We start from the raw sequence: 62087 nt of genomic DNA on the forward strand, positions 1-62087 counted from the left end.
CTGTGTGGCACCCGTGGCGGACTTGGGAATTCACCCAATTTCACTCAGAAGGTCACATTCCCAGTTTCTTCTCCTTGTCTGCCCTCCTCCTCCTCTGAACTGCTCTTAGCTCAGCGCAGTTTCCAGGGGCATGGCAAGCATTGGCAGCTACACATTATTCTTGAGAAGCAGAGTTAACTGCACTGTGTTATTTGGGAGGTGCAAGGTCATCACTTTAACAGAAATCAACAGAATTAATTAGGAAGAGCCCACAGTACATTTTGTTATGTACAAAGAGAACTTGCTTCAACCTTTCATATGACAAATAGACCTTTGGCTAGAGTAATTAAAGTGTTCTGGCAATAACTAAAAGGAGCAGTGCACTTTGAGTAGGACATATTCGGGCTACCTCGTCAACGTGAAACTTGCCATGAGCAGCTGACCAGTGTAAATCTTATACATTATATCCCTTAAATCTCCAAATGCCTCTCTGAAGTGGGCATCTGGGTCCTTTGTCTCTTCTCAAGTATTTGGAAATTCCTGTCATGAAGCTTAGACCTGATTAATCCAAAACAGCCCAGGGAAACCGTGGCACTACTGAAATCAGTAGATGTCTTGACTTTCCTGAGCCACTGTTCTACCTCCATGTGTTTCACAGGCTTTCCAAAATGTTTCTATTGGAAACAGGAGTTTCCAATACTTCTCTCTCTTCTCCCATAGGATATTGTATCCTTTGTCATTCAGCTGCCATGTGTGCTTCTATGGTATTTATTTATTTCTTTCCTTGCTGATTTGTTTTACACTGGGGTCCAAGTCCTTTGACTGTAGGAGCTGTTGCTGATTTACCTTGATAAAGGGTAAATCAGATCCATAGGTCATGAGTAATGTAGCGTAAGGGCCTTGTCTTTGACTTACCTGGGGAATGTAGTGCTATTTAGGTGCTAAATAATAACTATAATAAAAAAATGCACTGATTCAGCTAATGAGGTGTCCCCAAGAAGAGAATTCCACTGGAGAGGAACAGCGGATTGAAAAGCACGGCAGTTTGAACATAGCAGTATTAGGGATGATTAACTAGTACTGTAGAAGGTCGTGGCAGAAGCATAAAAAACATGCTGTGGAAAACAGAGATCCTCTTCCATAAATAAAATAGCATTGTGATCTTAAAGAAGCAGGACTTGGAAACAAGCAGACAATGTAAATAAGTAAGTAGCAGGGGGAATGTGAGAATATCAATCAAGAAATTAAGCCGACAGCATAAATAAGCAGGCAGCTGTAGCCTGGGGGGTGGATAGAAGAAGAGGAAGTCAAGCAAAGATATCAGTGGAATAGTCAAGAAGAAAGAGAATCTGTGCTGCAAAGACAAATAGTGCAATGGAAGGAGTCTGAAAAGGAATTTCATCTCAAATGAAATGTTAAGCAGGGCTGGACAACAAACAAATGAATACAAGTAAAGCATAGGTCACGGTCAAAGAAACCGTAGCATCCTTGCCACTGATAGAACTAAATTAGCCTCAAAAAAGTGATTGTATCTCTAAGTCACTGGTTTTATATCTAAGAATGTTTTTAAAAACTGCACACTATATAGACTGTAAATGTGCCTAGGGATGAATGCATTATGTATATAGAACTGTCAGTTATTCTTTGCATTTCTGAAATCCTTCACTTTGAAAACCCATAAATGAACTGTAGGAGGGCCTTCTTGAAGCAGGCAGCTGTAATTTTTGTTTTTGCTTTTAAGCTGTATCATTAGCAAATACTTTTCTTTTGCAACTAATAGTCCTTGTGGGATATATTTGAATATTAAAAAAAGGGGGGAGGGGGATCAAAAGACATATTTGCAGTAAACTTGTTTTTGTCGTTTGATATATATTCTTCTGATAAAATGAACCATCAGAATTTCTAGCTAGTTCTGTTTGGCCCAGTGAGCCCACCTTACTACTTTTCATTAACTAAAGCTGCAGAATATATCACCAGTGAGAAATTAGGAGGTGTTTGAAGAGGTGTTCTCTGTTCACAGGAAAGCATATGCATGAAAGAACAGTTTGGTACAAGTTATATATGCAGTCAAATCACGAAAAAAGTTCCTTCTGCAAGACTAACACAAAAATTTGCTGAGAATAAAGAGAAATAGGTTAAGGTGGGCTAGACTGATAGACTATCCCCCATGGCCATTGAAAGTAGTGAGCATGATTCAGAATTTATTCAAACCCTTTTATATCACTGAAATATAGCTTCAAGGGTGTTGGTTTGGCCATGGGCAGCCCCATGCAGAATGAAGCCTTTGGTTCTTTCTCCCAAATGGATTTCAGCGATTTCTCCTATTAGAGTCATGTGCCATTTGCAGCTGCGCTGGAAGACTCTAAACAATGGGAGAATTAAGTGATTTCTTAGCTTTTCCTCTTGCAAAACATTATTATATTGCATTTGCTTTTGGGAAAAGCTTGATTAGGCCTAGTCTGAGCCTAAGAAATTTCATGACCTTTTGGGGCTGGGCCCTGGAGTGCTCTTGTTCAGAACACAAAGTTTGCTAATGGGTTATGAGGGCATTTGTTATATCTTTAGTTGTTAGAGGAGTTATGTGTGTTGGAGGGTAGGTGCCTTTAATCAGCGCTCTGGAGGCTCACTGCTCCAAGGCCAGCAATCTGCTTGCTCTGTTTACTGCTTTGCATTTTGTTGTTGTTGCTGTTGTTTGTTTTTTTCTGAAGAAAACAAAGTGAAATGATCACGTTATGTGACAGTGTATGGAGTTTTTCAAATCAACACCAGCATACTGGTTAGGGATTTTGTTTTCTACTCTTTTTCATGTGGTCTTTATCTCATCAACTTATTTGGCTTGGTTAGAAAATCCTCTGTTCTTCTACTTTGACTTTAGTTTCATTCTCCAGAGAATGCGAATCTCAGTGCTAGCCAGTGCAGCACAACTTTATTTTTTTGGCTGCTTCATGCAAACTGTATCCCCAAATACAGACACAAAACAAAGCAGGAGATGGAATATGACATAAATTACAGAAAACAATCGCTCGGAGATAACATTTGGAGGGAATACGTGCAAGCAATCAATCACGAAGCTCAGAGGTAAGCTCTCTGGGACACAGTCTTTTTTGTGCTTAGAAATGTATTCACATAAAAGCAAAGTCCTTGTCCACAGTGGGATTTCTAGGCCTACTGCAATACAAATAATAATAATAAATAAGGTGTTTTAATTCACTGCAATTCCAAACAAACTCTGTAGAGAATTATATAACAGCAGAAGATAAACAACTTAAAAGGAAAGCTACTGTATATTTGATTCTGCTTGCTCACAGCTGTGATAAGAGCTATTACCAATTTAGACTGGCGTATCAAAGAGGAGAATCAGGTATATCAATAAGTAATTGGGAAAGAAAAACATCACTATCTATTAATTAGCACCTATCAATTCTACACAGAAGACTCTGTTTGCTGAAGAGGCAGCCTTAGGGCCTGGCCTTGTCGCTCATCCTTTTTAGTTTTTAGATACTATTTATTTGCTTTACTTGAAGGATGTTCTTAAGGTCCAGATTTGCCAAAGGATTTCTTCAGTATCAAACGGAGCTTTTTCCTATTTCCTGTTCTTTTTTACCACCTCCTTAAGACTGAACAAGCAGGTTCTTCTTCCCCGTGACTTCCAGCTGCTGTGGTTGAACCAAAGGGCCTGAACAGAGACCTCTGCAGACACCACTACGGAGGAGGAAAGGTTGCCCTGTGTGTTTGCTAGAGCAGCTGCAGGCAGACAGACTTACGGGTCAGTTCTGTGCAGGATAATATTTTGGTCCTTGTTGGCTTTAGTCCAATAGATTCTTCCTAACAAAATATGTTTTGTGTCAAACCGTTGGTTTTGTAGAAAACATTAACCAGCATCTTTCCCCTTCCATTGAGCAAAATGAAGCTTCTTTGCATCCAATCCAATGGAGAATTTGTTTTAACCTTAAATGAGCACTTTTTAAGACTCCTCCTCATTGTAGTCCAGTCACTGTAAGATATGAGCTTTTTTAATAAAAATGCAGTCAATTCGCCTTCAATGTTGCTAGCAAACAAAGATTGACTGTTTTTAATGTACATTTCAATTTACAGTGCTTTTGGAGGCCATAAGGGAAATATATAGTCCTAACCGCTTAGCTGAAAGTCGTTGTTATGTCAATACAAAATCATTATAATAAAAAACTCCTGTCGGCTTTGAACTTAAAAAAAAATCTAGAAATAATTTAATACGTATTTTATATAAATCCATAGCTTACCTCAGTAGGAAGTGGTATTATGGTTAGCTGCGTTGTCATTATTGCAAACTTATGATCATAATCATCGCACCCCTGCAGAAAGAATTCTGAAAGGCTCCACAGCCCCTCATTGCTAACAGGGCAGTTAGCACAGGGGCTTTAGATCAAGGTAATTGATATAGTTAAGGTATTGTTGAACTAGCAAGGACTGGGATGGAGCAGTCAGTCTGTACACCTGAGCTTTCCACCCAGACAGAAATGTACTGAATCCTCTGACAAAGCAGTGACTCCTAGAGCAATACAGGTGGGAAGGGACCCTGCAGGTCATCTGGTCAGATTCCCTGCTCAAAGCAGGGCCAGCTAAATCAGAATCACCCAGAAACTGAGGTGAGGTTGATTGACCTGTAGTTCTCCAGATTCTCCTTTTGGCTATTCTTGAAAATGAGTGTGAATGTTGCCTTTTCCAGTCACTGGGAACCTCCCCTGGTCACCAGGATCTTTTGAAGATGATAGAGAGAAGTCTTGCCATGACACTAATCAGCTCCCTCTGCACCACGGATGAATCTCATCTGGTCCCACAGTCATATGTATGCCCACTTGGCTTAAGCGGCCCCATCTCTGTGTGGTCCACACTCTTAAGCAGTGCCTTTTATCTCTTTTATCCCCTTCCTCTACTATGTATAATGGTTCGTTCCCTCATATTCTGCCACTAGGCTCAGGGACATAAGGGGACTGCGAGTAAGCCTTACAAGTGAGAACCGAGCCAAGAGAAGCGCTGAGTACCTCAGGCTATTCTCTGCCCTCTGTCATTAGATCTCCCACCAGCAGTGGCCTATAGAAACCTTTCTTGCTGCCTGTCACATCTTCAGCTAGTTTTGACTCCAGCTGAGGTGTGGCTTTCTTAACTCTATTCCTGCATGCTTGGGTGATATCTCTGTATTCTTGCCATGTAGCCTGTCCTCACTTTTACCTTCTGCAAACTTCCTTTTTGTGTTTGAACTCAGTCAGGAGTTCCCTGTTCATCCATGCTCCAAGGAACCATGATCTGGGATGGAAGTTCAGCACTCCACAGAACTTAATTACCTGGGGGAAAAAAAAGGGGGGGGGGGAGTTTGGCATAGCTCCACATGGAGAAACTCAATATTGCACTGGGGATGATGTCAGGCCAAAAAGCCTCCTGCTTCTGGGGGTGGACAGCTTATGCCTGTTACTCTAGGAGGTTTCTGGCAAGGTGCCTAACCCCAAAAAAGAGAAGTCAGCCAGGTTTGGGAGATGGTGTGTGACAGGGTAGTGTGCAGTTTTCAAGCTGACTGGATCAGGTGATGTAGGAGGAGGGTGATGATGAGCTGCCAGTTAAGGAGTATAACAGGAGATTTCTAATATCTTTGAAAAGTGGGCAGATGGGTTTTACTTTCCAGTAAGGAGAGGCTGAATCAAAAAGCTGAGAGAACAAAATCCCCTATATTGCTGAGCTCTTGTTGAAGCCGGAAACAGGCTCTTTTAGTAAAGGAACTCAAAGAGATTAGGGAATTTTGAAGGCAGCATCCATCTCTCTCTGGATTCAGCTCCACACGTGACAAACACTTCTGCTATGAGAGTGAACATCTGACCTTTCCCTTCCCATTTCTCCTACAACTGCAGTGTTCAGTCTGCTCATTAACAGTGGCTAGGTATTAACCTCAGGATAATCCAAGAGAAAAGCACAGTGAAAGCTGCAGCTTCTGTTGTTGTTCTCTTCTCTGTTGTAGGCTACATGGAACCGAGCAGGTACTGTGTTCCTCTGCCCAGGAGAGTTCCTATGCAGGCAACCCACACTGCTAGTATAATCCTTTTGAAAACACCACTGTGAATACACCAGCAAGCTTTTGGTTGACCAGGTAATGTCTGTGAGTAAGATGGTGTAGATCTTTAGCCTGACGTGGTATAACCAGAAAACAAAGAACGTCTTCCCATCTCCTTTCTTCTTTGCTTTGCACAGACACTCACTTAAAACTTGTGGCACAGTAAAAAGCATGGATTTGAATGGGAAGGCACTGGCAGGAGCATGCTGACCTCTGTTAGACCCCCTCGGGCACTGGCTGCTCACTGCGGCTGTTGCAAGCACAGCTGCCACTTGTTCAGGTGCTGTTGACATCCTAGTGTTGCCAGTAGAGAGAATTTGTAGGAAACAGCATTTCGCCATTCCAGTAGCGCCTTGAGAAACTTCCTGAGAGCTGTGCTTAAACACAAATTGGAGTTAGCTCTGACTCCCAGAATATACCAGCACTTTTTGAATGACAGTTAGAGTAGAGGCTTGCAACTCTCTTAAATGAAGCAAAACTAGATAGTAGCAGTGACTGTTCACATAGCTTCACAGGCAATTACTTGTAATCCTGGAAACACTAAGCTATCTAAGAAATTGTTAAGTTGTATCTTGCCAGAATACAGAGACGTTTGGTTCTTTCTATCCCTGACTCTGGGAGAAATGCTGTTTTCTCTTCTGCCTTTCTCATAACAGTTTGGTTTGCAAACAACAAAATCTGCCTCCAAAATAAAAATAATTTCCCCCAACACTTCTAAGATCTTTTCCCTACTCCTTATTTTAAATCATGTTTAATTTGCAAGTTGGTTTAAAACCTGGAACCTCGCTGCTGTCTCCGGGAGGCTGTATTAAGGTGTGCCAGTACATCACTGTAAGTAAGCTAGTTGCTGGCACACTACTGTACAGCTCCCAGACATACTGATATGACTTGAAAAAAGCTCTGGAAGCCAGTTTCTATCATTTTACAAGGTTCTTCAATAAATGATCAAGTACAGTCATGTGCTCTCCAGTAATTTGATATTCATCTTTAGGCAGTAATATTTGTCATGAGCCACCAGTTTCATCTTCTGCAGCAACAAAGGCAAGAGGCAGAAGAGCTGCATGGATATTTCTTATCCTTCCTGATACAGAAATGTATTTCTTCTCCTACCTTTTCTATATCCTACAGTCACCTTCCACATTGATTTTGCCAGCTCAAACGAAGTAAGGAGGGCTAGTTCAGGTCATTGAGAAATAGCTAGTCTGCTGAAGTTGCTGTGTGATTCAGGAGATGACATTTTTCTCTGTGCTGCTAAAAAATGCCATCTTTCAATAAGATGGAAAGCAAGCTCTTGAGCATATATTGTCATTAGAGATCTGATTGGGCTTGTGCAAGAGAAAGTCCCAATACATTCCCATTTAGGGGACTTCCTGTGAAAAGAAATTCAGGAAAAGAAATTTGCAAAAACATGCATCAAGATTTTTGTATTAATTTGTTTCCAGTGTGTTCCTCACCTGCTTGTATTTACTGTTTTTTCCACAGGCTTTTGTAGGAAATGGAATCAAAACAGTAGTGGTTTATTTGATCAAATTTGACTAAACAATAGTCATTCATTTAGCTTATTCATTTTTCAAGCTATAAGGGGGAAAAGTCCTGAATAATAATGTGTTAAACAAACTGAAGATATTTTGAATTGCCAAAATCCTACAGATAAACTGATTTTGTGATTTCTGCAACAGAATTCCTTCCCTTCCCTCCTACCATTCCCTTGTGACTTCAAATGTAAAGTATGTTTTCCAATTCCTGTCAGGTGAACTTGGGTAATATTAATGTGTGTCACTACACAACTGTCTCACATGTGGCTGGATGCATGAACAGCGATGCCTCCAAACAAATTTGGGGGGATGGGGAGAGGTTGTTCTTTAATTCTCAGGACTATATGAGATGATCAGAAGAAAAGATGTTAAATTTCTGAAATCAGCCTGAAGATAGAGGGTGATCTTCTTCTAGTGCCTGTTAGAATTTACCACGCTTGCAGTCATTCTGTTAAATCACCCAAGCAAGGGATGCCCAACTCCCAGGGCTCAACCAAATGCTTCAGAAATGCTATCAGTGCATTCCAGATATACCTAATCCTTCTCATCATTTCTCACATGAGCAGTCTCACTGACTTCAGCTGGACTTCTCCCAGGCCTTATTTCAGGAATGGTATCTAAGTGTGCCTATCATAGTGCAGCCTCTTGCACCTTCATTAGCTGCTCAGCATTTCCTTTAAACACCTATGTCCTTGTTGCTTATTCTGGCCTTTCCTCCTATCCCTCCCTAATGAAGTGTAGGCCAGAGCAAGAAGGGAAAATGAAAGAGCCTCTTTTTGTACTAAGAGTGGTTTGGGATAAAAGGTGCTGCAGAAATGTGGACTCGAGATCATTATCACATAGCTCTAACAGCCAAGAATTCTCAACCGCTGATTCAGTTGAGCCTCTCAGCTGAATGTGGCCGTGATCGCCTGCTGTCCATTTGAGACCAGACCACTCCACCTATTCAGCTTCTCTGTCTCCTTTTTTCTTTTTTTGCCTATGAAAATAAAGCACAAGTTTTGCTTGCATTTTGCATCAACAAAAATAATTCTTTCACAGTTAGGGAAGTGCTTCTTTACGTACCAAACATGGCAGCGTATGTTAAATGAAAAGGAGGAGGAAAAAAAACATAAGAAGATTTCATGCCATAAGGTAAATTTGAGGTGTTTAGCTTCCTGCAGGAAGTTATGTAGCAGAAGCCTTTCTAGGTGCTCACTTCTGTTACTAAACTCATGTTTTTGCATGTGCTTATGTGGTTGAGCTCTCCAGGTTTTGCTAGAAACATGACCCTGTGTAGCTGGCAAAAGCTACATTAGCCCTAGGGGATAAGAGCAGACTTCCTTAGAGATCCTTTCTTAGAAGACCGATCAATGAATTTTTCAGAGATGTGTTTTAAGATTTAAAAATAATAGTTGAGCTTGCTTCTTTCTGCAAGGGGTATCAGAATATTAGAGTGCTAGAGTTCCCGTTGGGAAAGTGGCTATCTAGCTGTGTTAGCTCTATGGTGGTGAAGTCTCTTAATCTCTTGTTTCTTGGCGTGTCACTGTTATTTTTTTATTTTTATTTTTTAAGGCTTGACAAAACTCTTTGTGCTCAGCTATTAATACACTACACCCTAGGCGCTACTGGACACCAGCACCTGCAGGTACATTTCCACTGGGTACTCTGTCCAGCTTCCCACCTAAATGCAGCTGTTTAAGGTAAATAGGCAGCTACAGAGTCAGTTCCCCATGTAGAAGCTCATCAGCAGAATCAAGAGAAAGCCTGGAGGTGGTCTCATTAAAAACAAATGGTGAGTGCTATAGAGGGGCAACTAGTGATTAAAGCAGAGCAGAGAATGCAATAAAATTAAGTTATTACGATGAGAGCTTTATTCTTTCCTGTGAATGGTAAGGAAAGGACATATCTCAGCTCCAACATCAGAGAGCTCCTTGATCATTCCATCATGCATCAGAAAGCTCCTTGATCAGCCCTGTGATTGGTACATCAGTGCTCAATTGTCATTTCTGTGAATGTTTTCTTGTTAATTTTCATTTTACTGTACAGAAGAATCAGAGAGACAACAATTACAGCAAGGGTCCTCTGAGGTTAAGCATATTAATGCAAAGGAGCATCAAAGCACAAGGTCATTTTGCTATGACCAAGCCTAATGGTCTCTGTTTTGGAGACCCACGTCACTCGGCTTTGCTGCAGCCTTGCCATACCTCTCCCTTTCCCCAGCTGCCTGTGCTGGCAACTCCTGGGCATAACACAAAGTGGAATTTGGCCTTGTACCTATTCCTGCAGGGCTGTTTTTGTTGTTGTTGTTGTGGTTGTTATCCTTTTGTACCTGAGATGTTCAGAAAAAATGCTGATATCTTGGCAAATATCTGGACATCTTTGCTGTTAAGCGAGCAGTGATTAATGTGCTTTTTTGTTTTTTCTGATTAAATTAAAACATGTATTCTAACATGTCTTGGAGACATTTGTAATTGTCCTTGTGTAGCCCAGCTTATCAGGACGCAGTAGCAGGTGTTGTTAGCTCAGCCAGCCAGGATTTTTAATCCTATATGCCAGCTTCTCTGCTGAAGGCCAAGGCCCAGATGCCACAGCCCTTTGCTCATGCTAAGCAGGTTTTCTACAAGCAGATCTGTTGCCTTCAGTGGAGGCTGGGTGACTTCTAAGGACTACAGCAAAGCCCTCTTCCAAGCAGCCCCTCACATGCCATCTTGCAGGGGTCTATTCACATTAACCTGCTTGGCTGCATGGGAGATTGGGGAAGTTGGCTTTTTTCAAGATTCCTCAAGATCTGTGAGTACTTGAAACAAACTTACTGGCCTTATCTTAAATAGAGGTTTTTGCTAGTTTATCTCAAAGTGTGTCTCAGTGGAGGCCTGGAGCAGCTTTAATGTGGGAAGAAAGCACAGTTTCTGGAGGAGTCCATTCTATGCTGTCCTCTTTGCCTGCTGATGCACCTCCAACAGACTAACTGTAAGTGTCCCCCTCCAGCAGTATTGCCCTTCCCATCAGACAGGCCTCATCTTACAGAAGCAACTGAACCCTCCAGGGAACAGATCATCTGTCTGCTGACCAAACTCTTTATATGGAGTTGGGGTGAGCTTTGTGCTGATTAAGTTGCCTCCCTGGTGGATTTTAGGCAAGTACTGCACAACATTCCTGGTATTAGCCCCTTTCTGGCTAAAGCAGTGGGAGCACCTAACCCTCTGAACAGATGGTTTACAGATTTGGAGGTTATCCTTCTCATTCTAGAGCAAAGTCAAGATAAATTTCCTCTGTGCTTTTGTTATCTTTATGCAGGAAAAAAGAATAAACCTATTGATACCATCTGCAGAACTGCAGGAGTTGTACATGGAGGCTCAAGATTTTTGTGTCTGCCATTTTGTAATCATTTTTCTTTAAGAAAGGTTAGATCCATGGAGGTGCTGGCACAAACTACCTGGATGTTTGAAAAATGAGTATCAGAGAGAAACTCTACAAGGCAGGACAGTGTTTGCCTCGATGTCTTTGAAAGCAGGAAAGAGAAATGTGTATATTTGCATTGTTGTACTGTTGCAACAACAACTTGTTAAGTTCTTCTTGCATAGAGTGAAGAACTAACAGTCCTGAAATATGTTGTTGTAGGTTTGGGGGGAGGAGGTGGGGGAGAGAGGAGGGATTGCACTTGTTAATTTGTGTTAATTTATATCACTTAAATTTCCTTTGCCCACCATCCCTGAAGTCACACTAAGTCATCAGTTGTGTTTTGGAAATGTAAATCTATCTGTTGTTCTGAAATGCCCATAGATAGGGATCTGGTAGAAGCTCTGTTAAGGCATTCATCAAAGAGCATCACATAAGCTGTGTGGCTGATCACCGTAATGGACATTCAGGGTTACCATTGATTCAGAAGCAGATGTGCAACAGACAACTGAGATTTTTATCAAAGCTCTTGTGGGCAGTGAGTTACCATGGCAGTTGCAGTCAGATAAAACACGGTGGGATCTTTGAGGAGTCTATTATAATTTTGCAATTCTATGGGGAATATTGTCCAAAAACTCAAAGCACTCCATTATGTTTCACTGCACTATTGTAAGATTGGTAAACATGATTAGATCCTTTATTAGATTGGCAAAATGAGACGCAGAAGTGATATGATTCCCCCACTGTGACAGTATACCAGTGGTATTGACTCAGTTTTCTTTTCTGTCACGTAAGCCTGACACAGTACAGCAAGGCAACTGTAGCATATGTGCTTATCCCTTCGTGTATTTTTGCAGTTTCAGGTGCAGCTGTGTTTTTCCAGTGAGGTCTGTTCCTGGTCTCTCAGAGATCTACTGCTTTAGTGAGTGTTTTATGTATTTTACTTAATGTATTTAGAAAGAGTATTCACTTAGCAGTCCTTAAAAAAAACCTTACTACACAGTTCAGGGTCTTCATTAATGTTTCTATACTATCAGTGCTTTATCTGCCTCCCCACAACTTGAGTTGTTACCTCCATCCATTGACTCCCACAGAGTGAATTCATGGCTCAGACCGTATCTTCTCCCTCCCCCATATCCTAGTCTGTTATGGCCCTGATGTTGTACTCTCCAGTGTCCAAAACACAGTTCCTTTTGATTACAGAGTTGCAGCAGCAGTCCTCCTGGGAGCTTCATACAGACAGGTAGGGGCCAGAGCTTTCTCTTCAGATGAGTATTTTTATTAAAAATTACTCCCATAGGCTGATAGTTATTATTATTCTTTTTAATCCTGCTATTATCTCCCTTAGGCCAGTCAAACTGAGAAGAGACAAACTTTAATCTGCAATTGCTTTTACACTTGCTTGTGTTTCACACATGCTGGGAGGTGCTAGGCTTCGGCATGTTCTCTCCTGGTGTGCTGCTTCATTACATTCCTGAGGTTCTTTTTGCAGTTGATTTTCTCCTTCTAAAGGTGATCTGCTCTCCAAAGGGGAAAACAACTCTTCTTTCTTAATCCTCTCTTCCTTTCTTGTGTTGCTCTACCTTGGGCAATGTATAAGATTATCTGGGGCTGTATGTTAGCTGTGTATTTCCAGAGGAAAGCATTTTGGATAAGGAAGGCACCAAAACAGCCATGTTTAGCTTTAAAGCCAGGCATTCAGCTTTTTCTGAAAAGAGCTGGTTGCATTATTCTACATTTGAGCTCATACCAGCCCTAAGATCCTGTCTAATCTACAGAGACAGAAAGTTCAGCTTGGTTGTTAAGTTCAACAGTGGTCCTTCAAAGGAAGTCTCATTGATCCACCTTCCAGTGCCAGCTCACTAAGACAATGTCTCAATCTGCAGGCCAGCTACAGCTATAGATTTGGATCCAGCAACTGTTAAGGTATAAATACAAGCTGAATCTGAAATCATGTATAACTGCAGACTTTCAACTTAACCCAATAGTCTGCTCTCTTGGAGCATGATTATATAAGCGCTGGCAATGGGAATATGTGTCTGTGTACATTGTGGGCCCAGAGCTTAGAAACTGCGAAGAAAGCTCTTTGCTTCATGCTCTTTTTCAGAGGAGGATGGAGAAGGGAGCAATCAATATATTAAGGAGCTTTCTAGCTGTTTAATTAAAAGACCTTTTACTAAAAAGATTTCATCCCCTGGAACCTAGGCTACCCAATTCCTTATCATTTCTTCAGTTACCAACTCCTCTTCCCCCATGCGTAAAAATGTGCCATTGTCATGCACTAACCTTGCAGTAGAGCAGACAGCAGCTTGCTGACATGAAGCAAAGCACAAGGAACAGAGTACCACCACACAGCAAGGTCTAACAGAGCTGAATAAATGTTTGTGCACCCCCTTCCTGAGATTCCTGACTCTTCCCTGCTAGTAGTCCCATAAGGAGGGAGACACTTCTGCCTCAGCCTTCCATTTCCTCCATTAACATCCTACAAATTCAGATCCTTCATTCCCAAATCTCTTTCTCTCTTTGCTGTTTCATTGCTGTGCATGCCTGGACACACACACTCCCCCCCTCCCCACCTGAATGCCTGCATCTGGCTGTGAAGCTCTAGCTACCCTTTGCTAGAGCTGGAGTTCCCACTAGTCCACACAAACTTAAACATGAGCTATACATGCAATTAACTGACTGCATCAAGAGCTAACTGCCACAAAGAACTGACTCTGTGGGCTGTATTCCAAGACTAAGTGAATTTCTTAGCTTTCAAGCCAAACCAGTGTGTATAAATTCATAAAGCTATTATCCCCAGCTAAAACCAGGAAAGTTTCAATCCTTTACATGTTTTTAGTCCACTCTTTCCCCGTGTGACTACCTGAGCTAACACACCAGGAAAACAGTGCTGGCACAGTATTCATTCTGCTCTTCCAGCCATGCTGCCTTGTATGTAATGGCATCCCTCATCCAGAGGTGCTCTCTGAAAGTCAGAGCACCGAGCAAACCCACCCACCTGCCCTGCTTCTTCCTGTTGTGGCATCCAGCTAACATAGATACCTTGTCTTGTCCAGTCTAGGTCCATTTAGCCATAATTTCTCATCTCGCTCATTACTGTTTTATGAGATCCTGGAGGCTGACCTTCTGGCCACACGAGTTTCAGAGTATGCTAAAGGCTTCCTGCTCAAACCTTCCCCCAATCTGTTCTTTCTCAGTCCTTATTCTTACAAGGGACTTCTGCAGGAACCCCTTTCTTCTCAGTGCTTTGTTTCACAGTCCTCTATCCCAAGTGTCAAATATTCTATTCTAGATCTTGCTGTTTCACCTATTAAATTGAGCAGCATAAGTCAGTTTTTAAGAGTAATTTCAAATGCACCTTAAATCAGCCCTAGTGATTCTTCCCTATCATGTGGCCTCTGTTAGGTGTTTTCTGAGAAGGGAAAAACCATCACTTTTGCCCTTTTTTTGGACTTCTGGCTTTTGTGGCAGCACAATATTTGACTCCCTTGCTCTTTCTCTTGCTCTGAAACAGTTTATCAAATCTCCTTCAACAATTACTGTCTGCTGCTCTATTATTCACTTTCACTAACTTGGTTCTTTCCTATCAATCAGCTGCCTTTTCCTTTTCTAGCTTGTGTTCTGTCAACATTAAAGTCTCCCTCCTTGAACTGCAGTCCTAGAGTAAATGCAGACTTTTAACCCTTCCCACGAGTGCCCAGCACTCAGGACCTTAATGTCAATGTAGTAATTAATTTCCTATCTCCTCAGTTCAGCTTCAGCTGTTAGAGTTCTCCATCATCTGCTCTCTCGTTTTCTCTGTTTGCTAGTGTAGGATTCCTAAAATGATAAAATGGTCTTCTTCCTTGCCACTGCAAAGATCTTTCAAAAAAATTTCATTCACATTTTGCTGTGTGCTTGAACTAAAGCAAAGCCTACTTTAGCATCTCACTGATTTCCATGTGCTTTGAATGAACCCCTGTCAATGGACTCCCTGTGCTGTGAATATATCCTCCCTCTATGTAGCTGGTTACAAGTTAGATTATGGGGAGGTTGTTTTGCCACTGAAAGAGAAGGTTGTCCATTAGTTACAAATGAGGAACTGGATTTTGTTCCTAGATGTGCTCTGGTCTGCAGCAAGTTCTTGTCTTCTTTCCCTTTGAATCTGTGAGTCTCTGTCTCCATCCTCCCTCCTCTTAGTTTCACTGTCTGCAGTGCTAGTATCAAGGGGTGTATTCACCTTAGAGCCTTCGTATGTTTACATTTTAAAAGCTCTGAGAGAAATAGGTTTTCTTAAGCAAGAAGAAAAATTTTGGTTTTATCATAGTTATTAATAAAAGCAATTAATTTGGTCTGTGCTTTAAAAAAATTGCAAGACCTTTGGTAGGTCATGCTTAGAAATACAGGTCTTAGTGAAGTGATAAAATTCAAAGGGAAATGAGAAATATTTTCTGCTTCTTACATGAAGTGTGAAAAAAATAAGAAATTTGCTAAAACTTTACTGGGTTATAAAAAGAAATGCATTGGGGCTATTTTTGTCATATTAATGATGTTCAGCCTCAGAAGAACATGTGAAATATTTCTTTTTCTTTTTTTTTTTCTTTTTTTTTTTTTTTTTTTTTTTTTTTTTTTTTTAATATTTTTTTTTTTTTTTTTTTTTTTTTTTTTTTTTTTTTTTTTTTTTTTTTTTTGTCTTCTTGGAAAAAATCATTTTAATTCAAGAAAACAGTGTTTATGAAAATCATATTTTGTACAACCCCAAGCCCTCATTCACATAACCATTCTTATAGTGCCTGGCCACCAATGGCAGCAGTCTGGGAGTATCATTATGAAACTGGTGTGAGCAAGTGGAGAAATGGACTCCTACATTCTGCATGTTAGTGTCTGACCGTATTGCTGATATGGAGGGAACTGGAAAGGGAGTAATTATATCAGTGCCTCCTATGTGCTAGAATCAAAGCAATTTAGTTGGCTGAGATATGCTTCCTCTGAAGTCTCCTGATTCACAAGGCAAGGTGCTCCTCCTCTTTTGGGCTTCTATCATGCTTCTCTTCTCTAATCTCTTCCAGAGTTACATTTCTGTAAAAAACATTTCCATTTCTCCTGCTTATTTTAGTTAAGTGGAAAGTCTCCTTAATGATGGTTTTCAGATTCAAAAACTCCTCAGCTAGGTCAGCATTTTTAGAATGCCAGCTCTCATTCATTATATTGCTACTAGTTAAATCCTTAATTTTAAACAATAAAAATCTTGTAATGGTTCTCGCTTTTCTTTAGTTTCTCAGAGCTGAATTTTTCCTCTCATCATAGGCTCCACCCCAGCTTCAACCCATTTATCAATTCATGTCTCACTTCTTCCAGAATAGCTTTTCAGATATATATTTTTAGATGAGAGCTGTTCCATCTTTCCAAAATGATCACTTCAACCTCAGCTACTGGAGCTCAGACATACAATATTTAAATTATTATTTATAGTACAGGAACATGTGGAGGCTTTCATTAAAGATAAGGCATTAGGCATGTGCCTAGATGAGTGAAGGCAGTGAATGATAGTCCCTGCTCTGAGCAGTTTGCTCTTTTAGATCAGGGTGGGAGAATTTAAGGAGAAATTTGACCCCTAATACACATATTAGCATCACCCAGTGCTGGTTACAGTTGCCAAGTCTTGTAAGAGTTACTCAGCTCTGCCTTCCCCACCAGTACCACCCCATCTCAGTAAGGAAGGAAGATCAGACAGCAGAGAAACAAGGGAACTGACTGCCGTGAGAGCACAGCCACCCATGGAAGCTCTGATGGACACATCCGTCTGTGCTGTGCAGTGAGATGCAGTAAGGGGATCCCCAAAGGCTGTGGTGGTGGTCATTTAGCTCTGTGGCCTTGTGAAGAAATACCACCTTGAGATAGCAGATTATGTATATAAACATGTGTAGATGACCTGATTCCAGGTCTTCTTCAGTCATTGCTAGCGATCCCTTTTCTCCAGGGTGTCATAATTCTTTGGATTCCTCACCTAGTACCAACTTACGATCTGTCAGCATTTATATTGTGTCCGATGTATTTCTGTACTGAAAGAAATCTTTCTGCTTGGATTGCCATTTATAGCTTCACTTTTTTTAACTAAACGGTGTAAATTAATTCTGTGGGACTTGCTGAATTCCCTCTCCCTTGAGTAAGTGCTAAAATTTCTCACCCCTTTCTGAGTGTTTGTAAAACCAAACATACACAGTCTAATTGGTTTAGGGCCAATCTTTTAATTGCTTTACCATTGCAATGTGGGACTGAATGCTTTAGCAGTCTTGGGGACTGACTGACAGCTTCATAACATGGGATTTGGCTGGAGAGGGGTTATTACCCTCTACAGTCATGATCTGAACCTCTTGGAGTAGGTAGGATGTTGAGGCCAATTTCTGTTGGGCAAGCATTTGGTAAAGAGCTTCTGAAACTCTTGCGCTCCTGCTGAAATGTCCAAGTAAAATGGTTTTCCAAGCTGTGCTTTTACAGAACTGAACACTGTAATAGATAAATGAAGATTAACACCAGTGTTCATTTGTTTTCTCCACTCGCAGTTGCCCAAAATCAGGCCATGTTACCTGACCTAACAGGAAGGAACACAAATCTGTACTGATTTGGGGAAGGGGATTGTTTGTGGATTGCTCAGAAATAGGATTGCTAAACAAAACCCATACCTGTATGCAGGACATTTCCAATCTCAAAGTGCCTCTAATTAATTCAGGGCTTTTTGCCCTGGACTGTAGATCATAAAGTCTTTTTTAGCCTTTCAGAGGCAGCACTGTTTTAGCCTTCTGTTTGTGCTGATTAGTATCAAGTCAGAATAATTCTTTTTTCCCCCAGAGAAATCCCCTGTGTTTTGCTCATAAATAAAAAAGAAAAGGAAGAAACATTCTTGATGGTATTTTTGCAATTTGACTTTGCTATCAGAATAGAACTGCACACATACAGCACTTGTCTTCCCTAAAACTTACATTTTGAAAGTTCTTTGAAGATGTAAATTACAGATCTTTCATATGAAAAGTTAATGAAGGACTCTAAACAAAATAAAATAGAAATGATGACATGAAAGAGCCTTCTTATGGCTTCAATAACAAGATAAACAGTTTAATATTCCACATATTGTGTTAAAAATAACAGCTGGGCTCTATGGAGATGGATCCCCCCTAACTCAGGTTGCATTAGTTTTCGCATTAGCAGAGGACGGTTAAGGAGTGATGATCCTCCCTTAATTGTCACCTTCTTTTGGCCCCCAGAAACACTGAAAGCAGGCAGCACCTGCTAAGTTTTAGTAGACACCGCAAGTACTTTCACAAATAGAGTAGTAAAGTGCCATTACCACCAACACTTCAGTAGCCTTCGAAGTGATAAGACATATCCTGTATTGACAGCATAGAATTTTAATGAGCAATAGCTATTTCAGACTGTATTGATTGTTCTTTTTTTCTCTTCCTCCAATTCAGGCAAGAGGAAACAAAACCAGCATTTCAATAAAAGGAGACTTTGTCCAATGATTCATATTTCATGAACACTTGTGAGTGAGCATGTCCTGTGAAATAACCAATTAATTCAGCCATGTTAAGACTCTGGCTGAAAACTGAAAGCGATTCCATTTCATTTGCAGAACCCCAGCAAAGCATAAGGCTCAAATTCTCCTACTGTTTAAATTGTTCCCAAACAGCATTTTGATCAGCATCCCTTGGTTCGCTGTGCTTTTTACTTTCTCAGCTTTTCTGACAGCTTCTTCCGTGTGTATTGTTCTAAGTGACTATTGTACTGTGTTCTTCACAGCTCAGGGTGCTTCAAGATACAATGCCCGTTTTTCTGTAAGCAGTTTTTGGTGGTGATGGTTTTGACAGCATCACAGATTCAAGTTACAAGTGACCGAATGGGTGGGGGGAAGGCGTAGCCTGCAATAATGATGTGCAAATTGTGTTAATTTCATAGTGGGATCCTGCTTTTTGATAGGATTTAATGCATAATGAGCTCCTGAGACGTTATTTTTGCTTCAAAGCTTTGCTGAGTACTAGATCCTATTAAATTCTTGCAGTGAACACACCAAAAAATACTTTGAGCTAATTTTAATAATTTTTAATTGAAGGAATATTTTTATTCCAATTTGAATTTTCAAGCAGTTTAAAAGTTAACACATTCTCAAAGTATTCATCAGTCTTTCCCTTCCATAATGTCTTTTTTTTAAGCAGCCCTTGGCTTTTGGGGGGCTTTATTTTGTCCTGGATTTGTGTTTCAGACCAACAGAAAAAGATGTTTTTTGTTATTTATTTCTTTTAAATTGCCTGCATGCTGCAGTTTAGTCTCAGTTCTTTTTATTGCTGTTTTATAGTCTGCCATGTTTTCTTTTTTCCTAAAAACAAATTACAACAACAAAATCCAAATTTCCCCGCTAGTCCTTTTTTGTATCGTAGCAGGAGCTAGATTTCTGTGTGTCATGCTCAGTAACGTATGTATTTCCTTGTTAGTAGCATTGTTGCATTACATTAAATCTTATCGACTCCAACAGAGATTGGCATCCCAGTTTGCAAGGCAGCCAGTAGGAAAACAAATATCATAATCTAAGTATGTAAGCAAGAAATGTGTTCTACTTCTTTCTTCAGGAAGGGAACATAGACACAGAAGGATTGAGTGACCTGGGTCAAAACCTTCTTAAAGATCTGGGATTGGTTCTCTTACCCATCGTTTCTCTGTTTGATTTATCTTCTCAACCTTATTCCTGTTCTCCAAAAGCATGTGAAAAGCTGGAGGACAGCTGGCAGTCGTGTGGCAAATAAAATACAGCTGTGTCGTTTGTCTCTTATGCAACTCTACTCATTTTAAGCATGAGATATTGACTAAGAAATTATTGTTAGAGTAAGAGCTGTGCTGAAAGTAAACCCTGACTAAACAACCTCTGCGCCTGTGGCCCTCCTACATGATGACCTGCCAAGCTAAGGCAGGCATGAAGAGGTCCTGAGTCACACAACTATATCTGCAACAGGATTTGGGGCTGTAGAGCTGAGTATTTCCGAAGCTGGTGTTCGTGGTCACAGCTTGTCCACAACTTTCTTGTGAGTCTCACCAGAGAATCTGCAGCCACACTCTTTGGTGACAGAGGTGTGGTGTGGTCCTGCTCTTGTCTGGGCTTCCAGACTTACCTGTGAGGACCAAAGTCTTTGTGTTTGCACCTGGGCTGGGCACTCAGGGCTCTGCTCCTGGTGCAGTCTGCATGGGGAATGACAATGGCCCTCGTAAGTCAGGCAGTCTTTCTCTGTCCCTCTCCATGTTCATGCTTAGGAATCAGAGACAAACGAGATTTAAGATGTTTAGGGTGACCTTGGGGAGGCCCTAACTACAATGCAAAATTGTAAATGGCAAATGCAGTAAGCAGATTAAGAGCCTGGCACTTTGGCAAATCTCAAGACCTATTCTTATGTTGCTATTTTTCCCCCATGGCAAATTTACAGATTTCAAAATGACTTTGCTGTGGCAGTAACTTGAAAATTATAGTGAGTGAGTGTTCCCTTTTAAATAATGGATTATAAAGCAAAGATTAATTTTTGCTCAATTTTCACACTAATTCTGTGCCTTGCTGCCAGCAGAAGCACAAAGAAGGACATGAATTCACAGTGGCTTTCTTCTCTTTCAAAGTCTGAACATGTTTTTATTGGATAGGACCGTTTGTAATGAAGTCCTGTCATTCACATCTGGCTACCTACCTACCCACAAGACTTTGACATCTCTGGAACATCCTTCAATTAATGTTATCAGCTAAGATAGTCAAACTACTTCTCAACTTGCTCAACAACTGTCTAAAGGAAACCAGTCCTCCTCTTCTACAGACAGAAGGTCATATACCAACAATCCCTGTGACAGCCAACGCTCTGCAACTGCCAGGCAGCCGCTTACTTTTAGGCCAGTTGAAAGGGGGAGGAAGAGAGAGAGAGAAAGAAAAAAAAGAGAGACAGACAGACAGACAACTGGGAAGAGGTGAAACTAGAAATGCTATGTCCCAGAGGCATTTATCAGCCCAAATGAAATGGAAACAGTGAAAGGGAAACACTGCTTTGCTTTTCTCAAAATTGTATTTCCAGTTGAATGAGTCGAAAAGAAAATATCCTTTCCTTTCCCTGTGATTTTGAGAGATCTGTTTGCTAAGTCTGCAGGCTTAGTAGGAGAGACAAGGAGTATTTATTTTCAGCATATATTGGTAATTTATGAAGTTGTTGTAAATGCAAAGTTTATGGAAGCAAAATCAGGCCATGAAATAGAAAGAATTTTATTCAAATAACCTAGCTTATTAATTCTTTCTAATTCTTCACAGAGAATGAGATGAGTGAGGATGTATGTACGGTTTACTGAATTTTAAGGAGGAGAAGATCCAGTAAAAGTAGCAACGCAGGTATATTTTAAATATAGAAAAAGGGGAGAGATAAGGGAATTTTATTAGGGTTTGAAATGTAATTGAATTTTTCTTTTCCTATTTTGCCATCAAAGATGTCAGAAAGAAGTTTACTGTTCTGGGAAAGAGACTTGCATTACTAACTAGCCTGCGTAAAGTGGCTTCACCTTCTTGTGCAGCAGGGTGTGACTGACGGGATGTAAATGCAACTCTTATCTATGACACATGAATGGGTGGTGAGGAGATTTAGAGCCTGGAGCAAGAAATAAGATGCTGCAATTGCTTTCACTGGGAATTAGTGTTCCATTGGGAGCAGAAATGGGGCAAACACATTGTTCTTTATGAGTCATTTTAGCTACTGGTTTCACTTAGTGCCTGTCAATACGCATGGCTGTGCGCTGTAATACTGTACTGCCCTGACCTCTGGAAGCCTCCAAGAGGACGAAGGGGTGGGGAAGGATCCTATTATATGATCTGCTGTAAGAAACAGAGGAAGATAGAGATGTTGTTAAAGAGTCACAAAGTCTAAGGCCAAGATGATGTAGCTGAGTTCTTCAAGGACTTTAAGAATTTTATCATCTTAAAAACCCTTTTGAGAGGAAGTCAACATAGCCATGAACCTTCAGTATCTGCTGGCATCATGTCAGTAGGCTCTCCTTGGGCATGCCACACTTCCCAGTGACTGCTTCACACTGATACTTGAGTCTGGAAAGCAAAAGCGCTTGAGGGTGAGAGTGTATTGAGTAGTAGAGTCATATGCTAGCTAACATTGATCTCACAGAGCAGTTGTAGGGAGGCTTTCACTGAGTCAGGCCTGTTCTATAAGCTACACTTGGAAAAATGCAAATGTCTTTGGAAACAGCTCTGTTCTTGGCCATCCCGGAGCCCATGCCCTGCCATTCCCCACACCTTATCCTTGAACTGTGTAATGTCTGTCTACATGTAATATTTCTCAACTGTCTTTAGGGGAGCTTCTTTTCCTCTAATTGCCACTCAGATCAGGGTACAAATAAATCCCATGTCTTTTATATCTGAGCTGTTTTCCTGTCCAACTAATTGGAGCAACTAAGCCCTAGAGTGTCAAATCAGCTGGCGATAGCAGCCACCACCCAGAACACTGGATTAAAAGGGCTAGGGAGGACATGAATTAACATGATTTGAGCTATGTAGTTGAGGCAAATGACGTAAAATGAGGAAAAAGATCACTGCAATGGCTGTGAGTGGAAGCATAAGCCTCCTTCCCATCTTGGCATTTCCTGACCTTGCATGTCTGTCTCAACTACTCGTCTCTGCAGGGGTGAGCTGTGAACTACAGTGTCCACATGCGTGGAGCTCTGGCAGAAGGTGTATTTAAGCTGGTTGAGTGTTACAGAGAAGCAACCCTGCTCATGGAGGGTCAGTGGCTGGATGGATGACAAGGAGCAGTTTCACAAGGCAGTAATAGACTGACAAGGCAGTAATAGTCTGTGATGAGAACATGGGACAGAGAGGTTTAAAGAAAAGCTGGCTCTACAGTTCCTAATCCAGTGGTACCTGGCAGGGGGGCTGTGACTGGGACTGTGATGGCAAGATGAGATGGGCTGCCGTTTGCGTAGATGACTTTGGTGTCTTTTTTTGGAATGCTTTTGATAGCAAAAATGGCATATGACCTTCCACATTTGAGAGCTGATGGCTCAGGAATCTCTGGCTATGCTATTGGCCATCAGTTCCTATTCTCATATTGCCAAGCTGAGGAAAGCCAGCTTTTCTAAGAAGCAATTCCCATTGTTATGTTCTGTAACACATTTGGACCCCTGAGGTATACAAGGGAGTGTCTGAATTGTAAGTATCAAAAAAAAATTAATTATTCTATATTATAATTAAGACTTTTTTTAATTAGCTAATTAGAATTTTTCTGGTATTACAGTGCAGCTTCTTATATAACCAGATAATTTAAAACTTTAAAGCTATTTACCTGTGTAAAAGAAATTTCTAGCATCAACAATTTTCTTTCTGTAATAAAAAGTAGTAAATAACAGTTCTACTGCTGCTGCAAGAAAGGCAGTTCACTTTAAAAGATGTCTGTCAAGTCAGACTTGTCCCTTAAAATGTATGTTTTGTAAAAGCCTTTAGAAAATTTTGGGTCAAAATGTTTTAGTGTTATTGTGAGGAAATCAATATTTCCCTGCAGCCTTTGCAACCCCCCAAATTGTAGCATGTTGTTTGTGCAGAGGAAGCTGGAAGTGAAACTGTCTAAAAATGAGAGTGAAGTAAACTGGCCACATTTTATTATTTGGGCCGAATCACACATGGTAAACAAAGTGGCACACCTGGAAAGTCAAAAATGAAATTTTCTCTATTTGAATATCTGAAGTGGAGAAGTTGGTGGTTTGTTTTCCTTCCCTCATCCTTCTCATCTCCCTTGATGCCCCCTGACTCATACACTGTTCCAGATACTAACATGCTGCCTTGTCTCTCTTTGAAAGCATCAAAGAAGGCATGCAATATCCTCATGTGTTTTGACTTGGCCATTTAGATCACAAGGATTTATCCTCCCTGTTCTTCCATGGGTAGGGTGTAAGTATTGGCAAGAGATTTGGAAGGGAAGTCTGGGTTTTTGGTCAAAATGTGGCTGTGAAAGAGCTCATGGTGATCAAAGCAGGCAGTTTGATGCAGATGATTTAATTCAAAATAGTCAATATTCTGCATAAAATAGGACCTTCCTCATGACTCAGTCTTCTCTGCTTTTACAAAGTCTGATTATACACGGGCTCTTTGTGTCTCTTGGAATTTTTTGCTAAGAATCCTGAAGAGGAAGCAAAAAGTGATGAACAGTGATCCCCATCTAAGTTTCAGCTTGCCAAGTTTGCAATCCAGGTCTTTTTTGCAGCTGCCTAGGAGGTAACTGAACTACTGTAGGCAGAAAGTGTATAGGCAGGTTTTTCTGTTTACAGCTTTGTGACTCAAGGAGGCAAAGAAAAGGCTGGCTCCTTAAACAAGTAACAAGCAAACTCATCATTGGGCCAGCAAGCAGGAAAAGCTCCCCTTCCCTTAGTCTTTGTCCACAGCTAAGCTGTTGAGTTCTTAAGCACTGGGTATTCAACAAGGCCAACTATTGCTGAAATCAGTGAATGGCTTCCGTGGTCCCCCCATCATTGGAGAGAAGAAAAAGCTTTTCATATTGCTTTGAAATGCCAGCAGTGTACATCAAGCGGCGTTGGGAATATGGGATCCATCAGATGGCAGGATGCATTTGGGACCATCAGTCAGGCAAAGATCTGGACAAACCTCCCATGTCATCATGAACTCCAGTTGTGAACTCTGGCAGGTGACATGGCTGTAGGCGAATGGCTTAAGGCTTTGGAGGGTTACAGTCCAATCTGATAATATGTGGAGGAGCAGCATATATGGTCTGGATCTTTTGGATACTATGGCTGTAAATGGATATTTTAAGCTGCTGAAAATCAGTTTAGAAGGCAGTCATATCAGTTTGGGGAATTTGGTTGAGACTTCTGTCAAGAAAATGACCTAGCAAATCTGAGAGACACATAATTTGTTCACTGGCATGGATGCAGTGGCATTATAATGTCATATGTTTGTGCGCATCAGACAGATAGAAAGGTTAAAGGTAGGTTATGAGCCAGGAAAGCATAGAGCAAAGGACCAGCAGAAAGAAAATGCTGTGCCTTACTGGCAAAGAAACTGCTCTTTCTGTGTTCTTTGTGGCTCAGACTGAAGCATCCTCCTAGATTTTCTCTTCACTAATCTAGAAACAATTCTGATTTATTTTAACCCACCTATTAAGTCATGGAGCACTGCCTGGTTGTCAGTAGGAAGTTGTGTGTGTGCCCATGTGTGCACATGCGTCTGTGTGTGTAAGGATGTATTTCTAAGGAATGCTGCCTGCTTGCTTTAGTTGACATTGCAGTCAATTACTGTGTTTTCAATTATATATAAAAGGCAATGATGGCATTTTTGCAGCTTTTATAGTGCCACAAATCATGGAGTCCTTCACTGTGCAAGCAGCATCACAGCTACAGTGTATCATGGCAGCTCACAACTCTCAAATGCAAGCCAGCAGAATAACCAGTGCCTTCGGGGGCCCGCAAGGCTCCTGCTGTGGCCTGCAAGAGGAGCACCATATGGCAGGCCATCCCTCCCACACAGCTGGTCCCTTCAGCCACCAGACCTTGTCCAACAAGAAGGACGGGCAGCAGAGTTACTGGACTATGCTGTGGAAGGGCACATGTTAACAGCACATTTTTGACGATTCTAGGCAGCTTGGATGAATGGTGAAGGGTGACTGAGGCCAGGTGAGGAGGGTCATTCATGGGGAGGATGATGATGATATAGAGAATTACACTGAATACTGCTACTACACTGCTAATCATGAACACTTAGCCACACAATGTTTCTCTTGCCTGCCCACAATAACTTTTTGATCTAATACAAGTAGGTTGCAGAACCATTGCAAACTGAAGGCCATCTCCCAGAATGCTCTTTCAGTTGTACATGATACAGTCACCTACCCACTGCTATATCTGGAAGGCTATCTCTAGAAAAAAAGTGGTTTGGACTAGCAGATTAGGAGCTTTTTTGCCTGGAAACTAGATTATGTAAAGAATATCATGAAGATGTAATAGTATGTGGGCACCATAATCCCCATCAGCAGCCAGAAGATGCCACCTGCCATCCAGGCATCTGAACAAGGACTGATCACAAGGTTTTGACGTACAGCATGTTAATGGGCATGTAAGTGACCAACAATTGTCTAATACAAGGGAAGTGGTAGAGCTGTCAAGTTTTTCCAATTGTGTTTAGTGAAAGAAACACTAGCCAAGTCGTGTTTATTCTGCTGTGCTCTGGGACGGGTCTACATGCATAATCAGCCTGCATTTTACTCGTAACAGGTAACACAGCAATGAAGTTTATGAGAGTGAGGCCGTGAGAATTTGAGTGGAGCAGGAAAGAAATCAGATCATTGCCACACAGGGTGAAGAGGAACGCTTGAATTCTGGGACTCCAGTAAGTGGGTGAGTGAGAAACATAAACGGAAGTTCTCAGCTAAAATGAATATATTGACTGCAGTACAAACTGGAGAAGAACTAGTGACCCTGATGACTGGGACAGATACAGCTGGGATGATCTCAGTCCACCTAGGCCATACTCTGGAGAAATATGCTCCAGAGCTACAAGCATACAGGCAAGGTGAAACCCATAGTAGTAAAGAATACTGTTAAAACAGGGAGACAAGGACCAACTTGACAGAGAGAGATCACTGAAGGTGACTATTGAAATGGAGTTGGATACCACTCAAAGCTGAGCTTTAGCTAAGGAATAGGGACCTTTAATAAGGATCTTTGTGTGGAACAGCTTCTGACTTTCAAAGTAGAGCCTAGTTAAATCAGTACTATTAAAATCCTATGGCTGAGGCAGCCTGTGTGCCACTGACTGGGCTGTGCTTAACACTGAGCTCCAAGAACCCCCAGTGGTCAGAGACAGCAGACTATGCTGGTTATGCTGAGTACTGAGATCATACAAAAAAACTAGATTGGTGTCTAAGCTGCTCTATTTGGAAAGCAAAACAAAAGATGAGGAACTGGAGTCATGTAGTGCTAGAAAACAGCTATTGGGAATAACTGCTGAATTGTTGTTGGAGGGGACTGAGGTCCTCTTTGTAATGAGCTGGGATTCAGAATTGCAGGACTGGAGGTTCTGCATGATTGTGGGACCTATAAACTCTCCTGAAAAACTGGGTGGGTTTGCAAGGAGATGTTGGAAGGGCCAGAAGGAGTCTCTAGAAAGAAAAGAAACTAGAAATAAACCCAGTTAGTCAAAAAGGCAAAGTAATCAGTGCAAATAATAATCACTTTCACTAACTGAGGTCCTTAGGGCAGACAAACCCAAAGCTCTGGAGGATGAAAGAGACCCCTGTAGACCTGCAGTATGGGGGGATCTGCCTTTGGGAAAAGAAAGGGGGTTGTGGCTGGACGGACACTTGGAAATGGCATTTGAAGCAGAAGTCAAAAAGAGTTTGGAAGGAACTGGAGAGCCTGGGAGAAGATATGATTAGGTACAACATAAAATCCACTAGTGTCTCAATACATACACACACTAGAGGTTATTAGAAGGTTAATCAATGGGGAAGACCAACAGTGCAAATTTTACTGCAGGAGATGCAAATGAATATGGAAGGCCCAAAATGTTCCTAGATTCTGGTACCTCAATTACTACTTACATTTCTATTTTGTGAGAGTGTGGGTACCCGTGAGGCACACTGTACAGGCAAAGGTATACGGCAGGCTCCTATTCTGGAAGGAGTATATCAGCTCTGCTCCTACACCCACTCCCAGTGCAAATTGCTCACTGGAGTGGGTTCAGGTTTTCTTGTATTCAGCATCATAAGCAGGGAGAAAAATGGGCTTTGCAGCAGCCCAATTCCTTAAGCAAAACAAGTTTTCTTTAGATCTGACTAATTGTGGAGAAGCAGTACAGAAATCAAAGGACTTATCTTACCTGCACAGTGGCATACGTCCATGAGGGATCCTGAAATAGTCGGAATAACTCAGGATGATGGTGAGTTACCTTTCTGCAAGTATAAGCTTGAGATAAGTTAGCATATGGAAAGATTAATGTCTTTGCTTTAATAACAGGTCTTGATCCAAGACCGCAGAAACAATGTAAGTACTGAAGCAAAGCTCAGAAAGGATTGTTGTCCACTATTAATAGCCTGGTTGATCAAGGAGTGCCAGTGCAATGACCCAGTGTGTGTAATTCCCCTGTGTGGCTGGTATTAAAGACAGATAGAAATATGCATCTGACTGGATTTCAAAGCATTAAATGCTGTAACTCCATAAACATCACCTCTTCTTGCTAAAATGCCAGAATTTATGGCTGCACTAGTAAAATAATCTAAGTGGTTTTCAGTAATAGATCTAGCAAATGTATTTTTCTATAGCCTTCTAGCAGAGAAATGCTAGTAAAAGTTTGTTTTTACATTTTCTGAGAAATAATATAATTTCATATGAGTTTCTCATGTGTTTCATAAGTTCTTGTGGTCTGCCACATGCACATCACCTGAATGTGGGGAAACATGTAATATCATTATGTGTATCATACCCAAATTTGGGGAATTCTGAAAAACAAATGTGTCAGCAGACAAGAAGTTTTGGCTGCAATACAAGAGGAGGGATTGAAAGTCAGCAGACAAAAGGTTCAATTAGTACAACAAGAGGTAAAATGTTTAGGAGTAATACTAGGTATTGAAGGCCAGACTTCTGATAAACAGTATGTGGAATTAATTCAAAAGCTACTCAACCCCACTGCTCTGTCTAGCTAAGAGCACTGTGAGGCACATTTAATTGTATGCAGGATTTTATTCTGATGTTCACTGAAGTGAGTCATCCTCCAGCTAAGCTTTTAGAGAAAACTAGACAGTGGGAGCAGGGCACAGAAGCCCAAGAAGCTTGGTCCAGCTGAAGCAGGCTTTAACTCAAGCTCCTGAGGTGAAATACTTGGCCCCAATAAACCTCTTTGTGTGCAGTTTGCCTCTGTTAACCAGGAGGTAGGTGCAGTTTTGGGCCAAAAGAAACCACGTTACAGGCTATTGTCTGTGCGCTACAGATCTTGTTAATACTACAACAGGTATTTACCCGTGGAAAAGAAAATGGAATGTGTACTTTTAATCTGTTAATCAGAAAAACTGGATTATATCATTGGAGCAAGGCCAAAGGTACTACACACACCAGTCATGCTTCCTTTAAGTATGTTGTGTCTGATATAGCTCAAGACAGGCATGTATCTAGACCTGGACTGGCTGAGTGGACCCTAGCATTAGTGGCAAGGGAAATTATAACTGGGAAAGCAGCTCCTTCAGCCTAATGGTGGAGGTTGCTAGCTGTTGCAACCTCATGATGAGCAGTGGCTCCTGCAGGTTTAACTGCCTCAGTCAAACAATGCCACATAAAGCAGGTGGATTACACAAGATTTACTACCGTCCATGCAAGCAAGGGCAGGAGGTAGTGGGACGGATCGACAGATCTCACCTTACTCAGTACAAGTGGCAAAAATCCCAGCAGTAAGGAAGTTAGCGCAGGTGAATAGCAAAAACTGGGATGTGGTGTTCCCATCGTAATGGCTGTACAAGGGACAGACAGCTGTGGTTCTATTCCCTTTAAGACCATGACAGGAAGGGAGGCGCAACTCCCACAGCATCACTGGTTAAATACCTCCACATCATATGAGTGGGAATTGAAAGGCCTTCACAGATTAATGGATAAAAGAATTAGACAAACAACTACAGCAGGTTAATTGAAAAGTAGCTGAGCAATTAGGACAAAATGCTTGCAGAATGGATAAAAGATAGAAAATGGTAAATAACCAACATAAAGAATGGCAAGTAGAGGATCAATGTATCATGAATTTCCTCGAAAGAGCAGGGGCTGTAAGTGGGATGGATCCAGCACTATGATAGATAAAGTCATTCCCACTGTTTGGGGCTAAGTTATGAGACTATGAGGGGGTTTCATCAATCCTGGCCAGAATTTTGGAGAGGAGAAAAAAAAGCTAATCCTTATGAAAAGTGGTATTTATTTTCCAGAATCAAGTAAAGGAATTGAGTGTAACCAGTCACCAGAACTGGATCAGCACAGAAATATGAATTTACTGTGGTGTATAAGAATAGCTCTTCCAACAACTCTTGTTTTAGGCATAGATATAACCAAGATTGGGAACACAGCTGGGCAGTGTTGAGAGCCGCTGGGAAGCTCTCAGCTTGTTGGGCTCTCTCTTTTCCGCCTACCCCACAATAGCAGGGTCTGCATGCAGCATAATGTTGTCTGTGTTTTGTAGCAGTGGGAACAGGATCGCTGGAGTAAGTCTATCACGGAGACTGCCTGGGATATGCGCATCTGCCTGCTTGCTGGTTTACGCTCTCTCTGTCTAAGCAAAGCATTTCCTGCAGTCAGTATGGGTGGTCAGTATGGTAAAACCTCAGTATTCCAGATGCTGAATAACGGCATGGCCCATAGACTCTGCTGTCTGGCCTGTTGTGGCTTAAATCCCCGACATGTCAAAGTTCCTATCCAGAATTTCAGGAGTGCAGAGACTTAAAGCTGCATTAGCCCTACTCTCCTAAGCACACTATTCCTTGCTGTGGCTGTTACAGAACAGGGTCTCACCCGACAGTTCAAAGGTCCCCACATTTGGTTTCCTCTGCTCTTCCCTCCATTTTGCAGAGTCTCAACCACTTTATTTTGAAAGGACCTTACTTAATAAGAGACTGTCCTCTTTCCTGAGAGGCCAGCGTGCAGCTAATGAGTGGTGTAGACTTACCCACGCTCTGTTGTTCTTGACACATTTAATCATGCTGTGATTACCATTACACAAATCCCTTCCTCCCATCTACTGTTCTCTGAATTACATCCAATATACCCTCATCTGTCAGCGCAGCTTGAGATTCTCTTTGCTTTCTCCCTCTTTGACCCTCTCCCCTTTGCCTTCTACCCTTTTGCCCAGGCAAGCGATCCAGTGGCTCCAAACACAGAAACTGTCTCATTATGGTGGAGGGTATCTAACTCATTAATTTTTTCCTATCTGAGAGACTAGTTTCTCCTCCCGTGAACTAGAATCCCCTGAGTAAAAGCAAGCTAAAAAAGTCTGTCAGCAGCCTTTTCTGTTCTGCCCTCCTGGTGCAGGTTGAAAGTGAGAAGAAAAGGGGGAAAGATTAAAAAAAAAAAAAAAAAAGGCAGAAATCTTCAAAAAAGAAGACTGTTCCAGTGCCCAAACAATCAATCTGACAATAGAAGATAATGATTCCACCTCTGCTCCCTCCTCCTGCAGGATGGGAATGTTTAAAACCAGCATCTGCTAGAGGTGGTAAAAGACCCAAGTGATCCGTCTCAGCTCTGAACATGGAGCCTTGGTGATGAGCTGAATAGCTTGTTGCTCACGTTGCAAACAAAGACTTAGCAGAGGGCAAAGGTAAAGCCAACTGGGACCTTCTTCTAATCAAGCACATGCTGTGAGCTCATGGTATTAATCCAGCAGTCAGTGACATCAAGGCAGGAGGCCTGCGTGACCCTGAGCCTGTCCGACAGTGGCTTGCACTACCTAGTAGCACACATTCCATTTAATAAACTCCGTTGATATATTTAATAAGAACACCACACACTTCCACAGTTTCATGTGTGACCTCTCTGTGGTTGCTACCAAAAACACAAAGCAGGAGAGTCAAGGATCATTAGCTGACGAGACAAAACTGCCCCTTCCCTTGCTCTTCTTTTTGCCCTGTGAATATCAGCGGCTTGGGAGGTAGTGATTGCTTGTAATTCTTCCTGTGTCCATTATTGAAGATACAGGTTTGTATGAGAGCTCAGGAAGAAATTAAATGCAAGTCCCTGAAGTCTGGCCGACATGCAGTGCCCACTGCTGCCTTCAGACTCATCATACCAATGCTCATCTTCTGCACAGAGGCTGTGCTGATGGGCTCCTGGGAACCTACAGGGGCTCGGTCATGGTATCATCAGGTCCCATTCTTCTCTGTGGAGAGAAATGAATACTTTCAGGCACCAGTGCCCAGAGGAAGTCTGTCAGCACCCTCCAAGCCTCCCTTTGAGGCCCCCAGCCATGCTGCAAACCAGGAGAGGTTCGACCCTGTTAAAGGTCATCTGCTCATGTGCTTCATCGGGGGGAAAAAAGGATGGATTTGGACCTCTGTAAGTCTTTCCTAGGCAAGCTAATGAAAAGCTTGTAGGAAAAACATCTGTTTTAAAACCTGAAGATAAAAAAGTCTATTTGGTGAATTTTTTGTTGGGTTTAGTTTTTTTTCCCCCCTTTGGTTTGGGGGGAGGGGAGGCTTGGCTGTAGAAACAGTGTCAGTTGTCAGACAAGACTCCTAGTTGGTTTGTTTGCTTATTTCTAGCTTTCAACATCCTCAGAGGCATCTAATGGTTCAGAACGTACTGAATATCTGCACTTCCAGAAATCAAGCCTTGAGTAGAACTCCCCTGAAAGCAGGACACCGGGAAGCTGAGATGAGTTTTAGAGGGTAAGTAGTTGTCGTTTTTCACTTCTCGAGGATTCTTTAGAGGGCCAAGCAGATGGCTGGAAGACTAAGAGAAAGGAAACCTGAAGTTCGAATGGAAGCAGAGAGGGATTTTCTGTTTGGGTGGAGGGGGGTTAGTTAAATTGTCTTTTTGTTTGACAGCTTTTTCATGCCAGTGCATTTTTTATGTGAATAAAATGACTCTTCTCAACAAAGGACTGAGGAAATTGCCACACTAATTCTCTGAGCTGCCTAGCAGCTCGCAAGCATAACCAGAAGAGCAATTTGTAATGTAAAAATACAAAGATAGAACAAAAGAATAAAAGAATACACCAATCATTTCAGCGCAGAAAGCGCCTTGAAAACTTTAGGTACCTATGACTGTCTTCCTGTTGCATTTTGAGTGGAGTCCGGGGCTGCGCTGAAGCCCAAGCCAGCCCTAGCGGCCCCGCAGGCCTTTTGCAAAGGCTCGGCACTGGGTTACCTTTTAGCGCAGCCTTACACGCTGCGGCATGCTGCTGGAGAGGCCCTAAATGCTCACCGCTGGAAGGTGTGTTAGCTGTAGGCCAGCTGAGCGGGGCTCCTACAGCCCGGGACTTGGAGGCACCTAGCCTCCAAGCCTGGCCAGCTGAGATATGGCAAAGGTCCCTTCATAACCACGTATCTGTACTCTGTGAAGCGGAAACAAAGCTGAAAGTCTGCGTATCTAGTGCACACCATCTGGGCCTGCCAAAATGCTTCGTTACATTAGAAAAATGTTACTAGTCTTCTATCTGGAAGTGGGGGAACTGAGTCTTACCACAGGGCTATTCCCTTTCCTTGAGCAGACCCATACATTCAAGGAAATCCTGAGCCTACTTGAGCATGGGCTTGTCTGGAAAAGCACGCCTACACGCACACACATACCCCCTCTCTGTGTGCATGTGTGCATATATTTGCCGCATAGCTGTCCCACACAATTTCCTTGCTAGCTTGTCATAATCATTACTAAAATATGCTTATCTCATATATGCAAATAGTAGGATATTTATAAAGTTCTTTGAAATCTCCATAATTGTGCTGTAAAAAAAAATCTCTTTGCTTATCTCACAAAGTGTAGTAACCACAATGTTACTTTTATTGAAATCCAAAAATCACTCAGCAAAATAAGGATAGTTAAAAAACTGACAGTTTTTCATATTTTTGAAATAGAAGGGAAAGAAAAAGAGCAAACCAGGCTTTATTATTTTAAATTAGAAAGTTTAATGCTCACCAGAAAGGATATAAACTGTAAATGTATTTTAGCAGTTCCTAGAGAAAAAGTGAGAGGTTTTAATAATAATACTTTGCGCTCCTATATCATTTTCATTAGAAAAATTTCAAAGCACTTTCTACTTATTAAAGAATGGAGTGCCTGTGAACACTCTTGGGATATACTGTAGAAAAGTAAAGTAACAAATATAAATCCACATTATGCACCATGCAGTGATTACTTGGAACTTCCCAGCTATTTTGGGGATACAGCTCCCCTGCTGCATTTGAGGACTACAAGTCTCCACCTGCTCAGCACAGCCAAGCGCAGTTACGATTCAGGGAGTGCAACGTGAGGGGCTTCACTACGTATTTCTGGGTGATGGAAGCAATGCCTGGAAGGTGTTTCCCAAACTCCAAGGTGAGGAACAGAAATGAGCCACACAGGTAGGCGAGAAACGTAGCTGTGCTTGCATGGGCTCCTGCCACCTCACATTCTGCCCTTGTAGGGGCGTGTGAGGGTCTCAGTTGGTGGCAATTCCTCTGCCTGCATTGGGGAATCCTGGTTGCTCTTTGGCTTCCCGTTAATAGATTATGTATCAGGTGGGGGAACTTTCCCTGGAATACTCCTACCACTCATCTTGGGAAAGATCTGGAGAGGCCAGAAAAGATATCCTATATTTAGTAAGAATCATAAAACGTGTGCTAGAACAACAAAAGGAGGAAGAGAAGCTGTAAAGGTAGAGGATATTCCCTGGGCTGATGAAAAAAATAATATTAAAAAATCCCTGGTGTTTAATTTCAGAAAATACAATAGGCTGACTGAGTGCCCAGAAGAGGAGCAGAATGTTAATATCTCTTAGATAAACAGGAGCCAAACTGTCAGACGGACAGAAAAATGAGAAAGCCCATCAATACAATGGGGGAAAATAATAAATTAAAAAACAGATGGTTCAAAGATGTGATTGCATCTTCAGCTTCCGTGAGAGGAAAGAAGAGGAGTACATATGTATTACGGGCAGGCTGGGAACACAAATGCTGGAAAAATGTACGTGAACAGAAGAGGCAGACTCATCATAATGAAGTTAATTAAAATAGCAGGACCTCAAGTTATTTTAGATCTCATTGGTCAAAACATCAGAATTCCAGGCCACATTCTTTGTTAATACAGAAAGTTTCCTATTCCATCCTTGCTCAGAAAAGGGGCTTCTTTCTTTATGTGTTTGATGGTGAGTCAAGGCAGATGGGAATTATTCTGAACTTGGAGAAAACAAAGAAGCTCAAATTAATGGGTTACAGGCAGATAGGCAACTTAAAGCACTTTGCTAAGATACATTTTAGTCCTATGCTTATTCTACATATATATTTTTTCTTTAGTTCCGTTTAGATCAAAAGTACGCGTTCAAGCGGAGATACATATCTGTGTTTTGTACAGGTTGGAGTAGGCATTAAAAAAAAAGCAACAGGCAAAAGAAAGACAAAACCAATGTAGAATGACTGATACAGTGATTTGCTTCATCTTACTCAGCACAAAATAAGTAGAACAATTCCAGCTTGCCAGCTTGCAGTGATTCCACAAGTTTGATGTCGATATATATGTATTTGTACCTCTGCCACACACACACACACACACACACACACATATACACACACAAGTGTGTGCGCACACCCCCACACATTACAGTTTCATACAAAGGAACACCAACGAGGGGGAGTCCTCATGGCTGTAGGAAACGTAGCCAAAATCATTGTTCTGTCAAAATCAGTAGAAATTTTGCCTTTGGCTTCAGAAGTAGCAGAGTTTCACTCACACACAGATCACACAGAATGGTTGAGGTTGGAAGGGTCTCCAGAGCCCACTGCAATGTTAAAGCTTTAAACCTGTAACTGGACTTTTTCCCCCCAAGACTAGACTTCTTCAACCACTTCTGAGAGAAATCTGGAAACAGTTTTACTGTGCAAAGTAATCGTGCATAAACAATTTAAGATATGATACAAATAACATATCAGCTGGAATTTGGCAGATTGATGGAGGCAGCATCCCAAAATGTACTTGTGTTTGAATACTGCTGATGCTTTCATAACTATCAACTCTCAAGACCTCCATTTTATATCCCTTGGGAATAGAATACTTCCTGTGCTTAGAGGTTTAGAAACAGGAGATCAGGAGATGTAGGTTCAGTTCTTGCTGTATGACTTTCAGCTGCTTTCTTAACTTCCTGCCACCTTTTTTTCCCTTGTGTATAATTAGGATAATGACACTTCTTCATATGTCAGCAGCCTAATGCATTTATGTCTAAAATACTCAGGCAAAAGGTGCTATAGATTTCAGAGATTATTGTTTATTATCACAACAGTTATTACTGCCATTTCTGAGAGTTTCACTCTCACACATATAATAAGGCTAAATATTATGAGCTCTTTGCCTTATTTTGAACTTAACACCAATTTTATTCTGAATTAATTCATTTGAATAGAATTATTCTTGAACTACCTCATCCAGGGACTAGCTGCTGACCCCATATGTTTAAGAACTACAGATAATCATGGATGAAAAGAGACAAAAATACATTTTATCTAAGAAATATCTACTGTTGTGATAGAGTCTGAAATTAAAGTATAATCCAGAGAGAGAGAGGGAGATAGAGTATTCTTTAATTAAAATCAGCTACCTCAAAAGATGGGTATTCTCAGGAGTGAAATTTGCACTGTGCTGAAGGCTTTCCACTTAAACCCTTGATGATGCAAGGCAAAAGAATTCTCAAGGAGAAATATTGGCATTAACTGATAGCCACTTGCCATTGCATGATAAGGCAAAGTTTCCAGAGAAAAAATGTACGGACAAGGGAATGGAAAGGTGGACAAAATAGGAAGCTATCTGAAACACCAAACTATGATTATCCAGCAGCAAATGAATGATTTGGCAAAGAAAGAAACGTAAGAAAGAGCCTTTCAGATAAAGAAAGAAAAATTAAACCAGAAGCAGCGGAGATCAATGAAAACAATCAGCACTTTCTGCCAAGAGATGTGTTAAAAAGACAGAACCCGGGTCTGTTGATAACACATTCAAAGTGCTCCATCGCCCCACTGACCATCCCCATAGCAATCAGTGGTCACAGCCAAGGACAAATTATGGTCAAAGGAAGGGAACAACTGTAAGCCTCCTGTGAAAAGCACCGGGTGAAAGATGCAGCATCCATTTAGGGTAGCTGTGGGCCTTGTGGCTGTAATGTCTTCCTCACCTTCAGATTAGAGACTGCTTCTGGCAGTGTGAGCATGCACTCGGAAATACTTCTGATGAATGTTTCATAGTGAATCCTATTCTGTTCTTATTTTAGTTACCATACACAGATGGCTTCCTGCAATACAGAGAAGGTTCCTGGCAAGACAGTTTTCTGGATAACGTTTGAATCGGATGTGATGGAGGTACTACCTCACAGAAGAACTGTTTGCCAGCATTTATTTCACTGTCTCCAGCACAGTAGATATGAGCAGCTACTTTGCACTGGTTCTTATGCTGCTTTTACGTGCTAATCCCTCTTGCATGAATCTTGCCTAACAGTTGTCTGCAACCAGGTGGTTTTTTCCTTTTTTCCCTTTCTTTCTTTCTGTTTTTTTTTTTTTTTTAAGCTATGACTGTGGTAATATAAGTGGAGGAGCTGCTATGGTGGGATCAGAGACTCTCTGGCTATGTCTCTGAGTAGCATGGGCCGATGGTGAGCATCAGCAGAGTACAATCTGTGTAGACACTTTATTGCTAGGGAAAGGATGCACATAGTTTCATTGTCTATAAATCCTTTACAGCTTTCATGTGTGTGATGCAAATGTCTTTCTAGACAGACCCTAGAACCACATCATTTGCATAGTATTGGACACATGATATTGCAGCACGGCAAGATGGGAAGTGTAGCAGGAGACTTGTTTATGCACTAGACCCAGGAACTTTCACAAATCTTGCCTGAGTCCAGATTCACAGACAGTCACTCTGAATTCAGGACATGTTTCAGCTCAAGCAGAGTAGTTGGCTAATCATTAATATATAACACACAGGTACTCCGGCTCTTACCCCCCAACTGTTGAAGATACTTTAGCATCTATGTACTTTAAATGCTAAAATAGCTTGACCAAGCTTGGTATTAGTTACTGGCATCTCTTGGAAGGAAAAAAAGAAGTCATGGTTGTAAAAGAGTTAGGCCTTCTTGGTGGTGTTACTTACATAAGAATTTGATGGATTGTACTGAGCTGGGTTACAACTAACTTCCCAAAGTTGCTGTTTCTCATGGAAGCTCTCATCACCCCTTGCTTGACCAGTGCTAGCAGTCTGGCTTACATAGACACCATGGTTCTGCAGATCACCCCTGAGCACTCAGGAGGCTATTTCATGGGAGAAGATAAGGAGCAAAGGTCCAGTGATGGTGGTACGTATTTATGAGCTGTATTCATGTATTAGCAACTTTCCACTCAAACTGGCAAATAAGAATGTATATGTTAGAAATGCTGTGTGAAAGCCAAGGCACAAAAGTCAAAATGTGCATATGAGAATATGTAGTACACACAGTATATGTCACAATGTTTACCATCACTTCAAAACATGCACCCGCCCACAGTTCTTCACAAGCAGCATCCTGGAACTTCTCCAATTGAGATTCGCTATATGCAGCAAAAGTCAATTAAAATCAGCCATCATTGTACAGATCATGAGATCCATAGTACAAGATACCATACTTGTCCCAGATGCTCATAAATAACAATGTGTTGCAACTCCGTCTAAGACAATTGCATGGCCTTTGTATACCAGGTTTTTCAAATTGGGTTAAAATTTGTAGCAAATAGCAAATTCCCCAGAAACACAATTCTGTTGCATTCTGGAACTACTGTAAATGTAGGTCAGAGTTGCTAGGTAGGTTCAGCTGATGAAAACGGGAAAAAAAGGGGGGTTTCAGGAAAGGGGAATTATCTGCTAGAAGACACCCTATTCATACCAGCTAACCCACCTTGTTCTGCCAAAGACCCTGCTGCTGTACAGGATATGGTGACTCATCTCCACATCATGCTAGTCCTCCATTTTTAGCTTATAAACTAACCACCTGCTAAAAGCATGATGTGTTTGGTTGGGTTCCCTCAGTCTCTTGTGCAGCTCTCACATGTGGTTAAAAAAAATAATTATTCATGGAGTTAAACAGTGTAGTCTCATGTTCAGGAGCTCAAATCAGTTACATAAACCTAAAGACTGGTCCCTGCCATACTTTTATTTGTAAGAAAATTATATTTATTGGACAGATTCAGAGAAATCTATGTAAGGATGCCCTGGAGCCTAGGTCAATCTCCTGGGTAAATAGAGGCTGGGAATCCTTCAGAGAGGGCAGAGCACTAACATGTATCTCACAGCTCCTGAGTAATGCCTAACCAGAATTAAAAACTAGCAGTGAAGCTAACCTTTCATTTCCTGCTTGAAAGTAAAACACATAGTGTTTTGGGGTAGTTTTTTTTTTTTTTTTTTTTNAAAAAAAAACCCACATTAATTGCACATCAAAAAAACATCTTTTTTTTGAGGGGGGGAGAAAATACACAATAGTGACGAAGATCAGTCTATCCCCTTACCCGTACTTGCACAAACTTATTTTTAGGGTGGATTTTAAAAACAAGAAATTTGTAATTGGCACAGTTTTATTTGTATTTAGTGTGAGTAAGTTGTTTGCTTTAGTGCCAGTATTAGCAGCAGTGGAAGTGTACTCACTCACTCTTTTTTCTTCTTATACTTCTTCTTTATATTTTGTTTCAAGGTGAGACCAGTATCTGGAAACATGATGCAATTTATGCTGTTATTATTTCATGAACTTCAGCAAATCTCTCCTGATAATAGATGATAATTATAGTGATGATCAGAACTGGACTTGAAATGAAAATGCATACAGACTGGCATCAACTGCCATTATGTATGTGACCTGATCAGAATACGGAAAGAAGGTACCAGCATCTTTTGTCAGAAGAGCTCCCATTCAGTTTTGTGGACAGATATAGACTGTAGACATGAATGACTACTCATTTTATTTATACTTAATTTTTGCAGATTTTGAGACTCGCCTCCTGCTCTCTGTTATGCTTGTTCCCGTCTACTTATTCCAACGGTATCCCTTTAAGAGAAGCTCCCCTATGCTGAAGTCAAATGCAGTATTCCCTGCTGTGATGGATTCCTTCTTTTTCCTTCCTAATTGGAGCCATTTCATCAGATCGAATTTTGACAAAGATAGTAATTGTCATCCAATTTTAAGGCAATGACAAGATCAATATGAATTCCCAGATGACAAGTATTATTACTGGGCGAGCACAAAGAAACAAAGAAAATGAAAAATCCATGTTCCAGGGATCAAAACAGTTTGAGGCACATGCTTCCCTTGGTGCACGTGTGTGCGAGTCCTGCTGACAACGATAGGCACCGCGCATGTGGATGGATGGGGKGGAACAGATGGCCCTCGCCAGTCAGACAGCAAGCTGAAACGAGCACCCAGTGCTTTAGTACGTTGCAGTTTTGGTAATGTGGGAGTCAATTAACTTACCACCAAACAGGCTTGCGGGGAAAATTACCCAGAGTCCCATCTCAGAGAATTCCACTTCTTCTTAACATCTTGGTGTTCCTTCTGTTTCTCGATGCCAGGATTAAATACCCATGAAATCCTCGTTCTTCAAAGTAAATATTTTTGACATAYTTAGGTAGGCAGAAGTACTTGATTTTTTTTTTTTTAGGACGTTGTTTGAATGAGATTTTCTGATTAGGTAATGACCCAAAGAGTTCAGATGGGGTTTAAATGAGGATCTAAAATGTGCTCCAGCACCTTTAGAGGTTGTCCCCTCAATAGTGGTTTTGGGAAGGATTTTGCCATCTATGTGCAACTGTTGCCAGATTCTGTCATTTTATTCCAGTAGGTTTATTCTGGAACAAGACAYTTCTCAGAGGGATTTTACCCTCAAAGCTCAGCTCTTGTTCCACATTTTCTACTCAGTGTATGGTAAGGTTATCTTTATAAGCTGCTATACGTACATACGTTCATTTTGCTGTTAAACCAGATTTCCTGCTTTCCCACTGCTAAAATGTATGAACCAAAGGGAACACACTCTTTTCTTTTCTTTTGARGTATTTATATTCAAAATACAGTTTAACCAAAGAAGAGGATTTTGGCAAAATAATACATGGTTGTCGTACTAATTGGCAGCTGCACTGATAACAACTGTGGCAAGTTTTAGCTCTGTCCACTTCAAAGCAGCCAAGTCATTAAAGGTTTCCAAGCAGAGAATTGTGTTATGAAGCCCAATAGACAATGTTAGCTACATTCGTATTCCTGCATTGCTAAATACAGTTTTAACCACCCAAATGCAAGTTCAGTAGGGTTTTGATCCATTGAAAGGGCCTCAGCCAAGCGTTGAAAAGACATTCATTAGCCTCCAAAATATAAATAAAATATTTACAAAGAGAATAATTGACTTCTGATGTTTACTTCAGGCTATGGTTAAGCAGGCAGTGTCTGTACTAAGCAATGCAGTGACCACCTGCCACAAATGCTGTGATATTTGACAGATCCTTTTCTGCCAAGAACTATAATTCCTATTTAAATCTAAATAGGAGAGCCATGAATGCAGTTTTCTCATCACAAAGACGCTGATGTTAATCCCCAGTACAGAAAAATAAGAAAAGCCAGAACGTTTTATTGGATTTTATATGGAAGATAATTAAACAGTATTTCTTCTTTACTTGTTATACAGCATCCCATCAACATTTGTGCTCAAATTTGTTTGTAAAGAAAGCCAGAAAGTTTATTACATTTTTATGTAAAAGAAAATTAGCATTTTGTATATTGATATTTCAATAGAATAACAAAAAGCAGGTAAACAAAAATGACCAAAGGCTGATGCAACTAAAGGAAAAAAATGTAAAGAAGCACAGTGTTCTCRTGCATTTAATTTTGTATTCTAAGCATGCAATCAAGATAAATGTATATGTGCATATGTATGTATCATATATATTGAAGTACCAAACAGATCTGAAAAGCTGAGTTCCCAAAAGTTAGAAAATTAGCGAGTTAAATGTGCTTGCACAGCCTTAATTTGGCCGTTTTGATTGTATAAACTGTGTTGCAGTCTTTAATGACATGAATGTGTGCTTCCCCCCCCCACATGCACACCATACAAAATGGTGCAGTGTAGGCAGCAAATTGGCCGGGAGTATGATGTAATCTCTGAGAACGAGCTTTGCAGAAGCCTGTTTCTTTCCTGCCCACAACCCAGTTTGGTATTTTGGATGTACCCAAGGAAGTTATGTTAGCATGTTTCCCAGCAGGTGGGTGCTGCCAATCTGAGGGTGTACGAGAATGTGTCTAAGCGTGCTTATTAATAGAGGAGAGGCGGGGGGCGGGGGGAGCTGTATCCAAGGTTGCATCCTCGGTATTTAAAAATGTTTCAGTTCAGCCTGAGCTGCCATTTACTGCATTATGTGATGCATGTGGATTTTCCAAACAAAAAGATGTTTATGAGGAGAGTATATTTTAAGATTTCTTTTCATGACTGTACCGACCCCTCTCAAAGCAGGGCCTTGGCCTGACAGTTGCAAGAAAACTATTCATAAGCCAAAAGTAGCATTTAAAATTCCTTTTACAAGACAGTTTGTTCTGTCTATACACATATATTTTAAGCAGGTACTAATTCTGTTAGCAGCAGCACCTTCCTTTCCAGTGTATTCCAGATCTGACAGTACAAACTGAAAATTCCCAGGCTGGGTGGAGTGAAGCCTTTAGCTTTAGCAGCAGTACAACACAGGGCTGCCGTGTCACATCAGCACGCTGGGCTGCTCTCTCTGCCAGGCTTCTATCAGCACGGGTTGATACAGAGGGGACCATCAAAATTCAGCCTCCACTCACTGCTACCTTGGAGTAATATTAGAAATACAACAGTTTCTCTTTTATACTCAAAATAGGTTATATCCACAGTGAAAATGTTTACTTAGCATTTACAAGTACATAGAAACAAGTAGGATTAGCAAAGAACTTTGCAAGGACACGAATACATTTAATTCCGTTTTTATTCACAGCCTTGACTGTAGTTGAAGTTCCTTGGGGAAAATAACCAGCTGAGAACAAAATAACTAAATCTGAGCCACTTGACCATTACTAAGTTTATGTATTCTGGAAGAAATCTATTGGCAATGACCTCATACATCTTCATTTACCATCCTTTTTAATTGCCTTCTACTGTACCTCCTGCTTGAAGGAGGAGAGCACTCCCCAATCAAACACTTGATAAATAAGTAATGCTGTCCCTCTGGGGGAAAAAAAAATCCATCTCTAACCAATCTAAGCACAAGCACAGGGACTAACTCTCCTTATGGTTTGGGAGATTTTTTTTCCCCTCTTATCCTAGGTAACCGAGGCTGAATATTCATAGTCTTAATATATTTAGAAATATTTCTGATAAATTTGCCTAATATCCCACAGCAATGAGTTACATGGCTGGTTATACACTTCACAAATGTTTTCAGAATTTTGTCGTCACCTTTCCATGGGTATTTGTTCTTGAGAGAAGACGGAATAAATAGCCCCTTCTCTTTACTTCTGTTATATCACCTTTTACTCTTGTGTTCTGCAGACTAACCAATGCTGGTATTTTTAATCACCTTTTAGATGGAAGCCTTTTTCCTCATGTGTTTAATCATTTTTGCTGCACTTTTTAATGCAGAAGTACATACATATGAGCATATACACCCTGGAGCAATCAATAAGTCTACTAAAATCAGGTTTTAAAGCTTAGCAGAGGTTTGCTCTTTGCTCCCAAAACAATCCTTGTTCATCTTATTCTAAATTTGCTTTAAAAACAGGGTCTCAAGGCACAGGTGCTGAGATGTGTGTGTAGACATGCAAGTTAAATACTAAAGAACAGGACAGAGAGGGCAGGAGGACTTCATCTTGCATTCATCAGTGTGGTTGCCGAGCTACTCCTCGCTAGCTGCAGAAGTGAAGCCAGAGACGGGTGCTGGGTAAGAAATTATTTCTTYTGTATGAGGATGAGCTTTCTTAAGCCTATACTTTCTCAGACATGGCGATTTATAGATGATGCTCTGTTTCATCTTCCTGGGGCTCACCTTTACTCCTGTCTGCCTTTGTCCTTCACTCGCACTTTGCAGCCCTGAAATCTGTCTTTGAACAGTGATAGCAGTTTCAGATCTGGCACTACAGCTCAGCTCAGGCCAAACGTGAACATAAGGAAGACGTGTGAAGCTGGTGAAAAGCCTGCAGGGAACAATATGCTGTCAAGGTGGGACCAGCTTATTTATGGATTAATGGTGAAGGAATTTGTTTGCTAGTTCTGTTTTGACTGCCTTTTGTTTTCTATCTTACAGAAGATTTTCTCTCATTGCTCTCTGGATCCAGAATGCAGTCTTTATATTAAAAAGGCCAATTTTTCTTCCTGGGGGAAGTGAGCATGCACTCCACCACAGGGAGTGATCTAGGTGCACGTAGATTAGCTGAGGATCAGCCTGGACATGCCTTGGGTAGGGTTCCCCTTATCTAAATTTAGCCTTCTGAAACTTAGTCATCTACTCCAAGCATGTTGCTGAGTCTTCTCCTGCATTCAATAGAGAAGTCAGTTCATTCCTTCATAAAATATGGCTCCCAGATAGGTGGGATGGTTTCTGTCCCTGAATGTACTTCTCTTTCCATTGGCACAAAATTAATTTAGATGATGAGCTAGGAGCTTGCCTTCGTAGGCTCTAGGTCTGTATAACTAAAAAAATCCAAAAGTGCTTGCTCACAGATCCTACTCCTTGTGCCGATTAAATCACTTTTACTGGTCTTGATGTGAGCAAGACCATATATAAACAGTGCAGGAGAGCTCTGGGATGCAAGTGACATCATGGAGGCCCCATCAGCGCTCCWGCTTCCTTACAACAGTGTCTGTAAAGAGCAATTATGGGTAATTCCATTACAGACCTATTGTAAACCACACTACATTTCAGAAATCTTATCCAAGTCCTCTGGACAATAAGCTCTGCAGAGCTGTTTTTAAGCAGGTCACCCCCAGGTTGTACTGGTGCGAGGGGTTATTCCTCCTCAGGTGCAGGACTCTGCACTTCCCTTTAGTGAACTCGTGAGGTTCCCCTCTGCCCATATCTCCAGTCTGCTGAGGTCTCCCTGACTGGCAGCACAATCCTCTGGTGTATCAGCCACTCCTCCCAGTTTTGTATCATCAGCAGACTTGCTGAGGGTGCATTCTGCCACTTCATCCAGGTCCTGAGGAATAAGATGAACAAGACTGGACCCAGGACTGACCCCCGGACACCAGTTTCTACAGGCCTCCAAGTAGACTTTGCACCACTGATCACAACCCTTTGAGTTCTGCCATACAGACAGTTTTCAGTCCACCTCACTGTCCACTCAACTAGCCCGTGCTTTATGAGCTTGCCTAAGAGGATGTCATGGGAGACAGCATCGAAAGCCTTRMTGAAGTCAAGGTAGACAGCATCCACAGCTCTCCCCTCGTCTACCCAGCCAGTCATTCCATCATAGAAGCCTATCAGGTCGGTTAGGTGTGATTTTCTCTTTGTGAACTCATGCTAACTACTCCTGATATTCCTTGGAAATGGTGGCCAGGATGGCTCCATCACCCGTCCAGGTGAGGCAGACTGGCCTGTAGTTCCCAAGGAACCTTCTTACCAAAATGGCTGCTGGCAGCAGTGGGATTCGAACCCACGCCCCCAAAGAGACTGGAGCCTTAATCCAGCGCCTTAGACCGCTCGGCCATGCTACCACTGCTCTACAAATGCATGCACAGGGTTATGTCCGTATGTAAGTGTGTCACACACTTACAAAAGCAGAGGAAGATTGTATTCATCTAACTTCACTGATAGAGGGAATGGAGACATTAACCCACCCTATCTTGGAAACTCCTAATGACTCATTAGAGATCTGTAATCACAATTGTCCTCCTCTTGGTGAGGCTAACTGAGCATGTGGGACTCAGATGTTAGGGAGAAGACTCAACAGATATAAAGAGGCAATGGATATCGACTCTAGCGCTTGACAAGTAGAGTCAGCCATTCTTAGTGAAGCTGAGCAGTGCTTTACTGAAGCTGGTAGGATCACTCCCAGAAAAAGGCCAAACTGGCATAGTTAAGGCAACCAAAAAAGGCTGCAGTTGGTCACCCACTTCCCACCTGTACGGATTGTTGCAGCAATTGCAGTAGAAATTAGAATGGAAACCTTTTCTCAGGTGTTCTCCTGCACTCCTCAATCAGCATGTTTAGGTTTACATTGCAGTGGTGATATTTGCTTATTGCATAAAGCTTTGTAATATTCAATATGGGGTTTGGGAGAGAAGATTTCTTTTTTTTTTCCCCTCGGCTGGTTGTAGTCTATCTCCCTAACCCTCTTTTTTAAAACAAGTTAAGCCACTGAACTTTCCTTCTGGTCTTAAAATTGAATCAAATATATCTTGTCCTTGGAAAGGTCTTTGTTAATCTTGTTTGTATTTTTAAATGCTATGCAAACATTTTCATTGTGGATTAATGTGCTGTTTCAAAGCAATAGCAATTGAGATTTTAAGATTGTCRTTAATTCAGAGAAAGAGACTTCTGCTACTATTCCATTTCTTTTAGAAACTGATTTCATTCAGTGCCCTTTTTGAGGCTTTGCACTGGAGTTCTAAATGAATACAATCAAAGGCCATATTAAAGAGGATTTTATATAGTTGACCAAGGTTCATACCAGGGACTAGTTTTAGATAGTGTCTTACATTGAAAATATGATTCCTCAATTATACCTTCTATAGCAAAAATGAAATTACCTTGAATGCTTGGTCTAGTAGGCTTATTTCTCAGAATACAATAGTAAATGGTCAAATTCCTCCACACAGTAAAACATATCTGATTTTAAGAAAAATGAAAGAGAGATACAGCTGTGAAAAGCAAAGTTAGTCATAAGAGCCTTGAGTCTCAGTAGAAGGACAGCTCACACAAAGACTCTCCATTTAAGTAGGCCTAGTAATTCCAGGACCATCTGAACGCTTCAGGCAGGAATGTCTAAACTTCCTAATGTTCTGCCAAGTGTTTCTCATTCAGGACACAGCAAAGAAGGGTCCGAGGGCCATGATGAATATGCAGAAGCACTTAAACACATTTGTACTGTTCACAATTAGTAATAAAAGTGATCTGCAAACACATCTTAGCAAAACTTAACATCTTCATGATCATGATCACAAAAAATTATTGATACAATTGGGAGACTGGTGCTATGTTTGGTGTCACTGCAGCAATTCATTTTTATTATATTTTTAAGTGTCTTCTTRTCTGCTTTCCCAAGTTATAATGCCCATCTGATTTATCTGGAGAATAATAGTGATTTGCAGTCACAGTGCTTCCCTGTTCTTTCTTTATTTTATGATCAGTGAACAAGTTTTACATGTGACTTCACTGTGCATAGGATCTGACCCTGTGACTTCTCTGAGAACACACCAGCCCTTGGCAAGACAGCGCTGCCTGGTAATGTTGGCAGCTTGGTCTTAGCATTTATTGGAATTGAGTGCTGCCTGCTGCAGAACATGCAGACAACTTCAAGGCTACCTACTGTGGTGATCTAAACAGTCTGTTCTTCTAATTCCAGGATTACAACGCTTAAAGAAACATAAGGCTGATGAACATGTGCAAAGGATCTTATGTCCTTACATCCACAGGGAGTTTTGTGCCTCTGTCCTGTTAGCATTAGTCATGTAAACCTCTCATTCATCTACCTTGTGAAGACTGATTTCCTTAGTGTTTCCTTAGGTGTTTTCAGCTGTTTTTCATTTGCCAGCTGAACTAACTCAGTGACTGCTTATGTGCATGGGAATTTATTATAAATTTTGATTATATAAAGCCATCTTGTGGACTCATACTTCATTAGTAGTCTGACCAGTTACCCACTACAATGCTAACGCACATAATTTGCACTGCAGATACTATAGCTAACAGGCAGTGGACATTTATGTGRAACACAAGATGCAGTGTTTCACCAACTCTTTGCATTAAATTCATAACATCTGAGTTACTTTTCTCTTACCAAGAGAGCATATGATGAGAGAGCAGAGCACAAAATTAAGCATTGTATAACCCGCTGAAAATTTGACTTACATCAAAGGATCTGTCAGTGTATTCTGCTGGAGAAAGCAAACTGCTTGGACTGCAGCTGTCTAGCCTGCTGGACATGGACTTGCACCTTGAGACTCTTGGGTCCTTACTTTCTTCATAGCCATAGCAAAATGGTCCAAGAGCTACTGCTCAAAAGGATAACATAAGAACAAAGTGTTGGCATTATTTTCTTCTTTTAGCCACCCTCTTCCTTTTCTTGTTTGAATAATTAAAATAATTCTTAGGAATGCACAACACATTTTGAAACCTTGACTCAAGCACCTGTTGAAATTTTATTGTTTGCCAGAAACAAATCATTTTCATTTTTCAAAAAAGCCCTGAAGTGGACAAAAAAAGAAGCATTTCTGTGTGGTATATCTTGGTAAGAAGGATTTAACAGTCTGTAATCTTGGTCAGTCTGATTTCTACAATTACGGAAAATTATGAAGATTGATGTTAGTTGCAATATATCTTATTACACAAACTAGTACAAGATAAGTCTTCTCTTTGAAATACATATTTCACTAAAACTAGCATATATAATATAGTGATTTTCTTTCTTTCTTTTCCATGTCAGATTGATAATAGACTGTGTAGGAATGTGCTGAAAAACACAAAAAGAAAAAGTTGCAGCAATTCAAATTGTCATGGCAATATCCAAATTTTTCAAAAAGTTCGGTTCTGTTTAGCTAGTCACTTTAATTTTCCTTCTCTAACTTGTCTCCATTCTCTACCATAATGATAATTCTTTATATGACTGTCAGCCCTTTGCATTGTGACAGCTTAAATTAATGTTTTGATATTTCTCTCTTTGTAAGAATACAACAAAGAAGACAACTGCCAAGGATAGGACAGAAACTGTATGAATGTAAAACAGACATTGTGCACCAATAAAGCCAGAAGGAATAATTTTCATTTTATTGSCTTGTTAATAAGGTTTTGCAACAACTAATCCTGACGGCTTTGGGTTCTGYAGGCCTGTGTAGCCTTCTGCTTCATCTGGATCACAGTAAACTTCTTACTGAGGATCTTAGATGCTTCAGGGAATAGTTAGTCCATATGGGTCAGGGCAGTTTAATACMTAAAGCAAGCTGATGCAACCTCTAGTATTGTATTAGCTGTACATGTAAGCTTTGGTGGATTAACTTGTTTTACAATTGTAATCATAATAACTCTTGTTCACAGCTGAAACTCTTTTATAAACTGATATCATCTTATTTTTACAGACTAACTCTCCAAAAGTTAAGAGGATCACTCGCCAGAATTCCAAGGAACGTGCAGAGAGAGCTGGAGTGATTTGGGTTAGCAGGTATGAAGGATACGGTGGACAGGAATTGCCCCAAGATTTTATGAAGTTTTACACCAATCCTTTCAACAGTTCCCAGCAGCTCTCTTGATTTTATGGCCATGCTATCGCAGCAGTGAAGTAATATAAGGAATGTAAGCCTCTTCAGCTTGCAACTTGAAGAAATACTGCCATGTTATATATATATACACAAATCCTGCAGTCAGAGACAAGAGAACAGATATATGTATGTCCTTGTTTTTGTCCACTAAAATTCTACTTATCTAAGGTTAAAGGCCTTTAGCAGCCTTGTTCCTGCTCTTAATATATAATTTGAAAATCCCAACTATAACCAACATTGCCTTAAATGAAGCTTGACTTCAGTGAAGGCAGAGTTTTTAAATGTTCTTTAAAAAATCCTTTAAAAAAGATTTGAGATATTGAAATGAAGTTTAATGTTTCAGCTTAGCTGAGGTTTTCATTACTACCTTCTTTCATTTTTATCATTTTCTGTCTTATTTTTCCTCTCACACATTCCTTCAGGACTTGGCCTCACCTGAGAGAACAGGAATTTAACTGAAAGTAGAACAAAAAAATCAATTAATCCATTCTTTGTGACAGAAGCCACCAGATGATGCTGTTACTCTTACAGCTTCTTAGCATGTGAGCAAGATTTCAGTTTTTGAAGGAATGCTGCATTGCTATTAGTTTAGTTTTACAGTAATCCTCTGAGAGAGGCTAGTAGCAGAATGTGTTTTCTACTTTATTCTCTGTATTAGGATGCAGTTCTTGGGACAAATTACTTTCCTTGGAGCTAAATTTCAGTGCAGGAGCCTTTGTGATAACCATAGCTTCTACTGTCACAAGGTGAAAAAAAAAATCCATAAAATAAAACAAGTTTCACTTTGCAGACAGTCCACATAACTTTCAGTTCCAGCAACAGATAGATACGCCAAACCCCCAGATTGTGTCACTGTCCAGAAAAGAGTGACAGTTGTCTCAGAAGGAGAACTCTGAAGAAGCAAAGGGCACTCTACCTCGGTGGATGTGCTGGGCCATATAAAGAAAGCCGTAAGAAGAGCACTCTTTGGATCACAGACCATCCTTCTGACTTGCATCCTTCTGTGTTTAATAGAGTGCTGGTCCCAGGGAGCTTCAAAGAATAGATCAGAAGTGTGAGACATCCTATTTATCTTAATGGACCACAAGTGCTGAAAGCTAGGGATGAAAAATTTAATATCAGATTTGTCAAATATTTCACTGCTGATGGGATCATTTTAGCAGAAATGACCAATGACAGTGCTTATCCATCAAATTGAAGGTTTAATATAAAAAATAAATAACACAGGAGATAGGGCATTCAGTGGAGAGTTCATTTATGCATTTTAATTAAAAATCTTGATTGTTTAAATGCAAATGAAGCAAACACAGAAATGCCAGTGCACTGCATCGGCATACTTAGCATCAGAGCAGCAGCAGAGGTTTGGTTCAGCCAGGTATGGTGATGATAGGATGCTGAGTGAAGGGTACGAGGGGAAGTTGTTCTGTGTCTGCAGAAGACACAGCCATCGGCTGTGCCTTCCTTGCTTCTACCAGAGGAAACAACCCCCACAGCTGTCATGAAAATGAGAGCTCGTGCCTCATCCAAGCTCTTAATGGATAGTAATCTGTTAAACTAGAAAGTTTTGCTGAGGGACTATGTCAGTGTTCAAATATCTCCAGATCTAAACTAGATAAGATTAAATTATTTTGCTTATGCTAGGAGGAGAGGATGAAGTGGCATGCATGTACCTGAAATTATCTTTGCCCTTGAGTTTCTAAGCTTGGCTGCCATTTTATGTAAAAGACATTCTGTTTACTTTTTATGGATTTTATAAGAAAGTATAAGCAAGCACGTACAAAAATCAAGCAAGCACATTACAGAGCTGATGCACCCAGACTTTGCTAAGCCAATTAAGCAATTGAATCAAGGTCACAACTGAGCGGGACTCAGTAGATCAATGAGATTGAATGGCCAAAATTAATACAACAGGAAATTAAATCAAAACAAGGAGATTGAGACTGAATTTGTTTTGTTAGTCTTTGGCTGGGGATATTTAAGGGGAAGCTGGTTTCTTTTCATTCTAAAGTCACAGCTAGTATTCAGCTCCAAGTTTATGCACATGGGCAGTAAAAGATGCAAGTGCTCAAAGGATATTTGTGTCCATCAGGCACATGGTCTGTGCTGGCCCTTCCCAAGTGAGACTGTCTRTAGCAAAGGGCGATCCTGGCCTGTTTCATTTAAGGAAGTACAGCAACTATAGTGCTCTGAACAGCTCTGCTTAATTATTTTCTCCCTTAAATCTCACTGTTGTAGCAAGTTATTAGCTTGCTGTTCTGATTTTCCCCTTCTAGAACAGAAGGAATCTTTGCATGGAAGTGACACAGATGACAGCCAAATCAAGCAGCAACAGCTTTGGGGGAAAAAAATAATAAATCCAAAAGAATCTTCCTAATTATACGCAAGATTTGCAGAGTTTGGTGTTTACTTTTGCAGACCTGTATGTAGTGCTGTTTCTCCATTATAGAGTGCAAATATGCAAGTGTGTGTTTGAGATAAGGCAGTATCGTCCTGGTATAATGGGAAGAAAATGAAACGAAAGAGTTCAAAATGTTTTATTTCTCAAGATCCTTCACTTGTGGTGTTGTCAGCAGCTGTAACACAGTTTCAGATTGAATGCAACTTGCAATTCATATTGAAGATCTCAGTGACAGTAGCATAGCCAGTAACAAGTCCCTTACTGATTTTTTCCCTAAATTGTGCAGTCACAGGAAGCTTTGTGTCCAGAAGCCGTCCATGCTGGCTAGAAAGAAATGCTCTTCTTTCCATCATGATCTTCACTTCTTTAAGGGTCCTGCTCATGGTGATASAAGACCACAGCTTCCTGTATCTGATGTTGCCTACTAGAGGAGTCTGGGGCCATGTGGCCRCCAGGATGAGTGCTCACCATCAAGCAACACCTGCTAGGCTARCTGCAGGCATATATTTGTCCAAAACTAAGCTATGGAGGGCAGGCTGGGAAAATTTATGTTTATCCTCTGGCTTAATAAAAAAAAAAAAAATCAGGTAGACACCACAGTAAAACACTTTAAAAATATTTCTTCATGAATACTTTTGTCGTGGTTACTTCTTTACCCTACATTAGGGAACTAAATTCATAACATATTCCTATAAGTGGATTCGTATCATATTCATATAGGTGAATTCATATACTGCCTTAAAGAAACACTCTGCTTTTACTATTCCATCAGGCTAAATTTCACTCATAATTAAAGTTTTTCTAGGTCCAATTCAGACCGATAGCAAGGAACCTTTGTTCTAAAGGAACAGATTTTCTCTCACTTGAATGTAGGCTAGAGGACCTTGAGTACAGGGAACTGGGTTACAAGGGAATAAAACTGGGYGCTGCCATCCTGCTTCAGCTGGAAGGAAGCCCTGAGTGGGGGCACGTGGGGCATCTCCTCACCTCACTGCCTGCAGGGAATGGGCTGTTGACGCACCAGGTCATGCCAGCCACCYGGCATGATGGTGCGGCACAGGTGAGAGCCTGGGTTTTATTTACAGGGGGGAGAAGGAGGGGAAAAGAGCTCTCGTGTTTGTTTGTTTGCGCCTCCCACAGGGATCTGCAAGCCCCGAAGCATGCTTTGCTGACCGTTTCTGTTGCAGCTCGGCGCAGAGCATGCCAGTGGCTGCTGAGCAACTTGTGTGAGTGACTATTACTCAGCATGAGCAACGGGTTGCGGAGCCAGGCCTTCTGTTTGGGCAAAACCCAACAACACTGCTGAATTAAAGACATAATTGAGGTTTTGGCAAAATTGCAACACAGCTGCCCAAGGTCATCTCCAGTGAAAGTAGCCGAGGAGGTTTACACAGAAGATGTTAATTGGATTTTCGTTTTCTCTTTAGAAAGGTTCAGAGCTATCCAATCTCACCACACTACATGCTGCATGAATATGTCCAATGATATTGTGAGCTGATTATTGTTCATTCTTAACGGCTTTCCATCTCTGTAACAACGGTATTAGCATTAATATTGTGCCCAGGGCTCTGAGTATGGATACTAATGGAACTCAGCTCTTAAGGAACAAAGGATCCCTTTTATATGGCACCCGGTGACAGTTAGAGGATTGGATTAGCAACTTGTCAATCCTKCCTTTTGCAGCTCTTTTTTTGATGCTTTCTTGAATGCTTGGTACTATGTAGAATTGCGTTATCTGAAAAATTAATACAAAATGTTAAGTGAAAGCTATATGCTACTCCCTCCTGGCCTGATTATTCTAGATTATTTAATTAAGTAGCCAGGATATCCCTAATTTAAGCGATGAATTTCTACAACACAAAATGCTATCGTTTCTCATAAAGGAAGCCCAAAAAAGAGCAAGCTCAATTGCCAATTATGCTTCTTCCATGAAATCTCTTCTATCCCCTTTAGGATAGGCTTGGGTAAAAATATAATTGCAGTGGATAAGGAAGCTTAAGAAAAGATGCAAATGAAAAATGTTTTGTGTTGGCATCTGATTGATCCATTTGAAAAGGAATAGAGGGAGAATTTGATGAGATGGTAGGGAGCTGATAGTTTGTTTCGAAGGAACCYGGCATTTTTAACCTGTGCAGGGTGCTGAGCTATAATTAAGAGCGGCAAGTCTGTGAAAAATCTATTTAAACTCCTGACAGCTTCTCTGCATTAGCATTTTTGACATCTACATTCACTCTGGCAAATCACTAATGTGATTTTTTTTCAAAATCATATTTTTATTGGCTTTCTGCATATAATAACAAAGTAACAATGATGTTAAAGCCTGGACAGGTCTTTAACTCAAAAGCTCAGTACTTACAATGTGCTTAATTAACTGCCTGATTATTGTTTTATTCTTAAAGAAGTTTTGTAAGTGTGTTTTCATCTATAAAGCATCTTTAAAGTGAAAGCAACTGTTTGATTCCATTAGTTTATGAAAACTATAGCATAYCCTGGATAACAAAGCACTGTGATTAATTGATGTCAAGATACTCATCTCTGCATTTTTTTCTCTGAGATGGTTGAAGAACTGAATAACAAAACAAATATTTGGGTGAACTTTGAGTTATATAAATCTTTCTTATTTATAATTATTCTGCGAGGGAAGAATAAGGTTCAAACCTGGTAACATAGCTATAGGTATAATATTTTAAAACATATCAACATTCTTCCTCAGACTGTGAAGAACTTGCAGTAATATTTAAGTCAGATGCACTATGAATGTGCTGGTTTTAATTTGATAGCAAAGAAATACCATCATTAATTAGAATGCTTTCAGATTAGTGTTTGTGTTGCATAATTCAACATTTGCCAAAGTTCAGGAAAGATATGCACTAAGTAGAAATTATTACTTTGATAATGCTGCTACATTTCCTCTCCTTATTTTTAATATGGCTTTTTAATTTGGGTAATGAGTATATATCACTAATTATTGTGAAAGCCTATTACCAACACCAACCAATCCGTCAACTTGAGTTAATAATTTGCTTTATTATAAAAACTGGAACTGGACACAGCTGTAGAGGACTGAAGGAAACTAAAAAAATGCCTCCTTAGCAGATAACCTATTTTCTTCTGTGCACCAAATGCCACTGGTTCTGCAGGGACTTGTTTCCCCACTGCTGGAATTCCAGTGGTTACCATTAAGTTCTTGCCTGAGACTCATTCCACTGCAGGGCATTTAGAAATTAAATGCTCAAGGAATTAGCAGAAGACGGTCTTCTCCCGTACTTAATTTTCCTGTGTATTATTAGTAGCAGCCTCTGCACTGCTAATGCCCTTCTCCCACTGTGTAGGCATGAGCTGGCAAGGTCATTTATTTTTTGAACGTGTTTACTGGAAAAATGCAGTTGCATCTGAATGATTGTTTTGGGAAAAATAAAAATCTTTGGATGAGTCATAAGTGAAGAAAAAAAAGTCATTTGAGAAGATTTCAGTAGGAGAAGAAATTGATAAAGAATATGGAAATGCATTCTAATTAGACTGAAAAGTTAGAAGACAGCACCCTGTAGTGAAATTAGTGTCTGCAGCAGACAATGCTCCTCATTAACAAATCGGGACCTCAGTTTTATTACACTTAAACCAAGATTCGTCACTATGTCCTACCACTTAAAAATATGCATCAGTGACCACAATGCCCGTGCCTGTGGTTATTCTTAACCCTCTGTGCTCACGAGTAGAAAGAAACTTTGAAAGAAGCACGAGTTGGATGAGAGACGCTACTGAGATACAGAGTGTGTTATGCTGAAATGGAATCTTCCTTTGAATGGTGAAAGAATAATAAGGACCCTGCCTACTGAATCATGTTAAACTGCAGCATTTATTTATTTTTAGGACAGTTTTATCTGGTGACAATACAGTCATTATAGCCCTTTGTTGTTCAGGTGTGTGTGTATTTCTGTTGTAAAATCTTAGCACCAGAAATGCATAAACAGCAGAGCTTTTAAATCAACGCCCTCTAAACAATCACAACTTCAGTCCCCTCTGAGTTTTAATATTTTCTCATTATGATGGGTCTTATGGGAAGGAGAAGAAGCAAAAGCTTGGCCCCGGGAGCCTCTGTGCCCTGCACCGTACCTCCACCTTCCTCCTGCTCCCAGCGTCTACGTGGCTCAGCCTCCTTAGGGCCAAGGTGCCCCTGGAAAACAGAGAATCGCTCATGGAAAAGAACAAAGATTTTTACAACCCAAACAGCCCAGGTGAGTGCAAAACCAAAAACAGACCAAAACCAAATTGCTCCAAGTCAGTAAAACACTTTTTCAGGTTTCCCAGTGGAGAATTCCACCAAAAAAATCAATTATTTGCACATAGATTGGTGCAAGAAAAGAAAAGAAACGGATTTCCATTTTCCAGCAGAAAGGTATTTCCCTGAAACATGGCGAGCAGCGTTTTACGGCTGCACGCAGCCCACGCGGGCGGGAGGCAGAGGCCGCGGCTCCAGCCGCAGCGGCCGCCCCGTCTGACGCAGCGGCCGCGTGGCGCCCGTCTGTCAGCCCGCCGGCCGCTCCCGGCCCCCGGCCCGGCCTCGGGGGCCGCGGCGAGGAGCGCCGCCGGCCCGCGGCTCCGCGCGTAACCCGGGCCTCAACGAAGCTCTCTCCGGGGAGCTGCAAGGAGGCGTGCTGCYCTCGGTTTGAAGATGCCACCTAAGCAGCATGGCCCCTCGCAGGTGAGCTGGGGCACGTGCGGGTGTGCCTGCGCAGTGGAGACGGCCGGGGGGGCTGCTGGAGAGCCGCAGCTGATTACAGTCAAAAATCATAACTTCAGACAACTCTAATGTTTGCAGCTGGAAAGACTTAAAAGCTGTTTGCCTCTAATCTCCCTCTGACAATCAATGAATTGAACAGTAAATGTTATTAGACTAATTTACTGTTCATCAAGAGTAAGAAATGAATAGAATAATTTACTATTCATACATCCAACTGTGTGACATGTGTGCAGATCAGTTTGAAAGAAAAAGCTATGTTAGGGTTCCAGTTCTCCTCCCATACCTTTTCTAATTCCAATTTATCTGCATTCTCATCTGTAAAGCTGCACTGGATTTACCCCAATGGCAGAATGACCACATCTGTTTGGGTACACATCTGCTTCGAGACACAGAATATTTGCTACCTCACCGTCTTAGTATTTTCCACTGGGTTAGGCAGTCACGAACTGTAYGGCTCTCAGGGAGGCTCCTGCCATTTCTCACTACCCTCTGTGGCATTTACCTCTGGTTTATGGGCAGTTCCCATAAGGGTGCTGCAGATAATTGTGCTACATCTTGGGCATCTCATCTTTCTGCAGAGGCTACCCTGGTTATTTGGGAGTTTGGAGCATACAAGAAAACTGGATCAATTGCATTTTCCAGGCCAAAACTGGGATAGYGTTGAACATTCAGAAATGCTGAACATACACATTTCTTACAGAATCYGGCTAAATTCATGTGGAAAAAATCCAGGCCTGTGTCATCTGCAGTCCACAGAAAACTGCTAGTCCTCAGTTTGATGGTCTCTGAATTTATATTTTAGGTATCAAAGAGAGAAAATGAGGGCATACTGATCACCTCCTAGCCACTGCAGATTTGAACACAAGAAAAGCACCAGGAAAAACTGGACCRAAACGACTAGAACTGAGGTCTTCAGCAGCATTTGTGTTACCTGCTTGAGTGGACACCAATCTCCACTGGTAGTTACTGGGGTCAAAACTCAAGGCTTCCTGCTCTTTTAAGAGATATGGCATCTTGCTTCCTAACCTAGCACTCTGTCCTCCCTATTAATTCCACTTCRGCTTAGTACTCTTTTTCTGGAATTTGCACCAAAAAGAAGCATTTTTTTTTTTTTTTTAGTACAAGCAAATAGCTGGTAAGTGCATGCAGCTTCTCACTTCAACAGTATAGTCTTTCCRGCACCTCAAGAGAGCCCACATTTTTTGTTTTGATAAACAAGATGCCATCTACCATCTGCCATGTTCCATTGCCTCTGTCAGGAAGTGTGGTTTAGAGAATTCTTCCAACTGGAAGAGTCTCAACTGTCTCTGCACTTCAACGGTATCCTTTTTTGAAGTCTCTAAAGATCTGTCCATAGGTCCTCAAATTTAGTATTGAAAATCAAATCTGGAAAAAAAAAAAAAAAAAAAAAAAATCTGGCCTTGAAGAATTAGGATCAATTTTACTTTTAAAAAATAAACTGCAAAAAATACTAGAATACAAGCAACGAAGCAGAAATCACATTTTTATCTTTTCTCCTTGCGATGTGCATTTCCCCAGGATCTGACAAATAGGCTCATTTTTATCCTTCTCACACACTAGCATCAGTAAGAAAGATCCCACCAGCCAAGTGCAACAGCAAGTCTCTGAAGCAGCTATTTTCTCKAGTTGTGTCCTTTCATCCATGTGAAATTTAAGAAGTACCCAAGAAAGTATTGTTTCTCAGGAAGAAAGCTTTCCTCCCGAGTTCTCACCTGTATAGAAAAGCCCTAAAGTCAGTGCTGCTCCAGCAGAATTTGGCCTTTTGTACAATCAGTAAAAGGGATGCAGCACAAYTTCCAAGCCAAGCTGGAACATGCCCCAAAGAGCTCAGGTTCAGCTGGGACCACACATCTTGCAGTACTGTTCACATGGTTGACCCCAGTGTGGACAAGCTGCCAACTCCGAGCCAAGTGAGATGACTTTTAGTATGATTTTAGCAAGAAATTCTGCCAAAACTGGTCTACAGTCATGTAAATAGTTCCTGGAGAAACACGGGGACTATCATCTGCTTGTGCTGGATTTGAGGGAGAGACAACTGAGAAATGTTGCTTGTGTCTGTGTGGAAGAGCAGTTGTTGCCGGGAGGGACATGGGGCTTGGGTGCAGCTCCTCCCCTGGAAGGCAGAAATGTTGGACCGCAAGGGGCAGAGATGACAGCTGGCTGTAGCTGCAGCCAGCTCTGATTTCTGTGCTAGGCAATGTTTAAAAAACAGAATCAACACATCAAGTGATGTGTCATGCAAGTTTTCCATGTCAAGAAAAATAGCCTAAGGCCCTTCTTCCCACATTTGCTGCTATGACAGTTAGACAACCTGGTCCAAAAATTTAGTCTTTAATCAGGAAAAATTGCTGTGATCTCTGAGGTTGGCCTTCAGTTTTTGAAAGAGATTACATGATTTAGTAGAAAGAAGGCACTTGCCCACTGTCTTTGTGGTCTGTGGTCACTGCAAGAATCGTGCATGTTTTCGCACTACCTGCTGAATAAGTGGAAATATTCTTGTTTGCCTCTGTCATCTCTGTGCAATAACCATACAGTGTAGCAGCTTCAGAGCCATTACTCATGCTATGTTTCCTTCTGTATACCCRTAAGCAGGCCCTGCCCAGCAGCCAGATGACCCCTGAGTGCTGCATTTATTCTGTGCTGGKTTTGGTTTGTTTCTTTTTTTCCATACTCTTTGTGTTAAGGATTACCTTGCTGCATTATTATGTTGCCTGAAGAACAAAGCTGGTCCTTCGCACACTGGGCACAGTGATGTGCAGGATGCAATGTCACTCCTGGTCTTGACTTTTGTTCACAAATTTAGGTCCCAGACATACTTTCCAAGTGGCCAGAGTGAGATTTCTCCTCCATGCCCCTACCATCCTTCCCCTTCCACATTGCGTAGCTATTTGGAAGATGTCTTTTTATTTGGGGTATTTGGTGAGAAGTCAACTTTGCCTTTAATTAAGGACAGCAATGTGAATGTGTGTTCAGCTGACACAGACTATGGTTACTTCCAGTTTAAGGTGGATTAGGAACATCACAGTGCCAGTAACAGTTTCCATTTCAGGTTTTCAGGACTTTGAATCATTCAGGTCTCTTAAATGAACACCCTTTTCAAAAGAGAGGAGACATAAAACCTAGATATGAGCTAGGGTTTAAAATGGAAAACACAAGCCAAACCCTAAACAGACACGTTTTTAGACCAATGTGCAATTTCTCTGGCAGGCAATRTGGTTTTCTTGTATATAATAAACCCCAGTAATCAGACTTGCTCTGAGCTGCCACAACCCACACGCTCCCGTGGTGCAACTCTGGTCTCTCTCACTGATGTGTGCTATTTCTGAACTAAAGCATAAGGTTTATCATCCCTGCTGTTCTACCCTGCAAGCAGGAGTAAAAAAGGTCGACTACTGTGTTCAGGCAGCATCAAATTACTGTAAAACAAGTGAGAGACTACAGCGATATATGGTGAATCTCAGCATCTTCAGTTTTCTTTCAGGTTTTTATTATAAATAGGTCACAAACTGTTGCATTCTTGACAGAAGCAAGAGCCATCAACTCACGTCACATCCCTTCCSAATTAATGTACAGCATGGATTTGTAGATGAAACCCTTTTGCAACTGGACATGCTGAGGAGCACCTGGAGTGCTTTGTCTGAGCTATGTAATGAGTTCAGTGTCTTAAAACAACTTCCAGACTGCCTTACAGCTTGATATAATAAAAAGACAATAGAAAGTATGCAAATCTATGTAGGGGGTAMTAGCATTACACAGAGCTCTGGGGCAGACATACAAAAGGAATTAGACCCTTCTTAACCACCTGTGCCGTCCCTCAGTCCTGCCCAGGAGGTCCTCAGGATCCTGCTGGGTGCCACCTGAACCTGAGCATGTGAAGTCACTAAGGTCTGTGATCCCGTTCCTGCCCTGCTGCTTGTTCCTAGACATGCCCCAGGCTGCCCAAACCTTGGCAGCATGGCACTGCTCAGTTCATCTYGGGGCAACCCCCACCTGGGCGTTGTCCACCTGCTGCTCCCACCATGCTCTTTCTCCACAGCGAGTGGAGCTGTCTGCGTCTGCAAGACAACACCGATGTCAATCCTTCCTCTGTCAGAGAAGACACAAACTTCTATCTTCTTAGTCTGGAAGGGAGCCACTCAATATTTCTGCCTCTAAGACTGGCAAACCTCCTTTCATCCATCTATTGAAATGTGTGGGCATGACTGCTTCTGAGTCCATGGTTTTCCTACTGTAAAACAATGCAGTTCTCATTCCTCTGCAGTTTTTTGGCCAGAAGCAAGACTGTAGAAATACCACATGAAAGCCAGAGCTTTCTTGAGCCTGGGACAATAAGGGAAGGTTGAATAAGCCTGTAAACTTTTGGAGCCTGCTGTTAGCCTTGGGGGAGGCTTTGGGAGGAGGCTAAGGCCTCAGGCATTCTTCCTTACCACCTGCAAGCTGCACGCCTTGCACAGCTGCTGAACGCAGGCTCACAGAAACACRGCGGCAGAGAGAGGGCCCTCGCTGCTCCCATGGCCCGCCGGCTGGCTGGCCTTTTTGGTGATGGTGCAAAGGGTAGTAAAGAGCAATGCAAGGACCGTGCAAAGGTAAATCAGGCGCGGGGGGAGATATGATGCTGAAAGTTACRTCAGTAAGTTGATATGAGAATAAATGAAAGAGTAAGAGCATGAGATCATGGCAGCGGATGAGCTGCAGGAGTTGAAAGGCGACGATCTTGCCCTCATCCTGGTACTGCTGCAGCCTCCAAGACTGGTCCTGCTACCTGCACTGGAGAGGCCTAAGATTGGTGCGTACGCTCTTAAACCCACAGGTACTGCCAAATCCGAAGTGCAAATCATAGCATCTGCCACTAACTGGTTAATGGAAGTGGTGTGGACTTGGCCCTGCAGTCTGTCCGGAGGAGGAAGAGGAGGAGGAAGTCTTCATCGAGCAGGAATCTTATGGCACATTGCAAAAGCTCTTTCTTACAATAGTGAGAAACAAGCTAATTTCTTAGTAATTATTTGCCAAACAACATGTAATCAAATAGTGCAGAACTGTCTACGATGCATCTTTGGGTCTTTAGGCCTTTTTTTTTTTTTTTTTTCCTGTTTGTGGCACACTCCTCCAGCGCTTGAAGGCTACTGCATACTGCAAAACAGTGGAGGAACAGAGTGATAATTGAACAATTAACAAGTGATGTCATAAAACAATGTACTTAAAATAAAATGCATAATTAAAATAACTGAACCACAGAAAAGATGCAACAGCATACAGAAAAAGCACACAAAAATCACTGAGAGTAAGTCTCATGTAGGAATTGAAATATCCAATTTAAAGAAAAAAAACATAGCACCAGAGTGATTAAACAGAGATGTGGAATAAACCAGCAAGAAATAAACTAATTTGCCAAAAAATAGAGTAAAGTTGCAGAACAACTATTCTCTGTAGTGAACAAGTCCGGACCATAAAAGAGTCCTTTGGTGGCTCCCCTTGCCATTATTTGCCACCAAGACACTGCATTGATGGGCTCATGGGGGATCCATGGATCCACAGTTAGATCAGCAAGCAGGAAAGTGGAGATCCCACTGGACTTCTTGCCTGCAGAGCTGTTAGGATTCATGCTCGTTCTTTGAAGAGCAGAACTGTGTACAGTACTGCACTCAAGATGACCCCATTAGGAATATAATCTTCTGCTACAAATTAGATGTTTGGGAGTGGGGGGAGAGAAACCCACAGGAAAGCCAAAAAAAAAAAAAAAAAAAAAAAAAAAAAAAATCAGGCC

At 41.2% G+C, this 62087-nt stretch overlaps 2 long non-coding RNA genes and 1 other non-coding gene across 4 annotated transcripts; 2 read left to right on the plus strand and 1 right to left on the minus strand.

The window, feature by feature from the left end:
• The first annotated feature begins 26252 nt into the window (after nt 1-26252).
• Nucleotides 26253-43620, plus strand: LOC146587431 (uncharacterized). 2 transcript variants are annotated; one of them, XR_014897650.1, is made up of 5 exons: nt 26253-26370; nt 32259-32384; nt 36950-37037; nt 39682-40127; nt 43474-43620. It is a non-coding gene; the product is annotated as an uncharacterized LOC146587431 (long non-coding RNA). The 2 variants fall into 2 exon arrangements; XR_014897651.1 differs by lacking the exon at nt 39682-40127.
• A 110-nt stretch (nt 43621-43730) lies between these two features.
• On the plus strand, nt 43731-48672 carry LOC146587432 (uncharacterized). The gene is made up of 2 exons (XR_014897652.1): nt 43731-43910; nt 47255-48672. It is a non-coding gene; the product is annotated as an uncharacterized LOC146587432 (long non-coding RNA).
• On the minus strand, nt 45323-45404 carry TRNAL-AAG (transfer RNA leucine (anticodon AAG)). Its single transcript has one exon. It is a non-coding gene; the product is annotated as a tRNA-Leu (tRNA).
• Nucleotides 48673-62087: the final 13415 nt, after the last annotated feature.

Source organism: Rhea americana, unplaced genomic scaffold (assembly GCF_003343005.1).
Source record: "Rhea americana isolate MKP2758 unplaced genomic scaffold, rheAme1 scaffold_6, whole genome shotgun sequence".
Lineage (NCBI taxonomy): Eukaryota > Metazoa > Chordata > Aves > Rheiformes > Rheidae > Rhea > Rhea americana.